At 45.1% G+C, this 56,718-nt stretch overlaps 2 protein-coding genes across 2 annotated transcripts; both read left to right on the forward strand.

Moving 5' to 3' along the window:
• Positions 1 to 35,295: 35,295 nt before the first annotated feature.
• On the forward strand, positions 35,296 to 38,390 carry LOC110744055 (interleukin-9 receptor-like). Its single transcript, XM_021942989.2, has one exon. It carries the CDS (start codon positions 36,202 to 36,204, stop codon positions 36,766 to 36,768), a length of 567 nt encoding a protein of 188 aa, XP_021798681.2. The 5' UTR covers positions 35,296 to 36,201; the 3' UTR covers positions 36,769 to 38,390.
• Positions 38,391 to 40,178: 1,788 nt separating this feature from the next.
• On the forward strand, positions 40,179 to 44,495 carry LOC101009112. Its single transcript, XM_031652574.1, has 2 exons — positions 40,179 to 40,578; positions 43,996 to 44,495. The coding sequence occupies exons 1-2, from the start codon at positions 40,276 to 40,278 to the stop codon at positions 44,209 to 44,211; spliced, it is 519 nt and encodes a 172-aa protein (XP_031508434.1). The 5' UTR covers positions 40,179 to 40,275; the 3' UTR covers positions 44,212 to 44,495.
• Positions 44,496 to 56,718: the final 12,223 nt, after the last annotated feature.

The following is a 56,718-nucleotide window of genomic DNA, read 5'->3' on the forward strand; positions in this document are numbered from 1 at the left end:
CATGTTTGAGAATGGTTTTTGTCAACAAAGAGACTAGGTTACAGAGAAACATCTTAGTAAGGGGGACTCAGAACTCTGTTCCTGATCCATTAAGTTAAGATTTTATTATTTTGCAGATAGAACCTTAGTCAAGTGAAAGTAACATCCATTTTGTTTTTGTGTTGCTTAATATCCAATTTTGTTTTATGCTTGTATCTGTTCCCCTCTATTAATATGAACAATGAAAAGTAGTATCTCTTTCTTTCCAGTACAGTATAATTAAGACAGTGGTGACAACATATATATTGAGTAGTATGTATTATTTATTCATAGAAACATTGTATCTAAATGTTAATATAACATTTGGGGTATCAGCATACTGATATATTTATATTTATATATATTATATACATGGTATATTTTGCTATATTATATATATAAATTTTATTTATATATATAATATATAAATTATATTTCCATATATTATATATAAATTAAATTATATATATTATATATATTTATATATATTATATATATTATATTTATATATATTACATATATATTATATTTATATATATTATATATATTATATTTATATATATATTATATATATAAATTATATTTATATATATTATATATAAATTATATTTATATATATATATATATATAAATTATATTTATATATTATATATAAATTATATTTATATATATTATATATATAAGAATATATTTATATATTATATATAGAGGTAAATTTATGAATATAAATATAATTTATACAAATATATATAAATATTATTTATATATATAAATTATATTTATATATATTTGTATAAATTATATTTATATTCATAAATTTATTTTAAAATATTTAGGGGGAAACGGGCTTTATTTTTCACAGTCCTAAATATTATCAAGCACATAGGAGAATCCTAGGGGTGGTGAGAATGCCAATGTGTGCTCAAATAGACTTTCAAATATAATATCTGAGTTTGACTTTCACTCACTCACCTAGATGATTGTAATTCAAATGACCATTCAGCACCCACCGTGCCACTTTATTGTTTGTCCTGGTTGTAAGGGACATCTTCTATATGATATGATGATGGATGTATGTATGTGCATGTGCAGGTACCAAATAAGTACTAGCATTCAGGGGTTTTGTGGTACCCATAAGTGCTCAATAAATGTGTTCATTTGAAAATAAATAGAATTAGATTTTACTATTAATATTTAAAATTCCATTTCTTACTAAAGTAACTAAGCTCGTTAGTTGGAACCACCTTTATGGAACATAGAAAAAACTGGGATTCCTTTGCGTTAAATTCCACATCACTATGTAATTAGAACAAAAGCAAAGTCTTAACATGAAATCAAAGATTAAGTGGTAGCATACTTGACACTTGTGTTTTTCAATGTCAAAATCCCAGATACAGCAACATGTGCAAAAGTATAATTTTTTACCTTGTTTAAATTAATTAAAAACACATCATAAATGATCTTTTTCCTATTCTGGTTTTACTCCTCTATAAAATGAACGCTTAGCAGGGATTGCCAGTTCTTTGCCTTGTTGAAAATGAGGAAGGAGTCTTCGGTGTTCAATGTTTCTTACCTTAATGAACATCATCTCCTAGTGACATTTTCCCTCATGCAAAGAAGCCATTGACGTGTTTATAAGACACAGGGCAACATTTCTGCTGAACTGAAAACGTGCCTGAGGGGATAGTTTTCCAGATGCTCTCACCCTGGTGTTTTTCCTTCTGGATTTCTGATTGAAGTTCTTAATACAGTTGGTAAACTCCTCCTATGTCTCAGTGAAAACTAGCATATAAATAAAATGCACGTGCCTAGTAACATAAGTACTTACAAATATTTGTCTGCTGCTTTAGTGACTCTAAACTCACAGATAGGGCCTTAATTCAAATTATATAGTAGAATGTCATCAACATTAAAGATGTATTTCAGTGTGTTAAATTGACCTAAATGATAACAGTAGTTTTCAGGAGATGTGTCAGTGTAGAGTGTGGAATGCTATTTATTCTGTCTTCTTGCAAGCATTGACAAAAGGGCTGGAAGTGCGCCCACACCCACTCATGTTTCAACCGATTGGTAGTGACCCTTCATGAAGGATTTTTCTTGTGTTCTGTTACTTGGAATATCCTGTCTTAGAGACTTTATTCCAAACTTAATGTTAAATTTAAGTAGGATAAATGTAACAAAAGTAATTTAATAATGTTGTATTTCATAAGTGGAATCAAGATAAAAAGAGATTTCCTCTCAACTTTTAGAGTTTACCTTCCTTTGGAATTACTCTTTCATTTCTTTGCAGTGACATTCGAAATCAATAACATTGTTATCTTTCAAAGGCTTACATCATGGAATTTCTTTGTTCCCAGACATGGCTGCAGATAGGAAAACAAGAAAACAGTGTGTGTTTTTAATTTATTCACTTTAATTTATTACTTTCCATCAAATACTTCCAGTGTTTGAAGTAAATTCTTAAATTAGCAAGCCACTTGTATTTCTGATTTTTCTGTTTGCTGGAGTTTTTACTGAATGGTCTTGTATTCATGGATTTTAGGATAACAATGTCAACAGTTTAGGACTATTTAGTTACTGAACAGCTAGGGCAACAGCTTGAGAGGATGGAGAGAGCTGGAAAAGTAGGTTTTTGTGGACACTAGCCAGGACTTTAAGCATGAATAAAAGGTTTGGCATAACACATAGGAATGAGACTCTATACAATCGTTTGCCCTTTCAGTTCTCAGCTGTATATTACCTATGACTGTATTATTATTAACAACAATTGCTACTTTTCATGTGTCAACCTACAAAGTCCACTGTGATCTTGGAGAGAAACTGATAGGAAAGCAGAAAGCCTTTTTAGAATTTAGGTAATATAGTTAAATTCTAAAAGTTTACCTAGGCACTAAAATTTCTGGAATATAAATGTTTAGAATGTGCATGTTATTAATTTACGATTTTGTCAAAACAAGACTGAGATTTAATAGATGATGTCTTTTCTTTTTTTTGCTCATTCTCGTCCAGCTGTTTTCCTTTAGGTCCGGATGTGGAATGCCCAGAAGGAGTGGTTTTGTGGGGGGCTTCCAACCGGGTGGGCAGGGGGTGGAGAGGGTGTGGTAGAGGCCAAACGCATGGTGCCCGTGACCCTGCTGTGCCCAGGGTAAGCAGGACCAGAGCCCATTCTGGGCACCACTCCCAGGGAGGCCTGCTCTCTGCGGAGGACCCTGCTCACTCACCAGGTTTCCCATTAAAGCCTAAGTAAGAAAATTAGCACATTTACATGAAACAGAATTCCACTGCATCCTTCATGTAAAATGGGAGTAAGGAGAAAAATATTTTTTCTTACAGACTACCTTCCCGTTTATCTTTTCCTCACTGTCACAAAGACAGTGCTTATGCATGTAAACCCACTTTTGTGGCTGCAGCTTGTTAAAGTCCTTGTAATTATGCTGTAGATGTAAAAACCTGGCAGAATCTGCCCAAGAATGAGACTAGTATCTGGCTCCACAGACACTGTTATTTGCTTTGGCCGCCCTGCTTCCAGTCCTCCCATTCAGATAGATTCTCAGCGTCAATCAGAATGACCACCACATCGCCGTGGCGGAGGGGTGATCCGCTGAGAACATGTGGCCACTCCCAGCTCCAGGCAAGGAGGAGCTTTCTCCGTGGCAGAAGCCACCTTTCCATCTTTTGGACTTGAAGGTATCTAACAAAAGTAACATCCACACTCAGAGATGAGGTAAATGTCTGTTAATTTGTATGTAACAAGGCAAAGTATTGGTAATTTTTAAAATTAGTTCCAAAGTTTAAAGGAATGTAAGAGGTTTTTAGGAATCATTTTAAAAATACTTTAAAAGAGTATAATCCTTATTTTATGTGATCACTGACATTACGGTAATATTTTATCACTCGTTTCTTTCCTTGGAGAATGCCGAATTTCAATCATTTTTGATGGAAAAAAGAATAGTAATTGGTCTTAGCACTCAAATAAAATGGTATCAGCATGAAACATTACAAACATTTTAAATTTCAATGTACAAAAATAATTATAGATTTAAAAATAAAATAACATTTTTCTATAAAATAATAATTCTAATAACTGAACTTAAAATACTTAGATTGGAATAGCATGCCCAATGAAGTCTTAAAACTAATAGAAAGCTTATGCTGCATGTTTTGCTCTTTCAGAAAGATAGGCTGGGCATGGAGGCTCACACCTGTAATCCCAGCACTTTGGGAGGCCAAGGCAGGTGGATCACCTGACATCAAGAGTTCGAGACCAGCCTGGCCAACATGGTGAAACCCCATCTTTACTGAAAACACAAAAATTAGCCAGGCGTGGTGGCACACACCTGTAGTCCCAGCTACTGGGGAGGCTGAGGCAGGAGAATCACTTGAACCCTGGAGGCGGAGGTTGCAGTGAGCTGAGATTGTGCCACTGCACTCCAGCCTGGGTGACAGAACAAGACTCCATAAAAAAAAGAAAAAAGAGAAAAAGAAAGACAAAAGAAAGACAAAAAGGAGGATGAAGAAAGAAAAAGAAAGAAAGAAAGAAAGAAAGAAAGAAAGAAAGAAAGAAAGAAAGAAAGAAAGAAAGAAAGAAAGAAAGGAAGAAAGAAAGGAAGAAAGGAGGGAGGGAGGGAGGGAGGGAGAGAGGGAAGGAAGGAAGGAAGGAAGGAAGGAAGGAAGGAAGGAAGGAAGGAAGGAAGGAAGGAAAAGTACCCATCCCTACATGCACACACATAACCCTGGTTCAGTCAAGAAACATAGTTACTTATGCCATCTCTATAGACAAAGGTGATATACACTCCACTGGCTATGAAATACATAAATATCTTTGTTTTTCCAGATAATTTTTTTTTTTTTTGAGACGAGTGTCACTGTGTCGCCCAGGCTAGGGTGCAGTGGTGTGATCTTGGCTCATTGCAACCTCTGCCTCCTAGGTTCAAGCAATTCTCCTGCATCAACTCCCCAAGTAGCTGGGATTACAGGCACCCGCCACCACACCCGGTAATTTTTGTATTTTTAGTAGAAATGGGTTTTCACCATCTTGGCCAGGCTGGTCTCGAACTCCTGACCTCAGGTTATCCACCTACCTTGGCCTCCCAAAGTGCTGGGATTACAGGCATGAGCCACTGTGCCCAGCCTCCAGGGACTATTTCTAAATGCTTGACAATGTAATGACACAAAATAAAAATATATTCCCATATTTGAACTGACTCGATTCGAAAAAAGAATTTTTAAATGTCTTTATCAGAAGAGATAAAAGAAGCTGCTGCCTTTTATGAGGTATTTATGATTACGAGTTGCCTGCCACTTCATCATCCTTGTCAGAGGATTTTCTTCCTTCCTTTTGTAAGGTGTTGGTGGATTGCAACCCTTTTAGCGGCGTGCACAGCTTAGATTCCACATCGGGCCAGTGAGGCCTCTCTTTCCACACAAGGATCCTGAATACAGGTGCAGGAATCTCTACAACTCCTGCTCTTGGCAGGCATTTCCCACAAGGATGCAATGTATCCCAAAGAAGAATCAGAAAGCTTTACTCTGCTAATATATATTCTTGTTCAAAAAATGTCTTTTAGGAGGAATGTGGCTGTCATGCGTGCATTTGTCATATATGTTGATGTACATGTGTAAAGAAAGAATGTGTACAGAAAGAATTGCTATTAAAGGAGAGTTTAGCAGATCTGCTTACATCTGGTAATAGACTGAATAATGGGTTAATCAAGACTAAGGAGTAAAGCCTCTGCCTATATTGATAAGAAAGAGTTTTCTTTCCCAGAAGACACCATCTCCACGTACTGTAAGGAATTCTCTCTTTTGATTCCCTGTGGGTCCTGGTTACATGGGTTTCTATTGCAACAGTCAAACCTCCTTGTGTATGCAGCCTAGATTTTTATGCCTGGCTGGAGGGACTAATAACCCCCCAGCCAATGCAGCCTGCTGTGTGGTTGCTGGGAGAGTGAATTAACTATGCCTGTTTTGATTTTGAATGAATATACCCCCAGCAAGCCATGTGGCCAAAATAGTTTCTTAGGTGTCAAGATTACCACATTTATAGAACTGGTAGCACACTGTCACCAGCACCCTGTGAACCTATGGGGCTAGTCTTGGCTTACCAAAAAATGCACCAGTACAAGAACGGAACTCGTAACAGTTTTGCCTGCATGTCTTTCTTATTTCCGATCTAATTTCCTTTCAACCATTCCTTCATTATCTTTATCTATCTTTCCGAAGAAGGAAAAGATGTAAGGACATGTCAACATGCCTTTACGTTACTCTGTTCCTACCACATCTCCGGGAAAATTAGACCAATTAGTTTATTCAAATTGTCCACATCAGGAAGTTAAGAATCAGTAAAACCAGCTGATGTAGAGTTTTGTGCTTGGTATATTTCTCATGAGCAAATTGTTTGCCTAAAGCTTTTCTTCAGTGGGTCTCCTGATTTTCTCCAGTAGAAATGAATATATTGCCTGAACAAATCTGCAGCCAGTTTATGTTTAGGCACGTGGTCAGGGATGAGTGTGTGGTTTCTGTTCACTTCCTGGAGTGAGAATTCCAGCACTGCAGATCATGAGAACACTGAGGAGTCGGTCCACTCAGGTGTGAGCTGAGGTCACCTAGACTGTGGCGAGTGGATTCCAACTTGGTCTGTGACACATCACAGCAGTTACAGCTTTCTCTTTGAGTTGCGGTATGTATATCCAGAGATCTGTAAACATGTCCTAGAAGAAGAAAATAATTTTGAATTCAGGCAATACACTTTTATCAAATTAGTTAGTCCACAAATATTGAGGAAAATTAAATGGCGTAGCTAAAATTCCTAAAGTACCAATTCTGGTAAAGAATTACTCTAGGCTGTGTGCAGTTGCTCACACCTGCAATCCCAGCACTTTGGGAGGCCAAGGCAGGCAGAGCACTTGAGCCCAGGACTTCAAGACCAGTCTGGGCAACATGGTGAAGCCCCATCTCTACTAAAAATACAAAAATTATCCGGGTGTGGTGGCACACACCTGTAGTCCCAGCTACTCGGGAGGCTGAGGCACAAGAATTGCTTGAACCCAGGGAGCAGAGGTTGCAGTGAGCCGAGATTGCACCACTGCAGTTCAGCCTGGGCGACAGAGCAAGACTCTATCTCAAAAAAAAAAAAAATGACTCTAGTAAGTTTACCCTGTTGCCAGATGCTGATTTTTTTCATGACTGAATGGAGATGAGGAGTGCGGGGTAGATTTCTTAAGCTAAGAGGGACACACATATATATATACACATGTCTACATATATATGCTCAATATATACGGTACTGATTATATCAATTTAACCAAGAAAATTAGTAACTTGTGTATAGAGAACTGCTGATTTCCAGTGGGGATTGAAAGGATCAAATCTTATATTTTTATTAAGAGCAAAAGGGTTGGAAATCTAATTTCTTCTTTATTTTCCTTTTTCTTCTTCACCAAGAAAATGAGGTTTTATTTATTTATTGTTATATGTACCTGTTTTGTTCTTTCGCTTCTTACAGCCAGTTGGCAACTGTGGTTCTGAACCCTTTCTGTGCTGTTGAATCTTTTTGAGAGATGAAGTGATACCAGTCAGAGCATGTATCAATAACTACAGACATCACTTACATTTGCCTTCCCACAACACTTTCAGTTACATCTAAAAAATATACTGATACGGTTTGGTTCTGTGTCCCCACCCAAATCTCATGTCTAATTGTAATCTCCAGTGTTGGGAGAGGGACTTGGTGAGAGGTGATTGGATCATGGGGGTGGATCTCCCTCTTGCTGTTCTCTTGATAGTGAGTGAGTTCTCACGAGATCTGGTTGTTTAAAAATGTGTAGCACTTTTTCCTTTGCTCTCTTCCTCCTGTTCCACCGTGGTAAGACATGCTTGCCTCCCCTTCACCTTCTACCATGATTGTAAGTTTCCTGAGACCACCTATCCGTGTTTCTTGTAGAGCCTCCAGAACTGTGAGCCAATTCCACCTCTTTTCTTCATAAACTACCCAATCTCAGGTAGTTCTTTATAGTAGTGTGAGAATGGACTAATACACATACCTATACACACAGACATGTACACAAACACAAGTGCTTAGGGGAATTTTAATTTAAATAAATGTATTTTGGCTGAGCACAGTGGCTCACGCCTATAATCCCAGCACTTTGAAAGGTTGAGGTGGGTGGATCACTTGAGGTCACGAGTTCAGGGTCAGATTGGCCAACATGGTGAAACCCTGTCTCTACTAAAAACACAAAAATTGGCCAGGCGTGATGGTGGGTACCTGTAATCCCAACTACTCGGGAGGCTGAGGCGGGAGAATTGCTTGAATCCAAGAGGTGGAGCTTGCAGTGAGCCGAGATCGTGCCACTGCACTCAAGCCTGGGCGATAGAGTCTCAAAAATAAAAAATATAAATAAATAAATAAATAAACGTATTTGCATACTTTTTAATTCAAGGAGTAATATCGTAACAAAAATACACACCCATGGTTTATCTGGCAACATCAGGAAAATAAGTGCAGCTTTCTGGCCCATGTTGAAATCATTTGCCATAAAAATCATTGAATATTATATATCAGTTACTTTAAAATAGGTGATTTTTCTCTCTGTTCTGGCTATGTTTTAGCCCAAACACATTTGCCTCCTTTGGGTCCCGAAGTTTTTAACTGAAACATGTTTTCCCTCTTTTCCAAAATTGTTGTGCCTATCTGGAACGGCACAGTAGCCTTTTAAAGACTGACACTTTATCTGCCATACAGACATCTTTGAAGACTCATAAAGCTTATTGACACCTTTTGTTAGAAGAGTCCATTGATACTTAAGAGAATGCTAGAATGTAAAAGTAACCTTCTCCCAATTCGTCAAGGGCATATTTTTCTGTAATAACTAGATTCACTATGCCTTCATACTGAAGGATTCGTTATTTGAAACAACTTAATACCACATCTGTTGAAATCTTGTTGGGCTACATCTCTACGTGAAAGTGAGGCATCATTCAATCAATCCTCATTGAGCTCATCACAGGACAAGCAGCATTTCAAGCTCTGTAAGAGAGAAAACCTTTCATCTATTTCTTCCCATTATGAGATGACACTGGTAAAAAGGAAGAATGGCTGCACATTGAGGAAAGATGGCCATTGAGCTCATCTCCCTTCCCCTACACTCCTCATCGACCTAGCTTCCCTTTTTCTGGAGGCTTCTCCTTAGAGCAGCAATACCCAGGAGAACTCTCTGAGATAATGGGAATGTCCTGTATCTGCACCATCCAACAGAGTAGCCACTGGTCACACAGATCTGTTTAGCACTTGACAGAAAGGCCAGTGCAATTGATGGACTGTATTTTTTATTTCATCTAATTTAAATATTAGTGACCACTGGCTACCATATCGGGTAGTGTGACCTTATAGTTATTTGCATCTGGCTGGTTAAAGAAACATCTGCTCTTCTCAGACCTAATTTTTATAAGATGCTAAACCTTCTCCTACAACAAAGAATAATCTGAGCAGTTATTATAATATTACAAATTTTATATTTAATCATTCTGTAGTTTAACAATTTGATGGAGATTTAAGAACTTTAAAACTTATTCTTGGCTGGGCGCAGTAGCTCACACCTGTAATCCTAGCACTTTGGGATGCTAGGCAGGTGGATCATCTGAGGTCAGGAGTTCAAGACCAGCCTGGCCAGCATGGTGAAACCCTGTCTACTAAAAATACAAAAATTAGCTGGGCGTGGAGGCAGCTCCTTGTAATCTCAGCTACTCAGGAGGCTGAGGCAAGAGAATGACTTGAACTCAGGAGGTGGAGTTTGCAGTGAGCCGAGATTGAGCCATTGCACTACAGCCTGGGCAACAAGCACGAAACTCCGTGTTTGTTTGTTTGTTTGTTTTGAGTTATTCTTATGCCTAAGCATGATTATAAGAAATTCTTAGGGCAGGAGCAGTGGCTCACACCTGTAATCCCAGCACTTTGGGAGGCCGAGGCGGGCAGATCACTTGAGGTCAGGAGTTCAAGACCAGCCTGGCCAACATGGTGAAAACCTATTTCTACCTAAAATACAAAAATTATCCAGGCATGGTGGTGCATGCCTGTAATCCCAGCTACTCAGGAGGCTGAGGCAGGAGAATCACTTGAACCCAGGAGGCGGAGATTGCAGTGAGCCGAGATCATGCCAGTACACTCCAGCCTGGGCAACAGAGTTAGACTTGGTCTCAAAAAAAGAAAAAAGTGAAATTTTTATTCAAAGGAACATACATTCTGTAAGACATAGCTTGAGATTAAAAGTGCTATAATCATCATGGTGGTAAAATAATAGGGCTGATATATCTTAACATTGCTGACATTTATTATAAATAAAAATATTATAAATAAAAATTACTTATTATAAATAAAAAGTAGTGTGTCCACCTAATCTCCTATTGTTTAGTTAACAGACAACTTTTAGAATTTAGTAGCTCAGCAGTTTGGTGAAACATACAATTCTCATTTAATAGTCCACCAATTATATTCAGCTTTTGTCCTACAAAGAGCTTATGTATTACATTGCAAAGAGACATAAAATCATTGAGTTTGGTCATTTCAATATTTTAAATACACTGATGATGGAACATTGTCTGAAACATAAATGAGGCAGAGTTGCTATGCTTGAAAGAAAACTTTACAATGTCAAAACTTAGGTTTCGTTCTCATTCCCTGAACTGATGTATGGTTCAAACAATGTCACCAAGTTAACCTCTCTCTTTCACAAAATCAACTGAACTGCTCAATCTAGATACAGACTTTGTGGTGGGGGGGTGGGCGCGTGGTGGGGAGAAGAAACTTTGAGAGGGAAAGCTTGGAAGCGTTAAGATTGTGAAAGGAAAATTTACTGGGTTTAGCCACTCCTCCCGGAAGAAAACTTCGACCCCTAGGGAATCACTCCAGGAGCTTTTGCCATCGAAACCCACATCGTAGTCCCGCTGCAACATGTAGAGGCAGATTATGCTGGAAGCCGCACACATGTGGGGCATGGAGCTCACAAAGGAGCTGGCCTGTAATGCTCTGTCCACTTAAATAGCAATCTCAGCTGCATCCCAAGATTTTAGAGGTCTTTATCTCATCAGAAAGGGATCAAGAACAACTGCTTTTCTGCCTGGTGTATAAATCTCAGTGTATTCCATTCCTCCTGAGCTTCGCTTTCCTTTTTTTTTTTTTTTTTTCTTCCTTTTGGGAGTGGATGAGTTCCATTGTCCATGGCTTTGCTTTTTTATTTTTCAACTGAGAAAACCCTAAGGATTAAAGAACAGAATTTTTTCCTTCCAGGCTCCTGTGTCATTATGTTAAGTCACACAGTATTCTTCATTTCCCCATTAAGTACATTAATTTCCTAGACGTATGCTTCGTCTTCATAATAGTCACAGATGTTAAGTTTCATGTATATGTACACAAAATAAAAAAACTTAAGAATCCACATGGAAGGTTTACCATGGGAGGTTAAATTTAATTACTATCACATATATTTACTTATGTAGTGTTATTTATTGCTATTGAGGATGAAACTGGCCCTTTTCTTCTCTTGTCCAAATTCCTATCTAAGTGGTCTAGGTGTCAGAGGCATTTGAACAAGAGCAATTCCATCTTGAATAGGGGCTGGGTAAAATAAGGCTGAGACCTACTGGGCTACATTCCCAGGAGGTTAGGTGTTCTTAGTCACAGGATGAGATAGGAGGTCAGCACAAGATTCAGGTCACAAAGACCTTGCTGATAAAACAGGTTGTGGTAAATAAAGAAGCCAGCCAAAATTCACCAAAACCAAGACGGCTACAAAAGTGACCTCTGGTTGTCCTCACTGCTCATCACACACTAATTAGAATGCACTAGCATGTTAAAAGACCCTTCCACCAGTGCCATGACAGTTTACAAATGCCATGGCAACATCAGAAAGTTACCCTATGTGGTCTAAAAGGGAAAGAACCCTCAATTCCGGGAATTGCCCACCTCTTTCCTGGAAACCTCATGATGAATTCACACCTTGTTTAGCACATAATCAGGAAATAACGAAAAGCATATTTAGTCAAGCAGCCCATGTTGCTGCTCTGTCTATAGAGTGGCCATCCCTTTATTACTTTACTTTCCTAATGAAATTGCTTTCACTTTATGGACTTGCCTATAATAATCCTTTAATCCGTGAGGTCCAGGAACCCTCTCTTGGGTTCCAGATGGGGTCCCTTTCTGGTAACCTAGGGAGTCATGCCTACAAACCATAAAATCTCATCAGATGGGTTTTATTTAACCCTGTATAACATGGCTTATTTTCCAATCTGACCCTGGCATAATGTCACATGACAGATAAAGAAGGAAATCAAAATATTTTACCCCCAAATATGTTTATCTACAATCTTTTGAAATGGCCTGCAAAGCCATTCTTGTGGAGGGAAATTGTATCTATAAAGAACCTCTAATAATGTAAGTAGATGTTTCGCTGGTCCAGGCCCTTCCAATCCTGAAGAGAAACTCAGAGTCTAGCACCCTTTAGAGGCCTGAATAAGAAACATTTACCATCAATTGTCTCTAAAGGGTGGCTTTGTCTACATAATAAGAATCCTGATCTCCACAACCCCTTATCTTGACCCAACCACTCCTTTCTATTGATTCCACGCCTTTAGATAACTTAACTCTTTCAACCAATTGTCAATCAGAAAATCTTTGAATCTGCCTATGACCTGTAAGTCCCAACTCTTCAAGTTGTCCCTCCTTTCTACACCGAACCAACGCATGCTCCAAATGTTTTGATTGATGTCTTATGTCTCCATAAAACATATAAAACCAAGCTGTAGCTCAACGACCTTGGGCAAATGTTCTCATGACCACGTGAGACTGGGCCTTGAACCTCGGTCACTCATATTTGGCTCAGAATAAACTTCTTTAAATATTTTTATAGAGCTTGACTCCTTTCATCACTATTTTTGAAACTTAGGTAATAATATCTTATAGTAATGAGAAATCACATCTTCTGATGTAAAATTCTATTTCTGCCCTGTCCTTGTGTATTTAAGGTTAATAATTATCTCTTCCATATTAATGTATGTATCAATCATTCTTACTTTACAAGTGAATATCAGAAGTTTTCTAAGTTATTCTAGGCAAAGTCTGACAAAATAGAGTATCTGAAGATCTATTTATGTATTTACACAATATTTTATTTGAAGATTCTGATTGTTTTTGGTAGATGCTGTTACCCCGTGGTGGTTTAATATGTGCCTTCGGCATCTGGAATAGTATATGGCAGTAGTATTGATGGCAGCGGCAGGAGCCAGGAACAATAGGAGACCCAGGAAGGCCTCCACAGGCTCCAAAATTCCTGCTTCCACTGTCTGGCTTCTTCCTGCTGTCAGCCCCTGCTCCAATCTCCGGGCAGAGTTGGGGCCAAGCCTGGTGCTTTCACAGCCCAGCCAGGTGTGCACGCACTCAGGGCAGTGCTGACACACCAGCCCCCTGTCGCCTCGGCTCCCTCTGGACTTTGGGTGCTGATGAGCATAGGAGGGAAGTCTTGGGGGTGCTGAGGGCAGCTTGGCACTGGCCTGCAGGCACCCCTTGGCACCTGCAGCCTGGGCACTGTGAACGACAGCAGGAGACAAACAGGTTCCAGGGTGGAAGGGGGTGTGTGGTGAGGCCTCACCTTCAGGCCAGTGGGATCCTAAAGACTGGTGATTGGGCTGCCAGTCCCGCAGACCAGAGTGGGAACTTGTGGTGCCTTTTCTGGACTTGCCCATGGACCAATTGGCGTGTACTTCCTCCCCTCTGAGGCCCATAAAAGCTCCAGATTCAGCTAGGACTGAGCAGACATTGGGATGACCTGCCGGCAGAGAGGAGCTTTCCACTCCAGGGCCTCTTCCTTGCTAGGAGCTGAACACTCGGAACACCCTGGCCGTGGAAAGGAGCTACCCACTGTGGGTCTCCTCTGAGCTGTTCTGTCATTCAGTAAACCCCTCTTCGGCTTCCTCACCCTCCACCTGACTGTGTACCTCATTCTGCCTGGTCGCGGGACAAGAACTCAGAACCCATCGAATGGCATGGCTAAAAGAGCTGTAACACAAACAGGGCTGAAACATGCCCCTCGCTTGCCATGTTGTGGGCAAAGAGAAGGAAAGAAGAGCTGTGGCCCTTTATTGAGCCCAGACCTGGGAGTTCCCTGAGTCAGGGCTATGACTCCCTCTTTAGGGCCCTGTGATTCCTGGCATCTCTGAGCTTCCAGGCACCACCGTGTTCCCTGGTGCCAGCCGTGGAAGGTGCTTGCGGTACACCTGGTCCAGCTGTAGCCTTGCAGAGAGCTGGTGCCAGCACCTGGAGCTGCCCGCCCCCACTGCAGCAGCCGGCATGTCTAACTGCGCTGTGGCCAGACCCAATGCTCGCTCACACACCTCTCACTGCCCCGTGCCCAGCTCACCCTTGGCAGGCGTGGGATCCAGGCTGGTAGCATAAGCCAAGCCCAGCCTTCCAGGCCAAGTGGGTGGAACGAGCCCAGAGGGCCCAAACAAAACTCAGGCAAAGGCACCACCGACCAGAAAAGTGACACCTCAAGGATCCTGTAACAGTGTGTGTATCACACTTGTACATGCATAGAAGTGACTTTGTATAATTTTACATTTTTTAAGTCTAATAATGAATTCCAATCAACAGGGTACAGAAGTCTGTGATTTCCCTTTTTTTGAACTCAGGTTTAGTTGACTCTTTTTGGACATTTCCATTTATATATTGCAGGAAGTAATAACTTCTTGGTGCTTTTCTATTAACAAATAGGTCTTGATCTGGGAACAATTTTTCTTTTCTATCACTGCTGACTTATTTTTGGTCATTGGAATACAATTCCATTCTATTCATTAACATGAGATTAATCAAATGAAAGATTTTTTTAATTGAAAAGAATCAAAATTCATCGTTGTAAATAAGGCTTGAAACCACTAGCTAGGCACAGGTCTCAGGAATCACACCACAGGGTTAGAATACTCCACTCTGCGGACGAAAAGAGTCAGACGTTGATCAAATACATTTAAGAGGGACATTGGTTTGGTCCAGAATGGTGCACGAGTTGAGCGTGGGGCTGGGGGTGGGGGCACTTCCAGTTTACAGGTAGATTTTAAATTTTGTGATTGTCAATTGGTCGAAAAAGTTACTATCAACAGAAAGGAATGTCTGGGTTACAATAAGAGGTAGTGGAGACCAAAGTTTTGTCATCCAGATTAAGCCTTCAGGTCGCAGGCTTCAGAGAGAACAGGTTGTAAATGTTTCTCATCAGACTTGAGGTCTGTGTTGATGTTAATGCTGGAGGGTATAAATGAGGCATGTCTGACCCCCACTTCCCACCATGGCCTGAACTAATCCTTCCGGTTGCATTTTAGAGTGACCTGGCCTAGGAGGGAGTCCATTCAAATAGTTGGGGTGGCAGGGGAGCTTGAAATTTTGTTTTTGGTTTAAAACTGCCAGAGGCAGAGCTGCGTGTTTAGGAACAAGAAGCTGGGACAAGAGCTTCGCTCTATAGAAATAGCCAAGTCTAAGGCCACAAGTAGCTCTAGATATGAGGAAGTAACAATTCTACAAATGGAGTGCAGGCTTCTTGTGATTTTTTCCATTAAAAGAAAACTATATAGTTAGCTTTAGGTTTTTAAATACTGCCTTTCTATGTGTAGTGCATAGTTTAGGTGTGTAGTTCTCAGAGACAAAATTTTGCATGGCATTCAGCATTTATTGCTTGTCAGTTCAAACACCAAAGTTCCTCTGAGTTAACTTCTTTCTCTTAGCAGTAACAGCGGTCATTTAGCATAGTACTACGTGCTATCTCGATTCTCAGGATGCTCTGTAAGGTAGACATTATTGCTCCTGTTTAACATGGGAGAAACTAAATTTCAGAATGTCTGAGTGGGTTTTCTAGGATCATATACCCAAATTTTTCTGAATCCAAGGCAAGTACTCGTTGCATTTACACAATAAAACTTCACCTCTGTAACCTTACGTTGGTTGGACAAGACAGGGGCTAAATCAAGGAAATGTCTTCCATTCAGATTCACCTTCAATTTTCATAAAACACATTTTGGTGTCTTAATACACTTAAGCACCGTAATCATAAAAAGTTAACATTTAATGAGGCACTTGCCTGGCATATAGATTCTCTCTACTCCTTGCTTATCCTTTCTCTCCTCTGTCACTGCAGTGGCTTTGTTAAACTGGAATAGAGGAATGAAAAATAAAATTAACTGATAGCAGTACTGGCCAAAGATTGCCAAAGCATAAGACATGAATAAAATTTAGTCAAGGGATATGGAATTTTAATTTATTCTTATGAGTCTATTCAGGCTACCATAACAATATTTCATAGATGGGGTAGGTCAAACAACAGAAATTTATTTTCTCACACTTCTGAAGGCTGGAAAGTTCAAAATTAATGTTCTAGCCCATTTGGTTTTTGGTGAGCACCTGCTTCCTGGCTAGCGGACAGCTGCCTTCTCACTGTGTCCTCGCATGGTGGGAGAAGAGAGAGAGAGACAGGAAGAGACTTTTTCGATGTCTCTTATGAGGACACTAATTCTATTGTATCATTGTATCAGGGCCCTATCCTTATGAAGGCCATATTACAGTCACATGAGAAGTTAGGGCTTCACGATATGAATTTTGGGCAGACACAATTCAGTCAATAGCACTCCTAATTTTTCTATTCATTATACTGTGCTTGTCTGAGGGTAGAGCAGGTATGTCATTGTCATGAAAATCACATAATCAGTCCAGAGCTTGAATAGTAAATCATTGGAGAGGAATTTATAAACATTTTGTTTACTTTTATTTTAAATAAAAATGTTTTGAGGCACAATCTCACTGTGTCACTGAGGTTAGAGTGTAGTGGCACAGTCTTGGTTCACTGTAGACTTGACCTCCCCATCTAGCCTCCCGAGTAGCTGGGACTACAGGCACATGCCACGACACCTGGCTAATTTTCGTATTTTTTTGTAGATAAGATGTTTCTCCATGTTTCCCAGACTGGTCTCAAACTCCTGTGCTCAAGCAATCCAACGCCTTGGCCTCCCAAAGTGCTAGGATTACAGGCATGGACCACTGCACCCAATACAAAAAATGTACAACATTGCATGTAAATATGTTTAACTTATTAATAAAAGTTATTATCATTCAAAAAGAAATTATGATTGTTAACTATTTCTTCAAAAGTAATGATTTGACCAGGCACGATGGCTCACACCTGTAATCCCAGCACTTTGGGAGGCCAAGGCGGGTGGATCACCTGAGGTCAGGAGTTCGGAACAAGCCTGGCCCACATGGTGAAACCCCATCTCTACAAAAATTACTAAAATTATCTGGATGTGGTGGTGGGTGCCTGTAATTCCAGCTACTTGGGAGGCTGAGGCAGGAGAATGGCATGAACCCGGGAGGCGGAGCTTGCAGCGAACTGAGATCCGGCCACTGCACTCCAGCCTGGGCGACAGAGCAAGACCCTATGTCAAAAAAAAAAAAAAAGAGTCACAACAGTTTCATGGTTAATTGGTGGTCTTTTTTCCCCGAGATTAATTCAATATTCTGTACTGTATTAATTTCCCCCAGAAAACTTATACTATAATGCATCTTGTTTTTATACATATTCTAACCATTTTCTATTTTTATATTTAGTTGTTTAAAGAAGACCTTAAAGAAACACAAATTGGATTTTTCAGATTTATTTTCTCCACTTTTTTAATTACGGAAAATTACAAACATAAGCAAAAGTCAGTGAAGAGAGGGAGTGATTCATTTTCATGTACCTCTTATCCAAGTTTAACAGTTATGAACACATGGTCAATCTCACTACATTTTTATATATTTTTACCTTAGTTGGCTTGTTTTTTCATGTGTTTCTTTCAAGTGCTCTAACTTGATCTCCTGTTGTATTCAACATTTTACCCTAATTCTTGTGTACAAAACTGACCATGTTTCTCAATTACTTCAAATTTACTGTTAGTAGGAACCAATTTGTTTGATTTTGCTTTCTCAGGCGTCATTCATACTTCATGGTGAACATTTGGATGGGTGTTTGGGTGTTCTTATACGTGTTGACAACAAAGCATTTTTGATCTGGGCCTACCTGGATTCTGAGTAGGGGAAAAACTGGTGAAACCGGTTTGACTGACATAGGAAATGTGACTAAAAATAGTACATTTTTCAAGTTCAGTGAAGGTTGAAACTGACAATTTTAAGTTTCCTAACAATGGCTACACCATCAACTCTATTCCTTTGTGTTTTTCTTTCTTGGTATAAGAGGAGCACTGAAGCAAGGAGTCAAAATACCATTGACTGTGTGAGGGAGGTTGGCTTCTGTCACTTTAACAAGCTCTCATTTTCTTTTTCTTCCTAGTGTCCAAGGAATTCTGTGGATATTAGAAATTTATTAAAATGTTGGCGAGTCATAGGTTACTGGTTCATATTTTCTACGATGAATTAATTAATGACATTAATGATGCAATATGGTCACTTTAAACAGTGTTACAGAAAAGTTAGGACAAATTTAAAAGGGTATCATATCCAGATATTATATCTGCAGACCTCCCACTGCATGGAGCAGACAAGAGCCTTGTCCCCCAAGGCACAGCGGCAGCCACCCAAACCACGGCTGTGGACCCAGGCATCCCTGCACTCTTGGGGGCCCTCAGGAAGGCCCCCCTTCCCTCACAGACTTGGATGTGCCTGCTCCCACCACCTGGCTTCTCCCTGCTGTCAATGCCTGCTCCAATCTCAGAGCAGACACTCTCACAGCCCAACCAGGTGTGCACACACTCAGGGCAGTGCTGACACGCCAGCCCCCAGCCTTGGCCCACTCCAGACTTTGGGTGTCAATGAGCATAGGAAGGAAGCCAAGGGGAGCTGAGGGCAGCTTGGTGCTGGCCTGCAGGCACACCTTGGCACCTACAACATGGGTGCCATGAACAGCAGCAGGAGGCAGACAGGTTCCTGGGCAGAAGTGGGTGGGTCCCTAGTGAAGCCCCACCTTCAGGCCAGGGAGGACCTTAAGGCTGGGGACTGCTGCCAATCCCATGGATCAAAATGGGAACTTGTGGTGCCTTTTCCTGGCCCACCCACGGCCATGCATGGACCAATCAGTGTGCACTTCCTCCCCTCTGAGGCCCATAAAAGCTCCTGGCTCAGCTGAAGCTGAGCAGAAATTAGGACAACCAGCTGCAGAGAGGAACTGTCCACTCCAGGGCCTCCTCTGAGCTATTCTGTCACTCAATTAAGCTCCTCTTCACACCCTCCATTGTCTGCATACCTCATTCTTCCTGGACACAGGACAAGAACTCAGGACCTCTCAAATGGCGGGACTGAAAGAGCTGTAAGACAAACAGAGCTGAAATACGCCCCTTCCTTGCCACACTGCAGGCAAAGAGAAGGAGAGAAATTCTGTGGCCCTTCAGGGTGCCCAGACCTGGGAGCTCCCCAAGCCAGGGCTGCAACTCCCTCTTTGGGGCCCTGTGGTTCCTGAAGTCTCCAAGCTTCACCGTGCCACTGTATTCCCTAGTGCCAGCTGTGGAAGCTGCTGGCAGTGCACTTGGTCCAGCCACAGCCTCATAGAGAGCCAGCACCCATGCTGGCACCTGGAGCTGCTTGGCCCACTGCAGCATGGTTGACTGTGTGCAATGGCCAGAACCCACGCTCACTCACTCACACACATCTCACCACTCCATGCTTGGCTCGCCCTTGGCAGGCATAAGATCCAGGCTTGTCACATGAGCCAAATGCAGCCTGCCAGGCCGAGTGAGCAGAATGAGCCCAGTGGGCCTGAGCAAAACTCAGGGAAAGGTGCCACTGGCCACAGAGGTTTCCAGCCGGAAAAGTGACACCCCAAGGATCCTGTAAGAATGCCTGGCTAATTTTTTTTTTTTTTTGAATCAGAGTCTCACTCTGTTGCCCAGACTAGAATGCAGTGGTTCAATCTTGGCTCGCTGCAACCTCTGTCCCCCGGGTTGAAGCAATTATCCTGCCTCAGCCTCCTGAGTAGCTGGGATCAAAAGTGTGCGCCACCACACACGGCTAATTTTTGTATTTTTAGTAGAGACAGGGTCTCATCATGTTGGGCAGGCTGGTCTCAAACTCCTGACCTCCAGTGATCCATCTGCCTCGGCCTCCCAAATTGCTGGGATGACAGATGTGAGCCACTATGCCTGGCCTTGTATTTTTGGTACAGATGAGGTTTCACCATGTTGCCAGGTTGATCTCAGACTCCTGAGCTCAAGTGATCCACCCGTCTTGGCCTCCCAAAATGCTGGGATTACAGGCGTGAGCCACTGCACCCAGCCAGAAGGCACTCTTTAAGAGCACACAACACAACTCAAATTCCTGTGTTAAAATTGTTTATTTGTCTGTTTCTATGTTGAGTCCGTAATACCAAGGCACAGTCTGTATTTTATTCATCTCTGTATATGCCTTACAAAGAGTAAAGAGAACATTTATGTCCAAGTGAATAAAGGAGTGAGGAGATCACTATTCATATATAATGCCTACAGACGAAATCACTTGTTTAGAGTACTTAGACGTAGCAAACTTATTTTGAGTGAGATCACTAGGTTGTAAAACAGTGATGGTCTTTGTAAATGATGTTGGAGATGAAAATTTGAGGATAGTAGTTGTTTATGTACTTTCTGTGAAGTACTACAGGCCATGCATTGATGATTAGAAATTCATTACCCACTTGTGAAGTTTTAGAAAGAGAATGCTTACAGGGAGCACATCATGGCCAAGGTTCAGGAAAGAGGGTAAACACCAGGGATGAGACTGCATCCGCATATATTTTGTCTACAAGGGCAGCACCTAAAGACTTCAGAGCACACAGAATAAGGGCATTGCAGTGTTAGCGCACCAAGAGTGCCTAAGAATATTGTGCAAATAGAAAGCATGTGTGTGCTGAGAATTAACCAGGAAAATAGCCTTTTTAATGAGTAACATTTATCTGGAATTTTGGAAAATTGAGTAGTTTTGGTAACTGAAGATAATTTTAAAAGTTAAGTTGCTTTGAAAATATCATTTTGCAACACTAAAAAAAGTTGGAATATTTCTCTCTCCTTTTTAGTTGTTTTAATGCCCTGGACCTGTGTGCAAATAATTTATTTTATTTAGCTAGATGTGTTATTTTGTTTAATTACTAACCTTATAGAAGGTTATTTTATTTAGCTAGATTTCTTTTAAATTACTAACCTTATAGAAATGTATTTCTTCTTTGTATTTGAATATGAAATGACACACCATCTTTATTTCCTAGCAGTTGATAAGGGATACTCCGCTCTCATTTGAAGATTAAGAGGTTGCCAAATGAGAAAGTAGCAGGCTGGGAGCATGTGCCTGTAGTCCTATCTGCACTGCCTGGGAGGTTGAGGTGGGAAGATTACTTGAGCCCGGGAGTTTGAGGCTACAATGCATGACCATGTTTGTGAATAGCACTCTGGCCGGGGCAAGAGAGACCTTGTCTCTTTTAAAAAAGCAATTACAATGAGATTTTCAGAAAACACTTATTTGCATATGATGTTGCACATATGAATCTAATGTTTCAAAGAGCAGCGTGAAGAGGTAGAGACTGAATTTGAAGACACATTTATTCTGTATAAATCAGACCATGCAAACATTTTCTCGCCAGATAGGAAAATCTCTCTCCTTTCCTAGTAGCTTAATATGTGAACATTACTGGGAAAGATTCTTAAGCAACAGTTTCTATCCATGTATTTTTTTCAGCTGGCTCTGAATATATAAAGAGCCCTAGGACATAGTACAAGTATGTCTTAGGTATGTATTATTCTTTTTGTCAGTCACAGTTTGGATGAATGATATTTTCAATATATCAGCATTCTACACAAATGGCCTGCTACTGTTTAGTTATTTAAGAAAAACCCTATGCCACCCACTCCCAGAAGGGGTGTGTGCGTGTGCGTGTGTGTGCGTGTGCGTGTGTGCGCGTGTGCGCGTGTGCGCGTGGGCATGTGTGCGTGCGTGTGTGTGTGTGCATGTGCGTGCGTGTGTGTGTGTGTGCATGTGCGTGCGTGTGTGTGTGTGCGTGTGCGTGTGTGCGTGCGTGTGTGTGTGCATGCGTGTGTGTGCGCGTGTGCGTGTGTGTGCGTGTGCGTGGGTGCGTGCGTGTGTGCGTGCGTGTGTGCACGTGTGCATGTGTGCGTGCGTGTGTGCGTGTGCGTGTGCGTGCGTGTGCGTGCGTGTGTGTATGTGCGTGTGCGTGTGCGTGTGTGCGTGTGTGTGTGTTTTCCCAAAGTTAGGATTTTGTTTCCAGTTGGTGATGAGTAACGAGAAATCAAGCTAGTTGTAGAATCATTTACTCTAAAGCTTTACAGTGTTCTTTGCTCCGGGGTTATCTTATCTTGGGAGGCAAGTCCAGAAACAGCAGCGATGAGCTCTGACTGGCCAGGAGGAGGAAGAACAGCCCCTCTGGCCACCTTCTAGAGAGCCTGTCTACCTCGGCTGTCCCTGGAAAGAGTGGGGATTCCCTCCAAGGTATGGATTGTTGAGTGGGCCTGCGAATCCGTGTCCCGCTCTGAATGAAGCCTCTTCATCTAGTTCTTCTTCTCTCATTCCCTGCTCGTTCTGGATTCCACTCAGGAGTTTTATCCTAGTGGAATAGAGGATCTGGCCTGAGGCAGGCACCCTGGGTGAAGGGGGAGGAGATGCAGACACACTATATCCTGGAGGGGAGGGCCTGAGCAACAGCTCCTGAAATACCCTCTTTGTTATTTTTAAATGTTCCGGGTGGCTGGAGTCACGCTGTAGTGCCCCTCAGTACCCCCCCCACCCCCATTGGAAGTTAATTAGTCTAAGAAGTTAGAGTCTGAGAACTGGATGGTTATATGGTTGTTGTTTATATGCAATGAATCATGAGGGGCCCACAGTAGCTGCAAAAGTATAGAGGTATAAAGTCTATTTACAGTGAATACTTGATGAACTGTAAACACTGTAACCGAATTGTGTATCCCAGCTGTATTTCTTACATGCGATGCACTTTATGAATCAATGGTCTTAGACGCTGTTTTAAAAGATGCAATATGTGATTCCTGTGTTCAAGAGATTTAAAATCTCGTTCAGGAGTGAAATATTATAGGCAAAGATGCAGACAGGCCATAGGGAAGTATTTATTTAAATTAAAACTGACCTAAAATTCAAGAAGGGAAGTCTTCACTGTGAGCTGGATTTATTAAATCTCAGAAAAGAGCCTGGAGAAAGACTTTGAAAAGTTAATAAGATTTATCTCAAGTCTTTCCAAGAAGCCAGGAAAAGTGAGATTTATGGAATGAGGAAAAAACTAGCAAAAATGTAACATACTTGAAGTCTTCCTAGAAAGGCAGAAAACTTAAAACGAACTTACTTGATCCTTCTCATACCTTAGATTATGACAAAACAATGAAATAGGCTTAACAAGGCATGAATAAAATGAAGGCAAGAGATTCTGTGGTGGGCCTGGGAGGAGGTGATGAGGATAGGAAATGTCAGTAGTGTCCAAGCCAAGGTCGGTATGCTGAACTGCTGTTAGACACCCAACCCGGAAGGTTTTCTCCAAAATAAGTTTATTTTTAAATGATTGATTGATTGAGACAGCGTCTTGTGCTGTCACCCAGGGTGGAGGGCAGTGGCATGATCTCGGCTCACTGCAACCTCCGCCTCTTGGGTTCAAGTGATTCTCCTGCCTCAGCCTCCTGAGTAGCTGGGATTACAAGTGCACACCACCACGCCTGGCTAATTTTTGTATTTTTAGTAGAGACGGGGTTTCACCATGTTGGCCAGGCTGGTGTCAAGCTCCTAACCTCAAGTGATCCGCCCGCCTCGGCCTCTCAAATTGTTGGGATTACAGGCATGAGCCATCGCTCCCGGCCTCCAAAACAAGTTTAGTTCATACACGACAGACATGATTATTTCTAAGCCTGCTCCTTTCAGCATGGAAAGGACCTCATTCTAAGGGCAAACTGAACATGACCATATCAGAGAACTGCAGGACTTACCTCTGGTTACTTTTAAATGTTCTTGACTTTCAGAAGTGTGAGCATTTCTCTTAAAATTCCAATGTCTTTTAGAATTAAAGATGATCCGTATGCTTCAGAGAATAAAGGTCAAATCCACTTCAGGGTATAATGACCTGTCAGTCTTTCTATTTTAACAAGCACTGTTTTATTACACATTTAATGTATGATATTTTCACAGTGAAGCTTTCTTTTGCAAATTCATCTGCAAAAGACCATCAAGTATCTACATATATGCCCTTGTGTTTTGATAAAGAAAAACACTCTTGAATGTGGTTAATGAAACTCTGACTCATGCCTCTGAAGAAGTTATTTGAAACTGTATGAAGAAATGCATCTTTCTAGATGAAATCTACATGAACAAGCAGGTGCATCTGGTTGAGTAGGGGTGCTGTCCTAGCCCAATGATCCACATTTTCTCATCTTGATTCCTTTTACTGTTGCTTTGTTCCAGAATAGCAACTTTTACCTGCTAAAAAAAAGTCTGATGCTAGAGACCAGGTTTCTGTAGATGGCATAGAAATTTGAATTTGAGACAGCTTATAAACAATTTAGAGACTTAAGGTAAAATGTGGGGCATTTTGGTGTGTGATGAATTATTTTTAAAATTAAAAAAATGTTTAAATAGTTTGGCTGCTAAGCTCTTCCTCTTGATTTGTGCAAGCAGGAAGCCTAAGCAAACATTTAGATCTTGCAGAGTCTCACTTTGCCCTTCTATAGGGTCATATAATTTGGGTATATAACAGACTCTGGATCCATTCGTTGTATAAATATCTTCTCCAATATTCTACATTTATTTCTGTCCTAAGAACCGACTAATAAGAATTAGCAAGATTGTTTGTCTCAAATCCAAAACTTTATTCACACTATAATAAAAAATTTAAGTGAAAACATTATGAAATATGGAAATTAAAGTCTCCATAGTGTATCAGTACATTGGTAAACTGTAATTTACTGGTATAACTTACAATTACAAAACATTTAGCATGGTACAGTGCACTAGCAGTGCTAGTTTGCACATTACTCAAAAGGTGTTCATATAAAATTTAGGATTTTTGTATAACATTATTCTTATGCACCTAGCAATACTACATATTAACTTGTCTGAAATCCTAAACATGCATGACAGATCATGAATATAAAGATGAAATACTATTTTATTGTTTTTTTTTTTTTTTTTTTTTATTTTATTTTATTATTATTATACTTTAAGTTGTAGGTTACATGTGCATAACATGCAGGTTTGTACATATGTATGCTTGTGCCATGTTCAGTCTGCTGCGCCATCAATAGTCATTTACATCGTTATAGCTTTCCCCAATGCAATCCCTCCCCCTCCTCCCCATGATAGGCCCGATTGTGTGATGTTCCCCTTCCTGAGTCAAGTGATCTAGTTGTTCCAGTTCCTATGAGTGAGAACGTCGGTGTTGGTTTTCTGTTCTTGTGATAGTTTGCTAAGAATGATGGTTTCCAGCTGCATCCATGTCCCTACAAAGGGCTATAAGCTCATCCTTTTGCTAACTGCATAGTATTCCATGGTGTATATGTGCCACATTTCTTCATCAATCTGTCACTGATGGACATTTGGAGTTGATTCCAAGTCTTTGCTATTGTGAATAGATTATACACAAATAAACATGCGTGTGCATGTGTCTTTAGAGCAGCATAATTTATAATCCTTTGGGTATATCCCCAGTAATGGGATAGGCTGGGTCATATAGTGCATCTAGTTCCTAGATCCCCGAGATACGCCATACTGTTTTCCATAATGGTTGAACTGGTTACAATCCCACCAACAGTGTAAAAGTGTTCCTATTTCTCCATCCTCTCCAGCACCTGTTGTTCCTGACTTTTGAATGATCGCCATTCTAACTGGTGTGAATGGTATCTCATTGTGGTTTGATTTGCATTTTCTCTGATGGCCAGTGATGATGAGCATTTTTCATATGTCTGTTGGCTGTATGAATAATCTCTTTTGAGAAATGTCTGTTCATATCCTTTGCCCACTTTTGATGCAGGGTTGTTTGTTTTCTTGTAAATTTGTTGGAGTTCTTTGTAGGTTCTGGATATTAGCCCTTTGTCAGATGAGTAGATTGCAAGAATTTTCTCCCCATTCTGTAGGTTGCCTGTTCACTCTGATGTTAGTTTCTTTTGCTGTGCAAAGCTCTTTAGTTAATTAGATCCCATTTGTCAATTTGCTTTGCTGCCGTTGCTTTTGGTGTTTTAGACGCCAAGTCTTGCCCATGTACCTATGTCCTGAATGGTACTACCTAGGTTTTCCTCTAGGATTTTTATGGTATTAGGTCTAACATTTAGAGTCTCACAATCCATTCTTAAAGATTAATTTTACCCCGTATAAGAGGGAGTGAGAAAAGGATCAGTTTAAGCTTTCTACTTATAGTAGCCAATTTCCCAGCACCATTTATTAAATGAGGGAATCCTTTCCCCATTCTTGTTCTCTCAGGTTTGTCAAAGATCAGATGTTTTGTAGATGTGTGGTATTATTTCTAGGACTCTGTTCTGTTCCATTGGTCTATATCTCTGTTTTGGTACCAGTACCATGCTGTTTTAGTTACTGTAGCCTTGTGAGCAGTTTGAAGTCAGGTAGTGATGCCTCAGCTTTGTTCTTTGACTTGCAGTTGATAATAACTTGGAGATCACGGGCTCTTTTTGGTTCCATATGAACTTTAAAGCAGTTTTCCAATTCTGTGAAGAAACTCATTGAAGTGGCATGATGGGGATGGCATTGAATCTATAAATTACCTTGAACTGATATAGCCCATTTCACGATATTGATTCTTCCTATCCATGAGCATGGTATGTTCTTCCATTTGTTTGTGTCCTCTTTTTATTTCACTGAGCAGTGGTTTGTAGTTCTCCTTGAAGGAGTCCTTTGCATCCCTTGTAAGTTGGATTCCTAGGTATTTGATTCTCTTTGAAACATTTGTGAATGGAAGTTCATTCATGATTTGGCTCTGTGTTTGTTATTGTGGTGCTAAGAATGCTTGTGATTTTGCTCATTAATTTTGTATCCTGAGACTTTTGCTGAAGTTGCTTATCAGCTTAAGGAGATTTTGGGCTGAGACAATGGGGTTTTCTAAATAATGCAGAAATCACCGGTCTTCTGTGTCGCTGGCGCTGGGAGTTGGAGACTGGAGCTGTTCCTATTCGGCCATCTTGCTCCGCCCTCGAAATACTATTTTAGATACTATTTATACACTGAGGTAATGTCTTCTATGCTGGGAAGATTAGATGGGGTTCAATGAAGTGAGTAATACATTTACCAATATGCAATGGAAGATGGATGTGTTTGCTTTGATTTTTTTAGTCTCCTTGCTCAAAAGAGCATTTCATTTTCTTTAGAATTATGAAATAATTTTGGATTAGATCCATGTGAGAAAGTCAGAGAAATGTAGTTAGCAGAATTTCCCAGAGTTCCTAAATCCAAAACTAATAACATAACAGTTTGGGTAAGGGCTTACTAATGATGACATCCAACTCTAATCATGAGTTACAGGTCATCAGAGATCACTTAACAAACAAGCAGGCAGATTCCTAGAGTGTAGGTCTTTCCCAGTTATCCCAGCATTGTCATCTTTTAGAGATGCCTGTAAAAGATGTCTTGTACAATTCCCTCACTTCATGGAAGAAGAAACTAAAGATTAGCCCAGACCTGTTGGCTTTTTTTTTTGAGGCAGGGGTCCTGCTCCTCACCCAGGCTTGAGTGCAGTGGCATCATCTCCCCATCTTGGCTCATTGCAACCTCTGCCTCCTAGTGACATCCATGAGCAGGGAGCCTGCAGGTAGGGGTGTGTGCACCTGCCCTGACTGCCTGGCCCTGTGGTCGAGGATGGGGGAAGGCAGCTCTGCCTGCATCTCCACCCCATTTATAAAATATTGAGGTGCCTTCTGCTGGGGCATGCACTGAGGGGTGACTCACAGACACCGCCCTCAGGAAGTTCCCAGGCTTGTGTAGAAGCTGCTGGGAATGTGCCAAGAACAGAGGTGTCAGGAGCCAGGTATTGGGCAGGTCCCAGGTGTCTGAGCCTCGGTTTCCTCATCTGTAGGAGGGTGGTAACCCTGCCCTGCTCAGCTTACCAGGTACAGATGTAAGTTTTCAGCGCAGAGGAAAAACAAAGACTTTCCCCTCAGATGGCCATACTGCCTTGTCGCAGTATCCACCTCTCCAGTGCTCCCCAGGGGGTGTCCTGGCCTCCTCCCTTGTAGCTCTCAGGTGTCACATGTGCGTCCTGCCCTACCATCCCGTCTCCCTGTCTAGAAACAAGGCCTGCTGAGCTTGGAGCCACCCCATTCCCTGCTTTCGAGCCATCTGCTTCTGGGTTAGCCTGTGGCTGGCCTGGCCTGATTCTCCACACATGTGGGTGTTTCTCCACTGCTGGGGCAGTGGTCGTCCATCCTGGGGCCTGGGTCAGCTCTCAGCTGTGGCTGTTGTGCCTGTGCTTCCCCCAGGTCCTGGTGGTCACTCCAGCCCTGCTCTCACAAATTCCAAGAGCAGGCTGACTGTCCTCCCCATTCCCACCTTTCCAGTAACTGCTGCGAGAAGGGACAGACACTGCTGCAGAGAACTTGCCACGGTGTTTCATGCTGCGGCTGTTGGGGCCAGGCTGCATGCTCCATTCTAGGGAAGAGTGAGGCTTCCTGATCATCAGTCTCAACAGGGGACTGTCCTGTGGGCACCTGGACAGGCTGCTGGGAGTGGGGTGGAGTGGGGTTAGAGTACTGCCTGCTGCCCGTTGAGGGTGTGTGGGTTCCTTAAGGGTGTGCGTGCTGTAGTCTGTGTGCATGTCTGTTTTTTCCTCCTCCTTAAAACTAATCAGTCTTGTGTAATCAGGTTGGCCCTGCTTCCTGCCTATGGGCTATGGGTGTACCACTGGAGCTGCAAATGGGGTGATAGGGCATCAGCAGCTTTCCCACCCCCAAGAGCTTCCTGACATGCAGCCCCTCATCTCCAGCCAACCTCTGGCTCCTCCAGGGTCCTGGGACTCAGGCCTCACACTCCGGTATGGAGGGCTTTGCCCTTCTGGTGGTGCTCTCCTTTGGAGGCACCTTGGAACAGGTGTGCAACAGAGTTCAGGAAGTGCCATCTGTTGCGTGGATACCCCACTGCCACTCTCGTCCACCTTCCTGGCGCAGAACTCTGGGATGGGTCTTTATTTAAGAAGACAAAAGGGAGAGAAAATGCATAGAGGCTGGGAGCAGTGGCTCACGCCTGTAATCCCAGCATTTTGGGAGGCCAAGGCGGGTGGATCACTTGAGGTTAGGAGTTCGAGACCAGCCTGGCCAACAGAGTGAAACCCTGTCTGTACTAAAAATACAAAAAAATTAACGCGTATGGCAGCGGGAGCCTGTAATACCAGCTACTCAGGAGGCTGAGGCAGGAGAATCGCTTAAACCCAGGAGTCGGAGGTTGCAGTGAGCCAATATCACACTACTGCTCTCCAGCCTGGGCGACAGAGGGAGACTCCGTCTTAAAAAAAAAAAAAAAAAAAAAAAAAAAAAAAACATGCATAGAAGTTTTTTTTGTGACCCTGGGCAAGTCATTTCCCCTCCTTCCCTCCTTGGGACTCAGCTCCTTGCCTGTGAACAGGGACAGCACTTCTCCCTCGTGGAGCTGCTGTGAGAATGACAGTAGAAAATGCACCTGTGGTGGTTGTTGGTAGTGACTGGTTCCCCCAATCCCGACTCCCCTGCAGGATGGGGCCTGGGCCCAGGGATGGGGGATGGGCTGGCAGAGGATGCCCATCCCAGAGAGGAGCCTTCTTGGCAGACGTGGAGACCAAGCTGAGTCAGAGTGCAGGATCTAAGTTTGAGGGTGCATCTGACACCCTGCAGCCATGAGTCTTTGGCTGGGTCAAGTGGCCTTTCTGAGCTTCAGTTCCTTATCGGTAAAGCCTGGGCAGTGGTGCCCAGTGTCTTTCACAGGACACCATGTGAGTGCAGATGGAGACCCACTGAGCAATCTGCTGCGGAGAAATTCATGCAGAGCACCAGGGATGGCTCGCACAGGCCCTCAGCCCAGCCCCTTGCAGGCTGGACCATGAGGCGACACCTGGCACCTGGCTCCTGGCCTGCACCTGTGTCTGCACCTGTGTCTGCTCGGGAGTCTCTGTCTCAGGGGCTGGACGAGGTGAGAGTTGGGCCCTAGTGTCTGTATGAGGTGAGTGGATAACTAGGGCATGTTTGGGGTACTGGGTTGTCCGACGTTGAGCCCCTCGGGAAAGGTTTGGCCCAAAGTGTGCTGGGGCATGTCCTCTAGGGGTGAGCCTGGACCTCAGTCTCTATTCTCCCTACCTTTATCTCCCCACCTTCAGTCCCTGGACTGACCCTGGTCTCCCTTCCTTCACCCTCTTGATGCCTCTCTGGGTCTGACTTGCCTGTGAACCATGGGTCAGAGCCCACCACTTCCAGGCCTCCCAGTGCTTCCCTGGACAGATTCTGGGATGATTCACTGCTGACTACCCTGCTAGGGTGTCAGATCCCCCTGCAACCCTCCAACTCAGCTCTGCCCTGAAGCACTCATTGTGGGCTCCCAACCATCACTGTCTCCAGGGCCAAGGGCTGGAAACTTCACCTGCCTCACCGACAACATTCCCAGGATCGATTGCCACTGGTCTGTCCCAGAGCTGGGCCAGGGCTCCAGCCCCGGGCTCCTCTTCACCAGGTGAGGGTGGAGGGCCATGCCCACCTGGACAGGGATGAGGGTGAGGTCCCCAGGATGGCAGCAGCTACACCAGGACAGTGTAGCAGCCCCATGGTGCTGACACTTGCCATTTCTAGCTTTAGGGCTCATAAGTGCATATCGTGGGTCAGCGAGTGCACTGTAGTGCTGCCACCCGAGGCAGTGCTCCTGCTATCCAACAATTTCATCATCACTTTCCACCACTGCGTGTCTGGGAGGGAGCAAGTCAGCCTGGTGGAGCTGCAGTGCCTGCCCTGGAGACACGGTGAGTATCAGCTATAGACCTGGGGCAGGGCCCTTTGCTAAGAACATCCTGGCTGCTTGGGGGCTGGGATCAGGGCCCTGCAACCTATGACCCCTGTGGCCCAGTGAGTGTTCTCAGTCCCTGCCAAGTGAGATCCAGGGTTGGGGGCTTGGACCCTGGGAGGGGAGGGTCCACGTGGTTACTGCAGGGGCAGGGTTTTGGCAGAAAATAAAGATGCAGGGCTGCTAGCTGGGGCAGGGGCTGGCATTTGAGTCATGTGAAATGTTCTTCAGTCATAGCAGGAAGGACTCCAGTAAGATGCTGGGAAGAACTTCCAGCCGCAGACTGTGAAGGAAAGGGAAAGTAATATTTAGAAACCACGTGGTGTAGCTGCAGAGGCCAGAGGAAGTCATTGCTGTCCTGTCCCGCCTGGGGCTTTTCTGTTTCAGTCTCCCACTGAGGTGCCTGGTCTGAGAGGGTCTTGACTATGCCCCTTGGGAATCTTTCAGATCCCCAGTCTTGGGTGTGCTGACTGACACACCCAGACCCATGAGGCTTCAGCCTTAGGTAGCCTCACTCTGTTCCAGTGAAGCTGGACCCACTCTCTGATTTGCAGAGCAATGTCAGCTCTGGCCACTGCATCTTGACCTGAAGCATCAGTCCTGCCTTGGTGCTGATGACCACACTTCTCAGCTATGAGCTGGGCTTTAAGAGGCAGGAAGAGGCCTGGGAGGTAACACTTTGACTGGCTTCCCCTGGGGTCCTCTCTCCTGGGAGCAGCAGTCCAGGGCAGACTCCCCACTCTAAATAAGGAGAGGTCAACTTGGAGTGATGAGGAGGGGAGGAACTGGAGCCAGGTGTGTGTGTGAACACACATGCTGACACGAACATGTGTGTGCTTCGTGTGTGTGTATGGGAGTAGGGTGAGTGTGCCTGTGTCTCTGTGTGTGTGTGCACATAAGTGTGGTGAGTGTGCATGTATGTGTTTATGTGTGCACACGTGTGCACTGAGGCTGCTTATAGCCCCTGGGCCCTTCCTGGCCACAGGCCCTCTGATCCCACCCTGGGGGCAGCCAGGCAACACCTTTGTTGCTGTGTCTGTCTTTCTCCTGCTGACTGGCCTGACCTACCTCCTGTTCAAGCCATCACCCAGGTAGGTAGCTGATGTGAGTGTGTGTGTGAACATGTGTGAGTGGGTAAGAGTGTACATGCTAGTGTATGTGTGCAGATGTGTCACTGTGTGCATGTGTGAGTGTGTGGTTGGTGGGGAGTCAAGGGCCACCCTTGTCTGGTTCCTCCCCTCCTCTCTCCACTGTCTGGTCCTGGATGGAGTGGGCTTTTCAAGTCTCCACTCTGGGCCAGAAGAGGGTTCTCAAGTTGCCAGGGAGAGAAGGGAAGGGGGATCTGTGGCAGAGGCCGAAGACAAGGGCAGCTGGGTCCCGACCAGACCCAGAGTCACTGAGATCAAGAGCCGGAGGTCCTAGTTTTCTGCCTCTGGAGGAGCTTGATTTGTTCCTTTGTTCACAAGTTCTATGAAAGTACAGTTGAGGCATCTGGTGTGCACAGGACCCTGTTCTCACTCTGGCAGATGCCTTAGAGAACAAGATGGACAAAGACCCTTCTTCAATAAACTGTCATGCCTCGTGTACCACATATCAGGTTACAAGAGGGGGTGCAGGGGCCATGTCAGGCAGCGGATGTGAGGAAGAGGATGTGGGGAGAGGGGTGCTCAGTGCGGCTAAGCGGGAGGGTGCTTGACTTCTCCTTGGAGCAAAGGAAAGTGTGAAAGTGTGTGATACGACCTAGTTTATGTTTTGAGGAATGGATTGCTGGGACAAGGGGACATGGGGGACCTGCTGTGGACAAATGGGGGCCAATAGGGTGCCCACAGGGAGATGATTTGGCATGAGCCAGTGAAAGAAGTGGAGATAGAGCAAAGTGGAGGGAATTGCAGGGTCTTAGCGGGAGAAATAGAGGGGACATGTGACTGGATGAGATATGAGTGTGGTGACCCCTGAGGTGGGGAAATGGGGGACACCCTTGCAGGGAGGTTGGGGAGGTCTATTTGCACGTGTTGGGTTGGAGCCCCAGGTGACATCCTTGTGGGAGGGTCAGTGGATCTTTGGCAGCAAGTCTGGTGCTCAAGGAGACACTGGGTAGGTTGGGAGCCACAGACCTGCTGACGTCAAAGACGGGGTTCCTGCAGGTGCTGGCTCCCTCTGCGGGCGGAGGACCCGGCTGGTAACTCCCCATTCTGAATCCACCAGTGGCGCTCATGCTGTAAAGGATGCCTGCCTCAGTATAAATCAGTTCTGTGAGGCCGTTAGGCAAGGAGGCCCAGTTGGGTCCTACCCTGAGAGTGGGTTGGAATGTGATGAGACGGGAGAGAGGCAGTGGCAGGGACAAGGTGGGCGGGCCTCCTGCTGATGGAAGGAAGCTCAGCCTCTGCAGTGACCTCAGGCCACCTCAGGCCACCTGGGTCCCCACAGGCCTCTGACTGGCCTCTGCTGGCCTCAGGTGAGAGGAGCCTTCTACCAGAGCGTGTGCCAGTGGTGTTCTTCTAGCCCCTCTACAGTGTGCACAATGGGAACTTCCAGGTGTGTAGTAGAGACCCGCGGCAGGGCGTGGGGGGCAGGGGTTGCCCAGAATGCACAGCCTGCCACCCGAGATGTTGGCTTTCATGAGGGTTGGCAGCCAGTGTCACGAGCCTTGTCAGTACTTGGAGCCCCTTTTGTGTATGTTGGGGTGTATTTCAATCTATCTTGCTGTATGTGTCTCAAATGGGAAAAACTAGCTTTATTCTCCATTACTGATTTCTTTTACTCATGTCTTCAAGTTCCACTGTTGATGGAAAAATGTAAATTTCTCATGACTTATCTCCTCCCTCTGGTTTGCTGGCTGTCTGCACCCACCATGTGCCTCACCTCCCTCCTTCTGCAGAGAGCGTGTCTTGTCCTGTGGCAGGTAGGGGAAGGGTCTGTGGTGTGTGCACTGCCCTTGGGAGCTCTCACTGCCCTCGGGGCTCTCACTGCCTCTGGGCTCCTGCTCTGCCTTGTCCCTGGTCCCTTAGATTTCATGCTGGCACCACACAGCTGAGGAGTGGGCTCTGCACTTCCCCCTCTGTGGCCTTGTTGAGATCCCCACAGCCCAGGAACCAGTGAGGAGCAGCAGGGGTTGCATCAGGCCCTCCTCTCCTGCTGGGCTGAGGTCAATCGCACCGCTTTAAAATCAAGCGTATAAATCGAAAATCAAGAAATCGGCGGCGGAATTCAAATCCGTAAAAATCGCAAAGCGCAGATTCAAATCAAGAAATCCAGCTGCATCAGGCGATCAAAATCATTTTAATCAAATCCGTGCATTCAAATCAAATCGGCGGGTCAAATCCGTAAATCAAAGATTCAAATCAAAATCAAATCAAGCGCGTCAAAATCAGAGAAAATCCGGCATCAAATGCATTCAGATCAAATCAAGCGCGAATAAAATCAAATTCAAATCCGCTTCATCCGTGCGAAAATCTGCGGCGTTCAGAAATCAAATCAGGCGCAGATCAAATCAGCATCAAGCGAATCAAAATCATTTTGCGTCAAACGCAACAGAAATCATGCGGCGTTGCAGATTCAAATCGGCACGTCAGCACGTCATTGCAAAATCAAACATGCGTCAGAAATCCATCAAATCAAAAGCGAATTCAAAATCGGCAGAAATCCATTGCATTCAAATCATCCGGCATCCGGCGTGCCATTCAGCAGATCCGGCAGCGGGCGACAAATCGTGCATCCGGCGTGCATGCGTCAGAAATCAAACGCGAGAAATCAAAATCAGCAGATCAGAAATCAAATCGGCAGAAATCCGCTTGCAGCAGAAATCAAAATCCGTGCATGCGATTCAAAATCAAAGCGGCAAAATCGGCAATTCAAAATCAAATCAAACGCAAATCAAACTGAATTCAAATCATTTGCATGCGTCCAGAAATCGTTAAATCACGATCAAATCAAAATCAAGCGCGATCAAAATCAGCGAAAATCAAATCAGAGATCAAATCAGGCACGCATCAAATCGGCAAAAATCAGGCGAAATCAAATCAAAGCGCGTTCAGAAATCAGGCGCATCAGAATAAAATCAAATCAAATCGTCATCATCAAATCAGTCGACCTTAGACGGGACAAGAGGAGGCAGTGAGGCCCCTCCCTGGGGTCTGGGCCAAACTGAGCCCCCTCTTCCCAGGGGATCTTCCCTCCCCTGTGCCCTAGGGCATCCCTGGGCCCTGTCGCAGCCAAGGATGTCCCCCTCCACACCACGGCTCCAGCTTTACTATGCAAGAAAAATCCTTTTCTCTCTCAATGAAAGAGCCTAGTTCTCAAGATTTTTGTCCAAATATTCAATTTGAACCATAAACCGGGCACCTGGCTCTTGGCAGAGTCCCCCTCTTTCCACAGGGTGTAGGTGTGACTGTTAAGAGCCTGGGCAGCCGAGGACAAGGCTGAGCAGGACACAGATTGTGATTGTCCCGGGACTGTCATCCTGTTGCAGGCACCAGCCCTTCCCTAGAGAATCAAGGCACCTGCCAGGGGTTATTTAGACCCTCAGGTGGGGATTTGGTGCCGTAGGTTGGTCTCCAGGGAGCAGTGCAGTGATGGAGGGTGTGGTGTGTGTGGTGCATGGGATGGAGGCTCCCGGTCCCACCAAGGGAACAGCTTCCTTTTGGAGGCGGGGGCCTCCTGTGACCCCACAGAAAGATCCAGGTCTGCCAGCCTTAGTCCAGTGATTTGAAAGTCACCAGTCCTGACAGCAACTCGTGTATGTGTCTGTCTGTCTGTGCGTCTGTGTGTCTGTGCGTCTGTGTGTGTGAGTGTGTGTGTGTGTGTGTGTGTTGGGAATGCCCAGTCTCTGTAGCTGCTGAAAGGACTTGAGACTCATGCCGTCAGGAGTTGGCTCTGTCCTGGGCAGATGTCACCATCTGTACCTTGGTTTGGGGTGCTGTGAGCACCAGGCCCTGTGCTGGCGGAGCGGTGAGGAGCCTGAAGGGACTCGGGGTCCCGTGATGAGGCTGGGCTGGCACATGGAGGAAAGACAGAATATCCAAGACACAGGCGCTCCTTGGCCTCTGGGTGTGGACCTCAGAAGAGCTTCCTGGAGGAGGAGGGAGGCTGGGCTTGCCAGAAAGGAGGCAGCCGCTCCCAGGATGAGTTCTGAACATGCTGCCTGAGCCCTTCCCTCCTCCCGCACTCTGTTCCAGACTTGGATGGGGGCCCACAGGGCTGGTGTGCTGCTGAGCCGGGACTGTGCTGCTGGCACACCACGAGGAGCCTCGGAGCCCTGCGTCCAGGAGGCCACTGCACTGCTCACCTGTGGCCCATCGGGTCCTTGGAAATCTGTGGTCCTGGAGGAGGAGCAGGAGGGCACTGGGACCAGCCTCCCGGGGAACCTGAGCTCAGAGAATGTGCTGCCAGCAGGGTGTGCGGAGTGGAGGGCTCAGCTGCTTGCCTATCTGCCACAGGAGGACTGGGCCCCCACGTCCCCCACCAGGCCAGCTCCCCCAGACTCAGAGGGCAACAGTAACAGCAGTGACTACTGTGCCTTGAGCTGCTACAGGGGATGCCACCCCTCAGCCCTCCCAGGTAACATGCAGAGCCCTGGGCCCATCCCAGCCCTGGCCTGTAGCCTTTTCTGTGACCATCAGGGCTTGGAGACCCAGCAAGGAGGTGCCTGGGTGCTGGCTGGTCACTGCCAGAGGCCCGGGCTGCATGAAGACCTCCAGGGCACGTTGCTCCCTTCCGTCCTCAGCAAGGCTCTGTCCTGGACGTTCTAGGTCCCTGACTTGCCAGAAGCATCATGTCCATTTTGGGAAAGTGGACTTAAGTCTCTGGAACCCTTGTCTGGGACTGAACCTCCTGAGATCGGGCCCCTAGTAGTGGTTGGAGGTCCTGTCTGGATGGAGGCTCGGGGGCAGCTTCAGGGAGGAAGGAACCCTCTGCTCAGTGCCTGTGGGGAGGAACCTCTACCCTCAGCATCCTGCCCACAGGTTCCTTCACTGTCCCTTTGCTTTATCCCTGGCCCCCGAGGGGTGTGGTCTCTCAGCTGTTCCGTCCTCATCCCCTTAAAGGGCCAGCCAGGGCCCAGTAGACACAGGTAAGGCACCATGACCACCTGGTGTAACCTCTCTGTGCCTTCCTGAGGCACCTTTCTAGAGATTAAAAGGGGCTTAATGCCTCTTCCAAAGTGTTGATGGCTGGGAGGAGGGGCCAGAGGAGTGAGGGGTGATGTTTGGCCAGCCCTGGGCTTTCTGGGCTCTAGGGACAGCACGGTGGAGGCTCAATGACAGTTTTGGGGACAGCAGGGTGGAGGCTCAGGGGCAGCTCCAGGGACAGCAGGGTGGAGGCTCAGGGACAGTTCCTGGGAGGCCAGCACCCTCGTTCCTCCTTGTCCTCATCCTCCCATCCGCTCCAGGAAACTGAGAACTGAGGCTGGAGCTCCCAGACAGTCAGTGCTGGAAGTGACCATCCAGCAGTGATGGTGGCCTGTGAAGGGTCCTGCTTCTGTCCTCAGCCTCTCATGGGGTGGGCTTGGGGAGGAGCTGTGGTCTGGAGAGAGCAGCAGATGGAGCAGAATGTGCCTGCATTTGTTTCCTGGGGCTGTCGTAACAAAGTGCCACAAAATGGGTAGCTTAGAACCACAGAGATTTGTTGTCTCACAGTTCCAAAGTTCAGAAGTTGGAAATAAAGATGCTGGCAGTGTTCCCGACTACATGTTCTTAGGCTCCCATGAAACAGAAGTTGATACGAGGCCAAGCAAGTTTCCCAGACGGGCTTTATTAAGTCTTATGCCCCTAAAGGTTGAGCAGAAAAGAGACATAGTAAGTCTTATGCCCTAAAGGTTGTCCAGGAGGAAGGATTCTTGGCTGGCTCCCTGAGGGGAGTGCACTGAGGTGTCTTAAGGAGGGTGACATGCCTGATTTATGAGTTAGGTGAGTGTCATTACATGTATGGGGTGGAGTGAAGGGTGCTCAGATGCAGTGAAGAATCATGCTAACACAAACGCTGTGTGATTGGAAAATAGCAGAAAAGCCCATACCTGGGTGGGGACTTTAGTGTTATAATGAGGCCAGGCGTAGGGATCAGTCATTCTCCTGGCCTTGTGCACAAGCGGGTGGTCGAGTCAACCCCCTTGAGTAAGACTTATGGCAGGATGCTGCTTATCTTAGTTTATTTCAGACAGGTGGCAAGGTCTGGCCAGCGAGTATGGCACCTGCAGCGAGTATGGTGCTGCAAGGTCTGGGGGTCAGTGGGCACATATGGAACAACGCGTTAGTGGGGGTGGGCCGAGTCCCATTTCTATTCTGTCTCAGCAGGGCCATGCTCCCTCTGAAGGCACTAGGGAAGGATCTGTTTCTGGTCTCTCTTTAGCTGCTGTTAGTTTCTTGGCTTGTGACAGCAAACCTCCAATTTTTTTTTTTTTTTTTTTTTTTTTTTAAAGCATCTTGGTCTGTCACCCAGGCTGAAGTTCAGTGACGTGATCTCAGCTCTCTGCAACCTCTGCCTCCCCAGTTCAAGTGATTCTCCTGCCTCCACCTCCCAAGTAGCTGAGATTACAGGCGCGAGTCACCATGCCCAGCTAATTTTTGTATTTTTAGTAGATACAAGATTTTACCATGTTGGCCAGGCTGGTCTCAAATTCCTGGCCTCAAGTGATTGCCTGCTTCCCCTTCCCAAAGTGCTGAAATTGCAGACGTGAGCCACTGCACCCGGGCATGTCATCTGTATATATTTTTTGGTGAGGTGACTTTATATTTTAATTGGGTTGTTTTTCTTTTTGTTATTAGAATTTCTTTGTATATTTTGCACACAAGTCTTTTTTCAGGTTTGTTTTGTAAATATTTTCTTTCAGTCTATGACTTGTTTTTTGATTCTCTTAACAAGATACTTCACAGAGTAGTCATTTTAAATTTTAATAAAGTCCACATTATCATTTTTTTCTTTTATGAACTGGCTTTTGGTATTGTATCTAAAGACTCATCACAAATCCAAAGTCATGTGGATTGTCCTCTGTAACTTTTACAATTTTATATTTGAAAATTTAAGTCTACAGACTATATCTTCAGTGATTTTTTTTGGGGTGAGCTATGAAGTTTCTGTCTACATTCATTTTTTTCCCTATGGTTTCTGATTGGTCTGTCACCGTCTGTGGAACAGACTTTTCTTTCCCCATTGAATATTTTTGCCCCTTTGACAAAAGCAGTTGACAGTATTTATTTGGGTCTTTTGGGTTCTGTATTCTATTCTGTTTATCTATTTGTCCGTTCCTTCACCAATATCACTCTCTTCATTACTTTAGCTTTTGTGGTAAAGCTAACAGTAATGAGTGTACTGCTCCTAAACAAGGAATATCTGAGTTTATTTATATATTTTTTATTCTTCCCAACCATGATCCAAGGTTTTCTGAATGCATATTTGGATTGTATTTGGATTGGAATGTATTTTGTTAAATCTATACTTAAAAAATTCAATTTTGAGGGTGCTATTGTAAATGGTATTTTTTTTTTTAAATTTCAAGTTCAAATTAGTCCTATACATTATTGCTGATAGAAAGAAAATCAGGCAGTGCATGGTGGCTCACGCCTGTAATCCTAGCACTTTGGGAGGCTGAGTTGGGACAATTATTTGAGCTTGGGAGTTCTAGACCAGCCTGGGCAATATAATGAGACCCAACCCTGTCAATAAAAAATAAAATTAAATTAAAAATTAAAATAAATAAATACAAGAAAATCAGGTGGGGCTGGGCACAGTGGTTCACACCTGTAATCCCAGTGCTTTGGGAGGCTGAGGTTGGAGAATCTCTTGAACACGGGAGCTGGAAGCTGAGTCCAGGAGCTGTGATTACACCACTGCACTCAAGTCTGGGTAACAGAATGAGACCCTGTCTCTTAAAAAGAATAGAAAGAAAATAAATTGAGTTTTGTCTACTGGTCATCTTCTTTTTCTTTCTTTCTTTCTTTTTTTCCTGAGACGGAGTCTTGCTCTGTTGCTCAGGCTGGAGTGCAGTGGCACAATCTCGGCTCACTACAACCTCCGCCTCCCGAGTTCAAGCGATTCTCCTGCCTCAGCCGCCCGAGTAGCTGGGGTTACAGGCACACGCCATCACGCCTGCTTGTTTTTGTATATTTAGTAGAGACAAGGGTTCACCATGTTGGCCAGGCTGGTCTCGAACTCCTGACCTCAAGTGATCCGCCCGCCTCAGCCTCCCAAAGTGCTGGAATTACAGGCGTGAATTGGTCATTTTCTTTTATTACTAGCTCATTGCGTTCCGGTCAAGGCACGGGATGGCCGGCTCGATTTCAGTTGAAATTCCCAAAATCTCAGCCTGGAAAAATCCAGAGGGTGATTTTCAGAGATTCTCCAGAGCTGCCGCGAGGGGGCGCCCGGCCCTGCCAAACCCGGAGCGCCGCGCGCGCGAACCGAGTCCGAACCTCACGGCGGCGTCCTGGGGCGTCCACAGTGAGGACGGAGTTTCCTTTCCTCAGGACCCACCCAGGAGGGGCCGCGGCTTCGGGACACCTGGGGCCGCTTCCTCTGCGAGGAGACGCTGCTGCAGCTCTGGAACACCTGGGACCGCCGAGGAGAAGGTGAGAAAACGGCTTCCTGTCCCCGCTGCGAGTGCAGCGGAGCGAGCGCGGCCGCATTTCCCGTCGGGCCGTTTGTACCCCGACCTCACTTTGTACAAGCGTCCATTCGTGGAGGCTTGGGCGGGTCACCCGCAGCGCTGGCCAAGATGCCGCTTAGGGATGCGAGCTTGTTTCTGGAGGGAGACCCTAGTACCGGGAGAAGAGGAGGAACGGAGAGACGCCGTTGGGCTGTCGGGCGGTCGGGAGTTTGGGGATTGGCAGGCGCCACAGCCTGAGGAGGAAGCAGACGCCCTCTGATCAGTGCTCGGTTTGTGTGTGTGTGTGTGTGTGTGTGTGTGTGTTTGAGACGGAGTTTCGCTCTTGTTGCCCAGGCTGGAGTGCAGTGGCGCGATCTCGGCTCACTGCAACCTCTGCCTCACGGATTCAAGCCATTCTACCGCCTCAGCCTTCCGAGTAGCTGGAATTACAGGGAACCGCCACCACGCCCAGTTAATTTTTTTCTATTTTTTAGTAGAGACCGGGTTCACCATGTTGGCCAGTCTGGTGTCGAACTCCTGACCTCAGGCAATCCACCTGCCTTAGCCTCCCAAAGTGCTGGGATTACAGGCGTGAGCCACTTCTCCTGGCCAGTGCTCGGTGTTTTAAGGCTCATTTGTTAACGTAGTGGAAACAACACAGGAAAATGGAAAAGCAGCACATTATCATGCTCACGCCACTGCACTCCAGTCTGGGCGCCAAAGCGAGACTCTGTCTCTTAAAAAGAAAAGAAAGAACATAAATTGAGTTTTGTTTACTGGCCATCTTCTTTTTTCTTTTTCTTTCTTCCTTTTTTTTTTTTTTTTTTTTTTTGAGACAGAGTCTTGCCCTGCCGCCCAGGCTGAAGTGTAGTGGTGCCATCTTGGCTCACCGTAACCTCCGCCTCCCAGGTTCAAGCGATTCTCCTGCCTCAGCCTCCTGAGTAGCTAGGATTACAGGCGCTCACCACCACATCCAGCTAATTTTTGTATTTTTAGTGGAGACAGGGTTTCCTCATGTGGGCCAGGCTGGTCTCGAACTCCTGACCTCAGTTGATCCACCCGCCTCTGCCTCCCAAAGTTCTGGATTACAGGTGTGAGACACCACAACCTGCCTTTATTTTTATTTTTATTTTTTGAGACAGAGTCTCATTCTGTGGCCCAGGCTGGAGTGCAGTGGCACGACCTTGGCTCACTGCAAGCTCCGCCTCTCGGGTTCATGCCATTCTCCTCCCTCAGCCTGCAGGGTAGCTGGGACTACTGGCGCCCGCCACCATGCCCAGCTAATTTTTTTGTATTTTTAGTAGAGACGGGGTTTCACCGTGTTAGCCATGATGGTCTGGATCTTCTGACCTCGTGGTCCACCCGTCTCAGCCTCCCAAAGTGCTGGGATTACAGGCGTGATTGATTTAAGAGAGAAGGTCTTACTCTGTCACCAGGCTGAAGTGCAGTGGCGTGATCACAGCTCACTGCAGCCTCGGCCTCCTGGGCTCCAGCAATCCTCAGACTTCAGCCTCCCAAGTAGTTAGGAGTATAGGCACCAGCCACCATGCACAGCTAATTTAAAAAAAATTTCTTGGACAGGCACCATGGCTCACACCTGTCATCCCAACACTTTGTGAAGCCTTGGTGCGTGGGGATCACCTGAGGTCAGAAGTTCGAGACCAGCCTGTTCAACATGGCGAAACCCGGTCTCTACTAAAAATATAGAAATTAGGTGTGCATGGTGGCACGTGCCTGTAATCCCAGCTACTTGGGAGGCTGCGGCAGGAGAATCATTTGAACCTGGAAGGTGGAGGTTGCAGTGAGCCTAGATCGCGCCATTGCACTCCAGCCTGGGCAATAAGAGCAAAACTCTGCCTCCAAAAAAAAAAAATCCCACGCCTGGGATTACAGGTGTGAGCCACTGCACCTAGCCTGGAGTCTCTTTCTCCTTTTCTCTTTTCCTTTTCTTTTCTCCTTCCTTTTTCTTTTCTTTTTTCTTTCTTTTTTTTTTTTTCTTTTTTGATACTGAGTCTTGCTGTGTCGCCAGGCTTGTGTGCAGTGGCGCAATCTCAGCTCACTGCAACCTCTGCCTCCCGGGTTCAAGGGATTCTCCTGCCTCAGCCTCCAGAATAGATGGGACTACAGGCGTGTGCCACCACACCCAGATAAGTTTTGTATTTTTAGTAGAGATGGGCTTTCACCGTGTTGGCCAGAATGGGCTCGATTTCCTGACCTCAAGTGATCTGCCCACCTCGGCCTCCCAGAGTGCTGGGATTACAGGCGTGAACTGGCCAACTTCTTTGATTGGTATCTCCATGCATTTGGGTCAAGACACGGGATGGTGGTCTCCATTTCAGTTGAAATTTCCAAAATCAGGGCCTGGAAAAATCCGGGCGCTGATTTTCAGAGATTCCTCAGAGCTGACGCGAGGGGGCGCCTGGCCCTGCGAACCGCGTCTGATCCGCATGGCGGCGTCTTGAGGCGTCCATTGTGAGGCCAGAGCTTCCTCTCAGGACCCACCCAGGAGGGGCCGCGGCGGCTTCGGGAGACGTGGGGACACCTGGGTTTGCGTCCGCGGTGAGGACAGGGAGACGCTGCTGCAGCTCTGGGACACCTGGGACTGCCGAGGCGAAGGAAAAGGCCTCCTGTCCCCGCTTTGAGTGCAGCGGAGCGAGAGCGGCCACGTTTCCGGTCGGGCCGTTTGTACCCAGACCTCACTTTGTACGAGCGTCCCTTCTTGGAGGCTTGGGCGGCTTACCCCCAGCGCAGGCCAAGATGTGAGTTACAGATGCGAGCTTGTTTCTGGGCAGAGACCCTGGTACCCAGAGAACGGCACCAGGGGGAACGCGGAGACGCCGTCGGGCAGTCGGGAGGTTGGGAGGCTGGGGACTGGCAGGCGCCACAGCCTGAGACTGGGGAAACAGGCGCCCCTGGATCAGTGCTTGGTGTTTTGTTTGTTTGTTTAATGGGAGTTTCGCTCTTGTTGCCCAGGCTGGAGTGCAATGGCTTGAACTCGGCTCACTGCAACCTCCGCCTGTCGTGTTCAAGCGATTCTCCTGCGTCAGCCTCCTGATTAGCTGGGAATACAAGTGTGCGCCACGACGCCCTGCTAATTTTTTTGTACTTTTAGTAAAGACAGGGGTTTCACCATATTGGCCAGGTTGGTCTCGAACTCCTGACCTCAAGTGATCCTCCCGCCTCGGCTTCCCAAAGCGCTGGGATTACAGGCGTGAACTAGTCATCATCTTTGCTTGCTATGTGGAAAAATTCAGGCGCTGATTTTCAGAGTTGCTCCAGAGTTGCCGCGAGGGGGCGCGCAGCCCTGCCAAACCCAGAGCGCTGCACGCCTGAACCGTGACCGATCCGCACGGCGGCTTCCTGGGGCATCCACTGTGAAGACGAAGCTTTCTCTCCTCAGGACCTAACCAGGAGGGGCCGCGGCTTCAGGACACTTGGGGGCACCTCAGGTCACGTCCGCCGTGAGGAGAGGGAGACGCTGCTGCAGCTCCAGGACACCTGGGGCCACCAAGGCAAAAGTCAAGAAAAGGCTTCCTGCCCCACTGTGAGTACAGCGGAGCGGGCGCGCCCGCGTTTCCCTTCGGGCTGTTTGTATCCGGACTTCACTTTGAACTAGCGTCCCTTCATGGAGGCTTGAGCGGGTCACCCGCAGCGCAGGCCAAGATGCCGGTTACTAATGCGAGTTTGTTTCTTGAGAGAGACCCTGGTACTGGGAGAAGAGGAGGAACACCGAGGTGGGGACTGGCAGGCGCCACAGCCTGAGGCCGAGGAAACAGGCACCCCTGATCAGTGCTCGTGTTTTTTGTGGCTGCTGTTGTTGTTGTTTTGAGACGGAGTTTCACTCTTGTTTCCGAGGCTGGAGTGCAGTGGTGCGATCTCTGCTCACTGCAACCTCCGCCTCCTGGGTTCAAGCGATTCTCCTGCCTCAGCCCCCGCCAGTAGCTGGGATTACTGGCATGCGCCTCCATGCCCGGCTAATTTTGTATTTTTAGTAGAGATGGGGTTTCTCTTATGTTGGTCAGGCTGGTCTTGAACTCCCAACCTCATCAGGTGATCCACCCACCTCGGCCACCAAAAGTGCTGGGATTACAGGCGTGAGCCACTTCGCCTGGCCAGTGCTCGGTGTTTTAAAGTTTATTTGGTAACATAGTGGAAACAACACAGGAAAATGGAAAAGTAGGCACATTATCATGCTCACACCACTGCACTCTAGCCTAGGCAACAGAGCGAGACCTTGTCTCAAAAAGGAAAAACAAATGTGTACCTCTAATGGAAGTAAAGTCCTCAACAACAGTTTTTCTTTTGTTGAGAAAGTCTGTTTAATTTGCAGTATATTTGTAATGGTACATAAAATGACATCTGTTTTATAAACATTCTCATCCTAAGTTAGTTGACATGTATTAACTATATCAAGCTTTGACATTATACCATAAAATTAATTGAAGAAAGTCACTACTCTTTTTTTTTTTCCTTGACCTTGACCATTTTAAATAAACTCAGATTTCATTAGGGTTACTTTATACTGAGCTGTAAACCCATATGGCCCTGCGGTGTCTTTTCTTATCTTTTTTTTTTTTTTCATTTGTTTTTGGAGTCTCACTCTGTCCCCAGGCTGGAGTGCAGTGGCGCGATCTCAGCTCCCTGTAACCTCCACCTCCTGGGTTGAAGCAATTATCCGTCTCAGCCTCCCCAATAGCTGGGATTATAGGCACCTGCCACAAAGCCCAGCTAATTTTTTTGTATTTTTAGTAGAGATGGGGTTTCACCATCTTGGCCAGGCTGGTCTTGAACTTCTGACCTTGTGATCCACCTGCCTTGGCCTCCCAAAGTGTTGGAATTACACGCGTGAGCCACTGAGCCAAGCCTCTTTTCTTTTTCTGACAAGGAGTCTCACTTTGTTGCCCAGGCTGGACTGCAGTGGTGTGATCTCAGCTCACTGCAACCTCCGCCTCCCGGGTTCAAGCACTTCTCCTGCATCAGCGTCCTGAGTAGCTGGGATTACAGGCCTGCATTACCATGCCAGGCTAATTTTGTATTTTTAGTAGAGGCGGGGTTTCACTGTGTTGGCCAGGCAGGTCTCGAACTCCTGACCTCAAGTGATCCAGTTGCCTCAGCCTCCCAAAGTGCTGGGATTGCAGTCAGGCCTGAGCCACCACGCCTGGCTGTTTTTTTTTTTTTTTCTTTCTTTAATTAAAAATTTTTTTTGTTTTTTGAGACGGAGTTCAGCTCCTGTTGCCCAGGCTGAAGTGCAATGTCCCGATCTTGGCTTACTGCAAACTCTGCCTCCTGGGTTCGAGCAATTCTCCTGCCTCAGCCTCCTGAGTAGCTGGGAATACAGGTGTGCACCAGCATGCCTAGCTAATTTTGTATTTTTAGTAGAGATGGTGTGTCACCATGTTGGTCAGGCTGATCTCTAACTTCTGACCTCAAGTGATCCACCCTCCTCTGCTTCCCAAATGATTGGGATTATAGGCGTGAGCCACTGCACTCAGCCTTTACATTTTTTTTGATTAATTTTCTTTTTTTTCTTAAGAGAGAAGGTCTTGTTCTATCACCCAGGCTGGAGTGCAGTGGTGTGATCATGGCTTACTGCAGCCTCGACCTCCTGGGCTCCAGCAATCCTCCTGCCTCAGCCTCCCAAGTAGCTTGGACTATAGGCACCAGCCACCATGCACTGCTAATTTAAGCAGGATCTTTATGTCACTCATGTTTGTCTTGAACTCTTGGGCTCAAGTGGTCCTTACACGTCAGCCTCCCAAAGTGCTGGGATTACAGGCATGAGCCACTGCACCCAGCCTAAGGTCTCCCCCCGCCTTTTTTTTTTTTTTTTTTTTGAGACAGATTTTCACTCTTTTTTCCCGGGCTGGAGTTCAATGGTGAGATCTCGGCTCACTGCAACCTCTGCCTCCTGGGTTCAAATGATTCTTCTGCCTCAGCCTCCCAAGTAGCTGGGATTATAGGCATGTGGCTAATTTTGTATTTTTAGTAGAGATGGGGTTTCACCGTATTGGTCAGGCTTGTCTCTAACTCCTCACCTCAGGTGATTCACCCCCGCCTCAGCCTCCCCAAAGTGCTGGGGATTACAGGTGTGAGCTACTGCGTCCCGCCCTGTGGTATTTTTCTTTTTTCTTTGTGTTTTTTTTTTTTTTTTTTTTGAGATGCAGTCTCACTCTGTTGCCCAGGCTAGGGTATAGTAGCGTGATCTCCACTCACTGCAACCTCCCCTTCCTGGACTCAAGTGATTCTCCTGCCTCAGCCTCTGAAGTAGCTGGGACTACAAGCGTGCTTGCACCGTGATGCCCCGGTAATTTTGTGTGTGTTTTTAGTAGAGGTGGGGTTTCACCATGTTGGCAAGGCTGGTCTCAAACTCCTTGCCTCAAGTGATCTGCCCGCCTTGTCCTCCCAAAGTGTTGGGATTACAGGTGTGAGCCACCACGCCCTGCGCCTGGGGTCCTTTTTTAATGGGGGATCTTTAAGGGTCACTCCAAGCTTTTCTATGCTAATTGGTGTATTTAAATTTTCCTTATTTTAGAGTCCATTTTGTTAATGTGTATTTTTACTAGGAAATCACCCATTTTCTCTTGGTTTCCAGTTTGAGTCAATAAGTTTCTCCTTTTTTTCTTTTGAGACAAGTTTTGCTCTGTCTCACATGCTGGCATGCAGTGGCGCAGTGGAGATCCCAGCTGACTGCAGCCTCCACCTCCTGTGTTCAAGCAGTTTGGCCTCAGCCTCTTGAATAACTGGGATTACAGGCCTGCGCCACCATGCCCTGCTGATTATTGTATTTTTAGTAGAGACTGGGTTTTGCCATGTTGGCCATGCTGTTCTCAAACTCCTGACCTCAGCTGATCTGCCGGCCTCTGCCTCCGAAAGTACTGTGATTACAGGCATGAGCCACCTTGCCTGGCCAATAAGTTTCTCTTATTTGACTTCTAATTTATCTCTTTCTAATTTTCAACAGAATTCTTAATCCTATGTGTTTCTGCTATTTGTTTCCATCAATAATATTTTAAAAATATACTTCTTAGTTTATCTTGTTTTCAGTTGAGGGAATTGTTATATTAAACAATTTCTCATGACCCAATGACAAGCTTTAATTATTTTAAAATAATTCCTGCTTAACGCAAGACCTTTTTCAGGACCCAGCTGTCAGTGGTGGTGTTACTGAGCAGAGTTTCTTGGCTCTCCAGTAATAGAAGTTGACATGAGGCTGAGCAAGGTTCCCAGGCAACGCTTTTATTTAGGTGTTTTGTTTAGCTTGGTTAAATTTATTTCACAAAGCTTTTATTTTTGTGTTTTATATTCAAACACAAAGGCGGCAGCAGAAGAGAGAAAATTCTCTGTCTGTCTCCCTGAAGAGAGTCAGAAGGAGAGTGTTTCTAAGGTCTGGCCCGATTGCTCAGGCTGGAGTGCTCTGGCACCATCTCGGCTCACTGCATCCTCCTGGGCTCAAGCCATCCTCCCACTTCAGCCTCCTGAGTAGCCGGGACTACAGTATATACAACCATGCTGGGCTAATTTTTGTATCTTTTTTTTGTAGAGATGGGTTTTGCCATGTTGCCCAGGCTGGCCTCAGACCCCCACCAGAGTGCTGGGATTACAGGCATGAGCCATCAAGCCCGGCCCAGTATGTTCTTATTAAATTTCAGTAATTAGTCATGCCATTTGCCTTTCGTTCAACACTGAGATTTCATTTTCTTTCCTAATTATCTCATACGTGGACTTTGGTTCCATTAAACTATTATGCCTTGATCTACAAATTGCGGGTGATTCTTGCAGATTATCTAAGAAATAATTATATTTTGTTTTTAGAAAAACCACATTATTAACTTTACTACTGTTAGATACCACAACTGCTGTGACTTTAAGGTTTTTGCTGGACAACGTCTTAGACAATTTGCTAAGGGTGGACATTGGGTGAATGGCTTGAGGGAACATGCATTAAATACTTGAGACACCCAGAAGGCTGCCGTGTCCCCGTAAGAGAGAGCATATGAGACTTCAGGCCACTGTGGTTGAATGCCTTGGAAAGGGCAGCATGCAGGAGCACATGGTGTGTGGAGGTCATGGTCAGTCCTGTGGTCCTTGTTCTAAGGCCAGTGGGAACCCATTGTAAAAGTTAAATGAGAGAGTGACATGATGAACTGGTTTGAAAAAGAGAATTTTGCCATTATGAAGTTGAGATCACCCGTCATGGGCAGATGGATTATGCTCTTTCTGGTGGGTTGCACTGAGGAGAGCAAGCATCGGGCTGGGGTGTTTCCGCTGGGAACGCAGGGTCTGCATCTGCTCGGGAGGAAACATGGGGCAGACCCAGCTTGGAGTTATCTGCCAAAGTTGTGAAACTGAGGGACAGCTCAGGAACATTCCAGAAAAAGGAAAACCCAATCCAAATGGAAAGAGACCTTTTCTCCCAGCTGGGGCAGGCAGTGAAGTGAAATGGGTCTGTGGATTGGATTGTCAGGTAGAGACCCTGTATTTCCTGATTTGGGAGTTATGTGGTGATTAGCTGGGAGGCTGTCTTTACTTTGGTAAGATACACTGGAGTGTTTTGTGTGGAGTTGCTGTAACTGCTGAGGAATCTAAGAGAAGGGATAAGTTACACTTTACACTGCTGTTGCAAGATTCCTAGAAGTATGAAATTACTGTAAAGTGAATTATAAACAACCACAGTAATACCATGTCAGTAAAGCTGAGGTGACATCAAACTTCACTGTAGAGGCCAAACCTAATCCAAATTCAGGTCAGTGGAAGCTGTGTACCAAGCACCCTGGTGAGAGTCTGGATGCTGTATCAGTACTGCGACTGAAATATCAGTATTGAGGGGGTCACGTGAGTCTTAGGGGTGTCGTAGCAGTGTTGAGGGTGTCATATCTGTATTGTGTGCATCATGTCAGTATTGCAGGTGTCCCATCAGTCTTACGAGTGTCATATCAGCCTTGCAAGTGTCATGTCAGAATTATGGGTGTCATATGAGTCTTAGGAGTGTCATGAATCTCGCAGGCTTCACATCAGTCTTCTGGGTGTCATAGCAGTCTTATGGGTGTCACAGCAGTCTTGTGGGTTTCATGTCAGTATTATGATATGCTGTGATATGTTATACCAGTATGACACCTCTTCTGAAAACACCTTCACAGACATACCCACACATAGTGCTTTAACAGCTCTCTGTGTATCCCTTAATCTAGTAAAGTTGACACTAAAATTAACCACCACAGTATTTATGCCTGATTCATGGCTAAAATTTTAGAGTTTTTAAAAATTTTAGAATGAAAGCTGGGCACCATAGCCAGACCCCGTCCCTACAGAAATATTAAAAAGTTAACTGGTTGTGCTTGCACGCATATGTAGTTCCAGTTACTCTAGAGGCTGAGGTGGGAGGATCTTTTGAGCCCAGGAGATTGATGCTGAAGGATTGTGGCACTGCATTCCAGCCTGGGTGACAATGTGAGACTCTCTCAAAAAACAATCAACAGTAATAATATTCTTTGGAATAAATTTAACCAAGGTACAAGATTTGTACATGAGGCTGGGCATGGTGGCTCACGCCTGTAATTGCAGCACTTTGGGAGGCCAAGGAGGGTGGATCCACAAGATCAGGAGATCGATGCCATCCTGGCTAACACAGTGAAACCCCGTCTCTACTAAAAATACAAAACAAGCCGGGCATGGTGGCATGCGCATGTAATCCTAGCTACTTGGGAAGCTGAGGCAGGAGAATTGCTTAAACCTAGGAGGCAGAGGTTGCAGTGAGCTGAGATCTTGCCACTGCACTCCACCCTGGGTGACGGAGTGAGACTCTGTCTCTGGAAAAAACAGAAAACAAAAAACAACAACAAAATAACTTGTAAATGGAAAATTTCAAAACATTGCTGAAGTAAATTCAAGAAAGCATACATAAATTTAAAGACACCTCATATTCATAAGCTAGAAGACTTAATAATTCTTAAGGTGGCAGTACTACACAAAGTCATCTACAGATTCTTTTGTGATTCCTGTTACAATCCCAACGTCCTTTTGGCGGAAATCAACAGACTGATCCTATCCATTTATACGAAATTTCAAGGGATGCAGAATAGCCAAAATAGTGTCAAAAAAAAAAAAAAACAAAAAAAACAAAAAACAAACAAAAAAAACCAAACCTCAGAGGCTCACATTTCCAAATTTCAAATCTTACTACAAAGCAACAGTAATAAAATCAACATGATTCTGGTATAATCAATTGAATAGTCAATGGAACTGAATTTTGAGTTCAGAAATAAACCCATATTTCTATGAGCAATTGCTTTATTTTTATTTTTTTGAGACAGTGTCTTACTCTGTCTCCCAGGCTAGAGTGCTGTGGCACGATCATGGCTCACTGCAACCTCTATCTCCTGGGCTCAAGTGATCCTCCCTCATCAGCCTCCGAAGCAGCTGGGACTGCAGGTGTGCACCACCACATCTGGCTAATTTTTTGATTTTTTGTACAGGTAGGGTCTTGCCTTCCTGCCCAAACTGGCCTCTAACTCCTGTTCTCAAGTGATACTCCTCTCTTGGCCTCCCAAAGCATTGGAATTACAGGTGTCAGCTACCATGTCCAGCCTGTTGATTTTTAAAAATGTAATTTCTTTTTCTTTTTTTTTTTCAAGGCATAGTTTTGCTCTCTTGGTCAGGTTGGAGTGCAGTGGTGTGAATGTGGCTTATTGCAGCCTAAACCTCCTGGGCTCAATCTATCCTTCTTCCTCTGTCTCCTGAGTAACTAGGACTACAGACATGCACCATCACACCTAGCTAATTTTTAAGTTATTTGTAGAGAGAGTGTTTTCCTGTGTTGGCCAGACTGGCCCAAAACTCCTGGGTTCAAAAGATCTTCCCATGTCAGCCTCTCAAAGTGTTGGTATTACAGGTGTGAGCCACCCACCCAGCATGGAATGGTTTTCATAATTACATTCTCATGTTCTTTATTGCTAGTGTCTGGAAATACAGCAGATTACTGTGTATTGACATTTTGTGTTGTAATTTTGTGTTGTAGTTTCTAGTTTTAATAATATTTTGGGGGTTCGTCATGATTTTTCTGTACGTAAGATAGCTCATGTGATCTGTGAGTAGCCATTTTTACTGCTTCCTAACACATATATGTGCTCTTTACTTCTTTTTCTCTCCTATTTGTTGTGGATGGAACTTCCCATACAGTGTTGAATACAGTGATGAAAATGAGCATTGATGCCTTGGTCCTGATCTTAGGAGTGTACAGCACTGGGCCCTAACAATAGAGATGGTGCTAAAGTCCTATTGTGGTGTTTAGAAAGTTCCTATCCCTGGTTTGTTGGGTGTTTTTATGATGAAATGGTGTTGACTTTGTTTAAAGTACTTCCTGCATGTATTGAAATTATTATGTGGGTTTCTTCTTTGTTCTATTTATTTGATATTTATTTGCAGTGATGACTTTAGTATACTAAACCAGCTTGATTTTCTGAGAAAAGGATGTAGTGATCATGTGTATAATCCTCAAAATACGTGCCAGTATGAAATGACAATTATTTTCTTGAGCATTATTTAAAAAAAATTCTTTTTTGAGACAGAGTCTCACTGTTGTCGCCCAGTCTAGAGTGCAATGGCACGATCTCAGCTCACTGCAATCTCTGGCTCCCAGGTTCGAGCAATTCTCCTGCCTCAGCCACCTGAGTAGCTAGGATTACAGGCTCCCACCACCACGCCTGGCTAATTTTTGTATTTTTAGTAGAGACGGGGTTTCACCATGTTGGCTAGGCTGGTCTCAAACTCCTGACCCCAGGTGATCTGTCCGCCTTGGCCTCCCAAAGTGCTGGGATTTCAGGTGTGAGCTACTGCACCCGGCCTCTTGAGCATTATTAATTGAATAATTATACTAAACGTTCATCTGTACCTTTCTGTTCTTGTGATGTCAAGTCCTGGTGTGGCTTAGTATTAAATTGGGGATGGGATTGGTATGGGTTGGTTTACTATTTAGAGTATTAAGTGTCAGAAGTTTAGAGGAAAAAAATTAGCAGAAAGGAAACATACCTGAGGAATTGTGGGGAAGAATATGATGAGGTCTGGGTCAGAGTCAGGGTTTAGGGTTAGCAAGAGAATGACTGTAGCCTTTGCCAACAGTAAATATCAATCCTTTTCTTGAGACAGGCTCTCGTTCTGTTGCCCAGGGTGAAGTGCAGTGGTGCAGTCTTGGCTTATAGCAACCTCCGACTCCCGGGTTCAAATGATTTTTAGGCCTCAGCCTTCCAAGTAGCTGGGGACACAGGCGTGTCAACATGCCTGACTAAAACATGCCCGACTAATTTTTTTTTTTTTTAGTGGAGATGGGGGTTTCCCCATGTTGACCAGGCTGGTCTCAAGCTCCTGGCCTCAAGTGATCCGCTTACTTCTGCCTCCCAAAGTGCTGCAATTATAGGCATGAGCCACCACGCCCAGCCTGCACACAGGCAGGCAAAGATATTTTAATGTTCTTTTAATTGGCACATCCTTCAGGATTAGTCAGTGTAAGCAACCTTTCATTTATTTCTTAGTTGAGAGTTCTTTGGGTCACAAATCAGATGACATTTCAATATGTGTAGGAGTATGCATATGTGAGTGTGTTTTGTATGTGTGAGAGGAAGTGCAAACATAAGTATGACTGAATATGTACACCTCTGTTCTTGTGTCCCTAGTGTGTTAGGGTTTGCTTAGAGTTTGATTTAGGGTTAGGAGTAATGGCTAAGTTTAGGTTATGGAGAAGGGTTAGATGGTTAGTGTTAGGGTTAAGGGTTAGGGTGAGGGTTAGGGTGAGAGTTAGGGTTAGGGGTTAGTGTTGGGTTGGTGTTAGGGTTTTAGGGTTAGGGGTTAAGGGTTAGGGTTGGGGGTTGGGGTCAGTTGTTAGGGGTCAGGGTTAAGGGTTAGGGTAAGGGTTGGGGTTAGGGTATGGGTTAGGGCTAGTGCTAGGGCTCAGGTTAGTCTTAGGGTTTGGGGTTAGGGTTTGCGTTTGGGGTTAGGGTTAGGGTTTGGGGTTAGAGTTAGGGTTAGGGTTAGGGCTAGGGCTAGTCCTTTGAATAAACTTATATGGTAGCCAAGTAGTAGTTACAGTGGGCCTTGGGTGAGACCAAGTTCTTTGCCTGTTTCAAGTGTGAACCAGCACAGTCTCAGTGATCATGACCACAGGGGTCCTTATGTTACCCCAACTCCAGCTCCACATGCCTCATCACAGAAAGAGAGACTCTGCTGGTTTGAGAGAAAGTAAGGGAAGAGAACAAGAGTCTCTACTTGATAAATCAAGAGAATTTTTTTGATGTTAATCTGAGGCCACCAAGGCAGTACCTCTACGTGTTTGCATAAGATACTGTATTATTCTGTTTGGGACCTAAGTCTCTTTGAATACCTAGAAAGTGTTCCCACAAATAATAGGCACAAACAAGCCCAGACTGTGAAGACTACAATCAAGACTGAACTCTTCAATGCCCAGATATAGATGAACATCTGCAAGTATCAAGACCATCCAGGAAAACATGACTTCACCAAACAAGCTAAATAAGGCACCAGGGACCAATCCTGGAAAAACAGGGATACGTGACCTTTCATACAGGAAATCCAAAATAGTTGGTTGAGGTAATTCAAAGAAATGCAATATAACACAGAGAAGGAATTCAAAATTTTATCAGATAAATTTAGCAATGAGATTGAAATAAAAAGAATAAAGCAGAAATTCTGAAGTTAAAATGCAATTGTCATACTGAAGAATGCATCAGAGTTACTTAAAAGAATTGATCAAGGAGAAAATAGATTTATTGAACTTGAAGTCAGGCTATTTGAAAAGGCAAAGTCAGAGGAGACAAAAAAGAATAAAAAATAAAGCATGCCTACAGAATCTAAAAAATAGCCTCAAAGTAGAAATCTAAGAGTTATTGGCCTTAAAGAGGTGGTAGAAAAAGAGGTAAGGGTTAAACATTTATTGGCCGGGCACAGTGGCTCACGCCTGTAATCCTAGCACTTTGGGAGGCCGAGGTGGGCGGATCACAAGGTCAGGAGATCGAGACCATCCTGGCTAACACGGTGAAACCCTGTCTCTACTAAAAATACAGAAAGAAATTAGCCGGGCGTGGTGGCGGGTGCCTGTAGTCCCAGCTTCTTGGGAGGCTGAGGCAGGAGAATGGCGTGAACCCAGGAGGTGGAGGTTGCAGTGAGCCACGATCACGCCATTGCACTCTAGCCTGGGCGACAGAGTGAGACTCTGTCTCAAAATAAATAAATAAACAATAAAATAAAAATAAAAATAAACATATATTTAAAGAAATAATATTAAATAATATTAAACAATTCCCCAACATTTGATATCAACATTCGAGTACAGGAAAAGTTACAGAACATCAAGCAGATTTAACCCAAAGAAGATCACCTCAAGGCACTTAACTGAACTCCCAAAGGTTAAGGATAAAGAAATGATTCTAAAAGCAGCGAGAGAGGATACACAAATAATGTTCAATGGAACTCCGATACATCTCACAGCAGACTTTTCAGGGGAAAATTTACAGGCTGAGAGAGTGGCATGACATATTTAAAAAGCTGAAGGAAAAAAAAAAAAAGACTTTTGCTTTAGAATAATGTGTCTGGCAAAAAGTCCTTTAAACTTGATGGAGAAATAAGAACTTTTCCCAACGAACAAAAACTGAGGTATTTCATTAACACCAGACTTGTCCTACAAGAAATGCTAAAGGGAGTTCTTAACCTAAAAGAAAAAAAGTGAGTGAGCAATAAGGAATCATCTGAAGGTACAGAAACTCGACCTAGTACATAGACACCATGGAAATCTCCCCATCCCTCATTCCAACCAAAGAAAAGGGAGTCTGTGTCCTAGGGGAGTGAGCACAGGCCTATGTATGCAGTGGGCACACGGCCCCGGTTGGGGAAAGGCCCTTGGATACATGCTGGTTTCACCAGGGTCTGTGGGTTGGGTTTGGCCTGGACCCCTGGACCCCAGGAGGCCGGTAGCCCCTTGCATGGGACAGGACTGGGAGGTGGGTGGGAGGGCTGAGCTTTGAGGGAAGCCATTATTTGGCCTCATGGGAAGTGGTGCAGTGGTTGGTGGCTCAGTTTTGCAGGACCTGGGTGATCACCCAAGGAGTGAAAATTGCCTTTTTATGAGAAATTGCCAAAATTGATGCAAGCTCATCAGTTGAAAAGGTGAGTAATGCTGACAGGCGGCTTCACCTGCCCCTTCCCTACAAGTAACTGGTGTTCAGAGGTGGATTTGGTTCCTTCCCAGCCTTTCCCCTTTGCATGTAGCTGTGTGCACGTACTTTTGTGTGTACACACACGTTCCCTGGAGGGGTTACTTTTATTTTTTTATTTGGGGGGATAGCTAGTGAGGCAGCCGGACACTCGCTTATCTTGTCTTTTAAGTGTGGAGTCCTCCATGGAGTGGGCATCGGGGACTTTCTAGCTGGCCTCTGCCAGCTGTTTGGCTGCCCCAGTTTCCGCCCTTCACAGACATGCTGGCCACCTGGTGTGACATTCAGTGGCCTTGTTTGCAGCTAGTGTGATGAGACAAGTGGATCAGGTACGTTATAAAACTGAGAAAGCACACAATGTGCAGAGGGAAAGGAATAATGACCATGTGTGTACTGCTCTGCTAAAGTCCATGTCACGTGACTGAGATGACAAACATTTTTTCACATAACATTTGGGCCCTGAGACAGGGCATTTATGTTTTACTTTTGATTTATAACAGAGTTAGAATAAATACTACCAGGCTTTCTTTTCTATTTTCCCCAACTCCCACTTTACCCCTCAAGTTTACCTACCTCAGAGAGAAAGCGGAGCTCGCCTGGTTAATGAGAGCCTGAAATGATTTGAGCCAGGTCACTGTGTAAAGGTCATACTGCTTCTGTCTCCTTGTACATCACTTGCTCAGCTCAGATATTTCATAGCTCCCTGTACACAGGTAGCTGTGTTACCCTCCTAGCCTGCTTTCTTGGTTTGATACATGCCTGAGAGCATGTGGGAGCTCTTAAGGTCTAGGGTCATGGGAGGACTGTTCTGCCCACTCCAGCTCATCTCTCCAGCTCGGCCTGCATGCATGCCTTCCTCCATCTGATTCCAGAGCAGGGGGTGGGAGGTCTCACACTGACCTCCAGCT

This window comes from Papio anubis, chromosome 11 (genome assembly GCF_008728515.1).
Source record: "Papio anubis isolate 15944 chromosome 11, Panubis1.0, whole genome shotgun sequence".
NCBI classification, from domain to species: Eukaryota; Metazoa; Chordata; class Mammalia; order Primates; family Cercopithecidae; genus Papio; species Papio anubis.

Coding starts and splice junctions, on each gene's coding strand:
- LOC110744055 (XM_021942989.2), top strand. CDS start 36,202: ATGGGGGCCCACAGGGCTGGTGTGCTGCTGAGCCGGGACTGTGCTGCT.
- LOC101009112 (XM_031652574.1), top strand. CDS start 40,276: ATGGCCGGCTCGATTTCAGTTGAAATTCCCAAAATCTCAGCCTGGAAA. Junction 40,579..43,995: donor CTGGGACCGCCGAGGAGAAG/GTGAGAAAACGG, acceptor TTCTCTCCTCAG/GACCTAACCAGGAGGGGCCG.